At 50.8% G+C, this 71236-nt stretch overlaps 2 protein-coding genes across 2 annotated transcripts in view; one reads left to right on the top strand and one right to left on the bottom strand.

The window, feature by feature from the left end:
• Nucleotides 1-12144: 12144 nt before the first annotated feature.
• On the bottom strand, nt 12145-53290 carry WNT3A (Wnt family member 3A; the record flags this gene model as incomplete). The annotated part of the gene is made up of 4 exons (XM_080923634.1): nt 12145-12624; nt 18426-18691; nt 37983-38224; nt 53220-53290. The coding sequence occupies 4 exons, from the start codon at nt 53288-53290 to the stop codon at nt 12145-12147; spliced, it is 1059 nt and encodes a 352-aa protein (XP_080779760.1).
• A 16202-nt stretch (nt 53291-69492) lies between these two features.
• WNT9A (Wnt family member 9A) overlaps nt 69493-71236 on the top strand; it is a 25934-nt gene continuing 24190 nt past the window's right edge. The window contains exon 1 of the mRNA XM_080923632.1: nt 69493-69682. Within this exon, the coding sequence (XP_080779758.1) occupies nt 69588-69682 (95 nt within the window). The 5' untranslated portion in view covers nt 69493-69587. The remainder of the gene's footprint in view (nt 69683-71236) is intronic.

A 71236-nucleotide genomic window follows, 5' to 3' on the forward strand; every position in this document is an offset into this window, starting at 1 on the left:
GAAATACGGGAGGCCGTTGGGCAGGACATGCATACCTGCCTGGTGGCCCCCAGCCTGAGTGCTCTCAGAGGCATGATTAGGAGCAATTGCATCGGGATACACTGATGCTCAGGACCTGTGCTTGGGTCAAGATGCTGGAAGACATCCTGTTTTCCTAGCCAGTGAGATTTCTAGAGGGCTAGGATGCCTAGCAAATGTTTCTCCTCCCAAGAAACCCATGAAACTTCTGTTCTTCCCAAGTGAAGTACAGAGGCCCTTATTCCCCTACACACCCCCTCTTTCATTCTCTGTGTGTGTGTGCTTGTGTGTGTGTGTGTGTGTGTGTGTGTGTGTGTGTGTGTAATAAAATGCCCATAACATTTTTTAAAAGCTTATTTGGGACCTGGAATTTGCAGGCTGGGACTCTTCTTTCTTTCACCTCAGTATCCAATTTTGTTGTTGCTGATGTTGTTTTAAAACAGGACCTCATGTAGCTCAGGCAGGCCCAGAATCCCTATGTAACTGAGGATAACCTTGAACTTCTAATGCTACTGCCGCCACTTCCAAGTGCTGGGTTCACAGGCATGTGCAACCATTCCCTGTGGCCTTGCTGGTGTATCATGCACCCTAGAAGGAAGAGGCAGCACCTTAATTTTTATTACATTGATTGATTGATTGATTGTGTGTGTGTGTGTGTGTGTGTGTGTGCATGAGGATGCATGCATCTAAGCATATGCAAGCATTTGTGTGCAGAAGTCAACTTGCAGACGTCAGCTGTCTTTTTTACTATATGGGTTCCAGGCTTGGTGGTATCTAACCAGCCCTCTCCTATGACATTTCCTTACATTTCTTGGAAAGCTAATTATGTCAAGAGTCCTCAGTAGGCTTCTGGCCATTTGGAGAAAAGTCTGGCTTTTCCTCTTATTTTTGTTCGCAATCTTTGGCCTTGCTGGTACCTCAGCTACTCAGCCCTGCCCAGATTCCACTCTGGCTTTTTCCAGGCCCTTACCTCTCCAGGTGAGCTCCTTTCCCCTTCCTGCTGTCGTCGGCTCCTTCACCAGGTCAAACAGCTCTCCACTGTCCTCCACCCACCCCCCCCAGCTTGCTTAATTCCATTGCCCATGCACATTTGATGTAATTGTTTGTTTTATTCTTTTTGCTGCTTCTGAAGTAGACATACCGCAGATGCTTATTATACCAGGGACCTCCTTTTTGAGTGGGTAGCAGTTGGCTATTCCAGGTCAGGTGACAAATGAGAAGAGGTCAGAGAGGACAAAGTGACTTGGAGAGGGGCTGCCTGACAGTGGACACACAGGCTAGACAGGGCAGCCCTTGGTCCTGCTGTTATCTGGTGGGATCTCAGTCAGACAAGACTGCAGAGTTCTCTGTCGTCCACCGGTCACGTGACTGCCTTTGAGCCGAGCGGGACCTGTTGAGGAGGCGGTCAGGCGGGGGCGCTCCTGCCCAGGCCACTGCGCTTTAATTAAAACCCGCTCCTCTCTTTGACCCCACTCTGCCATGGCATTCTGCACTTAATTGGGGCCCTTCGGAGCAGCCAGCAGAGGTTAATTAAAAAGCCCAGCTGAGGCATCTGCAGCCAGCACTCCCGCCAACATGAGCCCCACCCCTAACACCTGTGCCCCAGGCTGGGTCCTGGTAAAGTCTGGACTGTGCCAGGGGCTGGCCCTTTCATGTCTCCTCAGTTGGTCTTCAGAGCCTGGAGCTGTCCAGTAGCCTTGACAGTAACAGCCTGCTCCCATGTTGGGAGTCTTAAGGAATCCCTTGTCCTAAGATACTCTAATGTTCCAGTTGCTTCAGTATCCCCATTCTAGCTTACAGGTCTGGCTCTGAGGAAACCAGACAGGTCCTGACTCCCACCAGATGTTAGATGTAGCCCTTAGACTATTACTAATCTGCCCCAACCTTCAGGCTCAGCTGAGTCTGCACACCTGTCGACTCCATTATGAGAGGGGTTTCCAGCGCTGTGTTGCAGCGCACGCTGGTTAGGCCTGTCAGAGAGGCAGTAGTCAGAGCCTCCCAGAGCTTATTGCAGAGGCAGGGATGGACAGCCACATGTATAAGGGGGGCAAACATGGGAGGGAAGGGGGGGAGGAGGCTATGCCACCTGCATAAAGCTGTGGTTCAAAGACCCGATGGTCCCAAGATCCCTGAGTGTGGTTATGGTGAGGGAAAGAAGATAAGACGTAAACGGGACAGAGGGGAAGGCACAGGCCAGCATCAGCTTCAGTTGAGAGTTGACAAAAGGCACAGTTAGAATCCTCAGGATGCCTGCCTGCCTGCCTAGAGCCAACACATTGGTCTGGGCAGTTTGTGGGCTGCCAGTGAGGCCTAGACCCTGGCAGAGCTGGGCTGTATGTTAGGAGTTGAGGTAGCCAGAACAGAAGGCTGGGCCTGTGCGAGGAGGTCTAATGCTGCCAGCACCTCCCTCGGGGTTCTGTCCTGAAGAAAATGGTTCCTAAACTGAAGAGAAAGATGGGAAAAGATGCCCAAGTAACCGAAGCTAGTGTACGGGCCACATGATAGCTAGGAAGAATGTTTGTGGGCCGAGCTTGCTGGGCTGCTGGGTTGAGTGCTAGGTGTCAAGCTCAAGCTGACTGGGACTGCTGTGGGCCCATGGGCGACCCCTGACCCCAGGAAATGGTAGGCTGCCTCAGGACTGTGGTGGGGTTTAGAGGCCCCTCCAACCAGGGCTACTCAAGTATCAGAGGCCTTCAGTTCTGAACTAGTTGGCTCAGGGAACAGGTTAGTTTCTACTCTTGCCTCAGAGGCTCATCAGAGTGCAGGGTCGGTTGGACAGACCGCAGAAGACTCGCCTGTGGTTAAAGCACAGAGAACTGGAGAGGGGATAGAAACTTCTTTCTTTAAGAGGAGGGCATGGTCACCAAAAGCCTGAGCTTCCAGCAGCTCACCTGCATCGTCCCAGTGTGCATGTCTCTCAGAGAACACGGCCAGGCTCACTGTCATGCCCATCTGCCAGGTAGCGGGCGTAGGGTCCCACCCTCATCTGTTCTTCTTCCACCTACACCATTGCCACTGCACTGTCTCTGCCGAACATCCTGACATGTGGCTTTCCTACCCGTGCCTTCTTCAGCTACTCCATCATCTCCTGCGCCTTTCTTGTTTGCATCCTCCTTGTTGACGTCTCGTCTGCACTTTCTCCTCTCGCCTGCCCTCAGGGTCCTCTCCTGCACCTTTTCCATCTCCCAGTCTTCATGGGGACCCTTCTCCACCTGTGCTGTGGTCTAGTCCCTGCCACACTTGGACTGTGGATGGTTTGCCCATTGCATCTGTCAAACAGCCTCCCATCATACGACAGCAAGGACCTGGCAAGGCCTTAGTTCTGAGGAAGCCCCTTCCTCATTTCACAGATGTGGGTTCCTCTGGCAGATGGGTCACTTGGAAGTTCAGGCTCTTCATTCAGCTGTGTATGCTTTGAAGCCCCTAGGAATGATCAAGGTTACAGTGACATCAGAATCCACTGCACCCCCCTTTGTTGCCAAAGAGGGTCAAGCTGGAACTTTCAGTGTTCCCAGGGACAGTGATGGGCTTCTGAATGTGGCCAGGGGAGGTCAAAGAACTGAAACTAGTTCCAAAGTCAGAAGGACACATTGAAAGTTTAGGATCGGGCTGGAGAGATGGCTCAGCAGTTTAGAGCACCAACTGCTCTTCCAGAGGTCTTGAGTTCAATTCCCAGCTCTCACATGGTGGTTCACAACCATCTGTAATGGAATCTGATGCCCTCTTCTGGTGTGTCTGAAGACAGCTACAGTGTGCTCATATATAATAAATAAATAAATCTTTTTTTAAAAAAGCTTAGGATGTAGGAGAGAAAGGGTTAGAAGATCTGAGACTTCTTTGAGAACTGGTGAGAAGTCTGGTACAGCTCAGAGAGCATCTGAGGGAATGAAGGATGCAGGTGGGGCCCTCTGCAGTCAGAAGAGTAATGTATGTATGCAGCTCCTGTGTAGGACAGGCTCTTAGTCTCTCACCCCATGGACCATGACTCTTTTAAAGGACTAGATTGTGAGGTATGAAGGCTTGAGGAGTTAAACTTCACCTGCTGGACACCAGTGAACCATGGATATCCTTGAGCAAAAGAGACACAGGATCAGTTCCAAGGCATATGGAAGGCTGCCTGGGTCATGACTCCCCCAAGATTAGTCCCTGGTCCCCGAGGTGCAAGCTGCCACTTTACTTTATTGCCCCAACCCAGACCTGGACAATAAAAACAGTCGGGGAAGAAACGTGTGTAATCCCCAGAGTCTGCTCCAAGCTACAGACGTCAAATGGCCTTCTGAGAGCGCTGGGACTCACCCCTCCAGTGCTGAGTGTCTGATGGGCTGGTTAAAAGCCAACTTGCTTTATACAGTCCGGCACTGTGGGGTGGCAGTGTCTCCGGTTTGTGCCAGGAATGGAGAAGGGACAGAGCGAGGCTGTAGGAGCACCCTGGGCTTCCTGCAGTAGAGGGAGCTGAGGAGCTTTGGGGCGAAGGGAGGCTGCTGAACCACCACTGCCAAGGAGTCTGAGGGTTCTGCACAGGCCTGCCTGCTCTCTGCACTGTGAGGCGAACAACTGGGGAAGTCCCCTTCTCCCGAGAAGCCCTCCCAGCCATCTGCTCGGGTTTGGAATTCCTCTGGCACCTGCCTTCCACACCCTGTACCCCACAAGCATCATACAGAAGCCATACATTCCTGTCTCAAATCTGTGAGGCCACTGGGTAAGAAGGGCCTATGTACATGGATTTTTCTGTCTGCCTCTGTCTCCCTTCCTCCCTCCCTCCTCACCACCCTCTCTTCCTTCCTTCCCTCCCTCTGTCCCTCTCCTCCTATCCTTCAGTGCCTACTGGATGTTAAATATGGGTTCTGCTCTAGTTCCTGCAGTTTCAAGTCTCCCTACTAAGGATGAAGGAGAAGCCTCTTCCTGGAATCTCTCCTGGGTCAAGCAGCAGAACTGGGCCTCAATGGGACACAGAGGATGCCCAGTCACAGGATGCATAGGACGTAGCTGGGCCTATGCCTCCTTCTCTCTCTCCTCCCTCCTCACTGGCCTATGTTTTGGTGGACTAGTCCTGGGTCCTCCTCATCTTCACACCATAAACACCAATTTGCAGGGCTCTGAGAGCCAAATGACTATTTACCATGAGTTCTAGACGCTCAAATAAAAAAGAGAGAGAGGGTGGAAAAAAGACCAGAGCAAGGAGCCGGGCTTAGAGCTAAACAACAATTAGCACCTTCTGACAGCTTGCAGCTCCATCCCAGCTGCCCCACCAGGCAGAGCAGGGCAGGGCAGGAAGGGTAGGCAGTGCCCAGGCTCCTGGAGTTGGGGGCCCTTTCCAGGGCTTCCTTGCTGCCCTGGCCACCGCTTGTCTTGGCATCTGTGTGGCATCTCAGAATTAACAAACATCCGAGGGCTGAAGCAGCACCTTGCTGGAAGCCTTCCCACATGGTCCAAGAGCAGCAATGAGAGTATCGTTCAACTCAAGTCTATGAGAGACAGTAGCCAACTGGGCTGTCAGGACTCATACCTCTCTCTAATACTACTCCAGTAGGCTGGCACACTGGCTCCTTAGGGTATACATAGTTCCTACTCTGACTCTGGGAGTCAGAGGTCCTTGGAGAGGAAGATGATGATCCTAAAAGGCTATAATTGTTTCTGGGTCCCTACACCCTGAGAGTTTCTAAAAAGAAATTTGGGAACCCCTGAAAGGACTAGGCTGTCAGAGAAGGTGAGCGACTGGTGGCAAGAGGTGGGACTTAGGGCCCATGGCTAACGCAGGGCAAAGCCAGAGGGAGAAGAATCAGTCTTAGGCCACTCGCTGGACTCCAGGGCAGTATCCTGTCCCAAAGTTCCTTAAAGGTGTGTCATTATGGCTAGGCCAGGCTTGCTAGGACTCAGAGTTGGCCCAGCTATTGATCACCACAGCTACACAGCAGCAGAACTTCCCAAACAGCAGGTCAACTGGGACCCATCCAGCAAACCAGGCTTCACATCATCTGTGCAACATGTCAAGTCTGGGAGGAGTTCCTAGGGCTACGGGACCCCTAGATCTTAGTTTCCTTTTACCCCAATAGTGGGTGGTCATCTTTCAGGAAGGCCCTAGGGACTTCTCCTGCTTGTGTGTCCTCAGTGTTCCCCTGGAAGGGGCAATGTCAGAACCTATAGCCAAGACTGTTTGGTTTGGGAAGTTCAGCTTCTGGCTGTACACTTGCCCACATCATGACCAGTTACCCATGAGAGCTAGGCTTCAGGTCCATTTTCTCAGTCCCAAGCCAGGTGTGGGAACCTCTGGACCCAGGACCCAGAAAGTGGGCATCCAGGGGAGGGGGTGACAGAAAAAGGGAGGGTCGGTGGGCCCCAAGGTGGGGGTTGGCCACACCCTTTCCAGTACTTCAAAGCTACTGAGTGTGAGATTTGCAAGGGGATGGCCAAGCTTGTCCTGGCTGGGTGGGGCCCCCAGCCTCCGGCCCTTTTATATGGTTATTCGGGGGCTGTCTCAACTACCTGTGAACAGGCCTCCAGCTCATTTCCTCCTTCTCCAGGGCAGCGGGAGAGGCTGTAAACTCACCAGAGAGGCAGCTTCTGAGGCCCACAGCTGCAAGCTCGGATCTGAGTCGGGCCTAGGATTTCCCACCTCTAGGACAGGGGGTAGCTCATCCTACTTCCTTCTGCAATAAGGGAAACTGAGGCTCAGAAAGTCGTGGAGCTTGCTCTTGCCAGACAATGAGTTCAGGGTTTCATCTCCTGGTTCCTCATGACCAGGCCATTATCTGGTGTCTGTCTTGTGTTCTCCTGGAATGTAGATACTCTATTCACGAACCCTCTCCCTTTGGGTCCCCAGTAACTGTCCCGTTTTCTGTCACCCCCTCCCCTGGATGCCCACATTTTTGGGTTCTGGGGCTCAGTTTCCTCTCTTTAGAGTCAGACCGGAGGCTGTCACTGTGGCCTGGCCTCCAAGAAAACCTACTCTTGGTCAGCTGGGGTGCAGCCAGCTGTGGTTTCCACACCTGGCTTGGGAGTGAGAAAATGGGCCTAAAGCCTAACTTTCCATGAGTAAGTGGAGATGGTATGGGCAAGAGTATGGCCAGAGGCTTCCTCTTCATACTGTAGTCCTCCAGTGTACCCCTGTGGATAGCCACGGGAGTCTCTCATACTGGGCCTATGGGGACTGCTGCTCAGAACCTTGCACCTAGACACTAGAGCCCACCTGAGTCCCTGGTGTGCCCTCCTGACAACCTCCTCTCCAGACCTAGATGCTCCCCTAGGCAAGCTTCCCAGCCTTATTATTCAAATGTATGTGGGCCCTTTGAGCTTTGTCTTCTGCCTGGACATATGGGCTGTACAGCCCCAAAAGCTATGTGACATTGGACCCACCGGCCTCTGACTTTTCAGGTCCTCATGTCATGCTGGTTTTGCCACTGCCCTGCCGCCTCCCAGGCGAGTCTGTCCCTTTCATCTGGGCACTAGGGCAGCAGGTACCAATTAGGGTGGCTCCTGCCCAGGGTGCCAACTTAGAGGAACTACTCATCCGTCAGACAGGCTTAACTGAGGACTCTCATCACTGCCCTAGGGACCGATGGCTCTATTATTGTTAGCACCCAAGATGGTCCAGCGGGCTAATTGGACTCTTCCTGAACCTGCCCTCTTGCCTGATGACTCACGCCCTTAAGGGGAGAATGGGCGCCTGTCCTTCTGCCTCGGCAAGCCCTGGACATGGCATCCTCTTTGTGGGGTGTTCACCTGCACAGCCGGCTGGGCCCCACTGACCCTTGCCCTTTCTGGGACTCCCTAGGTGGTCCTGCCCACAGTAGGTCACAGCCTGGTGTACGTACACCTGCAGCCCTGAGAAGGAGAAGGAACCATGTGCAGGCATAAATGTCAGCAGAGTGCCTGCCTGCCAAGAGTCAGCGAATCAGAAGGTTGAAGGAGAACTGAGAATGCCTGTTCCTCCACAAGCCCTGAGCAGACCTGGCCAGCTCTCCAGGGGCCAGAGAGCTCCAGCATAGCATTTCGTTCCCAAGGCCACCTAGCTGTCCACATCCCTTGGTCTGTGATTTTTTTTCTTCAGTGCTTTGGTGGCACACAGGGCTTCGTACGTTAAGAAAGCCCTCTGGTACTGAAGTACACCCCAGCTCTTTATCAATCCTCATTTGGTGACAGGGTCCCACTAAATCACTTTGGCTGATCTTCGCCTTATTCTGGATCCCAGGCAGCCATGGATGTGTGGTCCTCCTGCCTTAGCTTCTGTAGCAGCTGGGATTATAGGCCTATACCTACAGGCCAGGCCAGCCTTTCCGTTTGTTCTCTACTGGGACTCCAGGCACGCTGTTGTTTAAGTATGATGGTGTGACCAAGGAGGGCCTGTATACTCCCATGTGGTGGACTGCTCTGGCTCAGACCATGGTTCAGCAGCCTACAGGTTGAATCTGCATCCTGGAAGGGGTGAGTTCGAAGAATAGCAGAAGGCTTAGCCAGGGGATTAGATGGACAAAAGATATGCCTGGGGCATTCAGTGGAGCCATGCCTGGTCTCATCTTTATGCCCCAAGACCTGGGGGCTCCTCAGTATTCTTTAAGGATACAGGTGGGTCTAGTAAAGTCTTAGGCCTGCTTGTGATTGCCTTGAAGGTTTAAGGGCTTTCCTAAGTGGGCCTGCCACAAACCCTGACACATGGCATTCAGAGTTTCAGGCAATGTGACACAGTGATCTGTTATCAGGCCTGTGGACATGGCACGTGGACAGCAGCCCTGGCTTTAGCTGTCATCATAGACCAACCCCACAGAATCAGCTACGGGACTGAGTTAAATGAGCCTGGAAGGCCCTTGCCTACATCTCCCCTCACTTCACTGCCTCTCTTCCCAGGTCTTAGGACCTGGGGGATTATCTTCCCTCTTCTGGGTCAGGTGGCCCAATGTCTCCTGGGAAGGTTGGGAAGGATACTTAATGATCATCTTCCAGGTTGTCCTAACCCCCTTCCCCTAAGTCTACAGTGACTATATTTCAGCTCCTTCCCTTGGTCCTCTGTAGACCAATAGAGTTTCCAGGAGCGTTTCCTAGTTCTAAGGTTCATGATGAATCATTGGAGTTAAGGAACCTTGGACATCATAAAACACTTTCTAGGCTTCTTCTTGTGGCCATCTTCTAACTGGCTTTCAAATCACTTGGGTGACTGTTGGGGCATGAAGGGGACACAGGAGCAACGACTATGCTCAACTTTTGCTATTTTCTTTTTCAAAGATTTATTTTATGTATGTGAGTACACTGTAGCTGTCTTCAGACACACCAGAAGGGGGCATCAGATCCCATTACAGATGGTTGTGAGCCACCATGTGATTGCTGGGAATTGAACTCAGGACCTTTGGAAGAGCAGTCAGTGCTCTTAACTGCTGAGCCATCTCTCCAGCCCCTCCTGTTTTTTGTTTGTTTGTTTTGTTTTGTTCTGTTTTGAGACAGGGTTTCTCTGCGTAGCTCTGGCTCTCCTGGAACTTACTCTAAAGACCAGGTTGGCCTCAAATTCAGAGATGCATCTGCCTCTGTCTCCCAAGTGCTAGGATTGTAAGAGTGCTTAGCTTCAACTTGGGTGTTTGAGAGGTAGGTCTGGGCATGCTGCACTCAGCTTCTCAGGACATTCATGGCTCTGGTATCTGGATATCAGGATAGGACTTGGAGGTGGGGACAGTATAGGGATGGATATGGGGGAAACATGGAAAGGACCAGAGACATGGTAGACTTTCTCAAGCAGACATGTGGCCTTAAAGTATGACTTTGAGAGAGACCTCCAGCCTCACTTCCATGGTGCCCTGACACCTGCCCCATCATTTGGTTTGCCAACAGGAGGATTACCCCTGCCTGTCTTAGCTGAGGCCCTGGGAGCCCCTCTGAAAGCAAGTGGGAGGAGTATGGCAGCTCCTGAGCAAAGTCCACCCCCTCCCCGAGCTTCCCTTCGGTGGGAATCAGAAACATTCCCGGTGACAGACTCTGAGGACTTGAGTGTGCTCCTAGATCTATTTACCCTACACATAAAAGGCCATCAGGAGCAAGCCAGGCCACTGTCCTCAAATACCAAGGGCTGCCTACTGTAAACACGGTGCTGCTGGGATGTGAGCTGTATGAGGATGAAGTCACAGGGAGGGGACCTGCTCCGTCTCTCCTCTATCACCAGTGTGTGAAGGGTCTTGGTTAAGCTTCTCCTGTGACTGTCATCTGTTCACTGGACCTACCAAAGCCTCCTAGTTACTGTGTGTCTCCACAACTCCCATGCTTGCTTAAACTGAACCCCCACCTGCACCCCTCTATTCAAGCTCTCAAATCTACCCTGTTGCATGCTTTGCTCCTTTCCTGACAGTTATTTCAATTCTCTGTTCTTGGAATTCTGACCCCACAGCCCTCCCTTGCAGTCTCTCCTCAGGTTCTCATCACAGCGCAGACCCACCACAAGTGACAAGGACAGGGAGATGTGGATTACCCTGGGGTGGGGTGGGGGCGGATCATCGAAGAATTCCATGCCGAACTCCACCAGCCTGAGAACCTAATGAATGTTAATAAATGGGGAAATCTAGTACAAACCACAAACTTGTTTTTTTTTTTTCTCTCTCTCTCTTTTTTACTTTCCCCATTATTTGAAACAAACATACTATAAACTAAAATAATTTCTTTCATAGAAAGAAAAGAAAAAAAAAAAAGAAAAAAAATCACTTTTGTCTAAATCCAGTGGTTGGTAGATATAGCAGCATTGAAAGGAAATTATAACCGCAAACGCAACGTTCCAGGCAGAAGACGGTTGGTCACCCCGTGTGGAGCCTCTGTTCCTCTTCCGTGCTCTTGGGGCACACTCCTATGTGGCCACGCCCCTTCCCCTGCCTGGAGGTGGGAATAATTCACAGTGGCAGTGATCAGGAAGCTCTCGTGGCAGACAGGCCATAGCATCTCACCTCCAGGTCAGACAGACACTAAAGAAGCTTGGGGACTGGCTAGCGGCAAACAGACCTGGTGATCATTGCCTCAACAGCAGGCTCTGGGGATCGGACGAGTCCTGAACATGGTGGCTCCAGGAAACAACCCTGTCTCTGCAGCTTGATTGATTGTGTCTCCATGTCCCCATGTTCATACAACTCAAAGTGAGGCAACATCTCTGAGGCACTGGGGGCCTGAGCATCACTGAGCAAGATAAGCTGTTTCCTGTGGTGTCAGGGCAGAGGCAGGCTATGGTAGGAGGGTGTCATGCCCCAGGATCCTTCCTAGCAGCCCCCAACCCCTTAAAAACCCTCTCTACTCAGGATAGAGTCTGTTCCTTGGGTGTTCACTTGAACTCGGGGGGGGGGGGGAAGGGGGCTGCAAATCTTCCTCAGGAAAGCTCTGCCCAGAATAGGAAAACCCAGACAGAAGGGGTACAGAGCTTTAAAAGAGGTTACCAGGCCTGGGGTTAGGTCTTGGTATCACCCTGAGTTTTTCTCCCTGGCTCATATTGCCAGGAGATCCTACTCGGCACAGATGAGGCTTGCAAGTTGAACCTTACACCAGGACTGGAAAGGAGTCAGATGCTGGATGGCCTGCTCGGAGCCGCGGCTCGCTCAGGAACTCCTCTATCCCCGGAGCTCCATCCCATGAATCTTCAATGAAGCCTTGCCCAAACGGAAGGGGGTCTCCAGAAGTCCCACCCCCACTGGATCCTCAAGCCCAATAGGGCCCACCCTGAAGCACCCTCTTTTCTATCTAGATAGATCAGTGCCTCTGGGAGGAGGGACCCTAATCTCTCCCCTCCCGCCCATCCACGAACCCCACCTAGTTGAGGGAGTAGTTTACCTGTCTCTGTTTGAGCCCTGTCGGGTCAAGAGAAGAGCCCAAGTCGTATGAGGTAGGACCTCTGGCCCAAATTGGAATTCCATCCCCAAGTGGAGCCCCACCCTCAGGTAGAAACCCGTATCCCAGGCAGGAGCTTCTCCCCTAAAAAGGAACCCAGATCCCAAATAGGAGCCCAGGCTGAAGGCAGAAACCAGGTCCTTAGGTAGGAGACTCTCACAGGTAGGAACCTCGCCCTCAAGTAAAAACTGGGTCCCTAGGTAAGAGACCCCTCCAAGTAGGAACCCCGCCCCCAGGTAGGAATCTTGCCCCTAGGAATGAACCCTGCTCCCTCTGTTAGGAGCCCTCCTACTTGCAAGTGTGCACATCATAGACACGCGTGCACTCCTGGCAGCTGACGTAGCAGCACCAGTGGAAAACGCAGTGGCATTTCTCCCTCCGTCGCTCAGTACGCGCGTTATGCCCACGCCCGCAGCACAACAGGTCGCACCCGTCTATGCCGTGCGAGCTCACATTGCAGGTGCGGTCACGCGTCCCGAAGGAGCCGGTTTCAGGGTTGGGCTCGCAGAAGTTGGGTGAGGCCTCGTAGTAGACCAGGTCGCGCTCTGTCGGCACCTTGAAGTACGTGTAACGTGGCCTCAAGGTCTCCACCCAGCCACGAGACTCTCGGTGTTTCTCTACCACCATCTCCGAGGCGCTATCGTACTTGTCTTTGAGGAAATCCCCGATGGTGCGGAAGTCCGGCTGCGACCACCAGCAGGTCTTCACTTCACAGCTGCCAGATAGTCCGTGGCATTTGCACTTGAGGTGCATGTGACTAGCAATGGCCTGGGGAGGAAGCACATAAGCCTGTGTCTGCACTGGTCTCCTGGGGGGGGCTCAACCAGGGGATCTGCTCTTTGCTTACAGCCCGCCTGCTCCATAAAGCCTCCCAGACTGCTCTCATTGGACACCTAGTGCCGCTATCTTCTCTATGGTGACCTGGGTCTTCTCTACCAAACCCAAGGCTCAGGGGCCTGGGAGCTTCTCTCTCCGTGTAGGCCCAGCTAATTCTCTTTGCAGGAGTGTCTAGGACAGAGTGCAGGATGCGGGGAGCTTCAGGGGGACAGGGTGGGGACGCTGGAGGGATGATGTGGAGAACAGATGCTACAGAGTGAAGACTAGGCGTCCTGCCTGTGCAGGGATGCTGAGAGCGGTCCCTCTACTCACAGGGCCAGGATGAACAGCAGCTTTCCCTATGAACAGTGGAGACCTTGCTCCCTTTTAAAAGGAAGAAACAGGTGCTTCGAGAAGGAATCCTGCCTCCTTTTCTGTAGGAAAATCAGTGGGGACAAGGGGGCATACAACCATCAGAACTGTGTACAGTGGCCCCGTTCATTGTCCTCAGATGCCAAGCCCCCTCTAGCACAGGGACCACTGCCAGTCCCTCTTTACCAGCCTTCTAGCCTTCCCACCCAGGTTGTAAGCACCTGCTCTGGGCAGCTCCCGGTATCTTTCCTCTTCCATTCCAACATGCACTGTATGTGCAAAACACACACCGAGTCTTTAAGCCTCAAAGTAGGAAAAGCAGGCAGGATACTGAATTCGTAAGTTCAGCATCCGCTGCACTAGCGAAAGGACAAGCTGGCCACCGGGCGAGCTACTGCTTAGATCTGGCTGCGGCCAAAGTTCTCATGCTGGACGCTGGGCCCCAACTGTGGCGAGGCTAAGAAGGAACTTGAAGAGGTCATCGTTGGAAGGGAGAAACATATACCTGCTGGCATTCTGTAGCACAAAGTGGCCACCACAGTAGATAAAGAACGGTTTCAAGTTTTAGAGTAGGAGGCTTTGAACGTTCAAACAGAAGAAAAAATTATTTTGAGACAGGTTCCCACTATGTAGCCTTGAACGGTACATAGCCCAGGCTAGCCTTGAACTCATGGCAGTTCTCCTGCTTGGGCCTCCAAGTGCTGGCGTGGCAGATACGCACCACCATGCCTGGCTGAAATAACTTTTCAGGTGATAAGGATACTTCCTAGCCGGATTGGCCACAGTGCATTATGTTCCCAAACTGAGGTCTCATTGCCTCTAGTAAGTATGTTCCATTGCCATTTAAAACATTTTAAACGGAGGCAGGAAACTCTTAGGTCATCTCTATGGGTCACTGGCCACTATCTTCCCTACGGTAATGGTTCACCTGTCATGGACGGAAAGATCAAGACCAGCTCAGCATGCTGGAGCATGACTACGATCTCAGTGACACTGAGGATGTGAAGGCTGGTGGGGCCTTGAGAGCTGGAGGCTCGCCTGAGATACACTGCAAGACTGTTACTCCAAGTGTATTTGAACTTTTTTGTTGTTTTGGTTTTTTAAATATTTATTTATTAATCATATACGAGTACACTGTTGCTGTCTTCAGACACACCAGAAGAGGGCATCAGATCTCATCACAGATGGTTGTGAGTCACCATGTAGGTGCTGGGAATTGAACTCAGGACCTCAGGAGAAGCACTCAGTGCTCTTAACCTCGGAACCATCTCTCCAGCCCCTTGTTTTGTTTTTCAACTCAGGGTTTCTCTGTATAACAGCCTCAGCTATCTTGGAACTAACTTTGAAGATCAGGCTGACCTCTCACTCACAGAGATCCACCTGCCTCTGTCTCAGAGTGCTGGGATTAAAGGCATGCACCACCACTGCCTGGCCTTGGGTATCCTTTCAATATAACTACCTGAAGGCTAGTGACAATTCAAGCAGCTCCAGCTGTGGCTTGCAAGATTTGTATTGGACAACATGGGCTTAATACACCAATCATTCAGGGTTCAAACCTGCTTGTACCTCACCTGACTTTGAGCTGCTTTCTTACCCTTCCCCACTACCAACGTTAGCAGGCATGCTCTAAGGGGACATGTCCTTTCCTACACAACTTTCTGTTGTGTGATTAACACGCCCCATCATGTATTTTCTCATCTCTAAACAGCATTTTTAAGATGTCTAATAATGGGATGGAAAGATGGCTCAGTGGTTAAGAGCATTGACTGCTCTTCCAGAGGTCCTGAGTTCAATGCCCAGAAACCATATCGCAACTCAAAATGTCTTTAATTCCATTTCCAGGGGATCTGATACTCTCACACACCAATGTTCAGTTGGTGGGGTCTCTGCCTAGCAAGCTGGGCATGAAGGCCTGGATTGGATCCCCAGCATCTTATCAATTGAAAGTGGTGGTACATGTCTGTAGTCCCAGCACTCGGAAGGTAGAAGAAGGAGGTTGGAAGATGGCTACATTGAAAATTCAAGTCAGCTTGGAAGACAATAAAACCTTGTCTCAAACAAAAATAAAAACAAAATCTATCAATCAATCAATAAGTAGGGCTGGTAAGGTAGCTCAGTGGGTAAAGGTCTGCCACTAAGTTAGTTACCCATGTTCCATCCCAGGAACTCTATGGTGAAATAAGAAAATCCTGCTAGGCAGTGGTGGCACACAACTTTAATCCCAGCACTCGGGAGACAGGGACAGGTGGATCTCTGAGTGTGAGGCCAACCTGGTTCACAGAGTAAGTTCTAAGATAGGCAAGGCTACACAGAGAAAAGAAATGAAGGAAGGAAGAAAGAAAAGAAGGAAGGAAGGAAGGAAGTTAGAAAAAACAACTCTTGAAACTTGTCCCCTAACTTCTACACACACACTGAATCATACACTCAAACACACACCTACACACACACTGACACACCTACACACACACACACCTACACACACACACACACACACACACACACACACACACACACACACACACACACAGAATGTAATAAAAAATTTTTTTAATACCCCTTCAAAACATTTTGCCATCTGGTAAACCTTGGGAAATGATACTGTCTAAAGTCAGATCTTTTCTACCATAGTAGAAAAGCAAATCTTTTCACAGTGTAGCTGGGAATAAAATTCTTGGATTAAAATCATCTGTCACCAAGCATCCTGAAAGTGTTGCTCAGATTTCTTCTTGCTTCCAACGACACCCTTGCTGCTCACCATCACATCCTTTGTAGGAACGACAAGTAGTCTTTTGAAGTGTTAAAGTTTCTCTAGGTTGTGCTCTGAATTTCATAATATATCTTGGGGATGATGGTTTTCCCCATTTTTGGATATTAAAAGTTTTTATGCACATGTGTGTGTGTGTGTGTGTGTGTGTGTGTGTGTGTGTGTGTTAAGGTGGCCATGTGTGTGCAGGTGCCAGAAATAGGTAGCAGGTTTCTTGGAGCCTGTTGTGAGTCCCTCTGTGTAGATGCTGAGAACCAAATGCTGTTCCTCCAAAAATTGCATCAAGAGGTGTTGACCCCAACCATCTCTCTATCTGTCTTCCCCATCCTTGCAGTTCTGCCTGTGTGCTCTAAAACCTTAGTTCCAGGGAAGCGCCACGCCTTAAGTCTTCACCAGCCCTTGCCTCTCGTGAACATACCCTTCTAACCTCCTAATGAAATATTTTTATTGTATATTAACGTTATTGATTTGTTTGGTTTTGTTTTGTGTTTTTGAGACAGTTTCTCTGTGTACCCCTGGCTGTCCTGGAACTCACTCTGTAGACCAGGCTAGTCTGAAATTCAGAGATCCAACTGCCTTTGCCTCCCAAGTGCTGGGATTAAAGATGTGCACCACACCTACCCCGCACATTATTAATTTTTTTTAAAGCACTGAAGATCAGATATGATGTCACATATTTTAAATCCCAGCACCCTAAAGCAGAAACAGGCAGATCTCTAAGTTCTAGAGCAGTCTGTTCTACGTAGTGACTTTCAGGACAGCTGGGACTACATAGAGCATATATAAACACACACATGCATGTCAGAATGTGACAAACAGAGGACAACTTGCACAGGGTGTTCTTCTACTTTGTGGATTGTAGAAACTGGACTCAGGTTGTCAGCCTCGGAGGCAAGAGCATTTATCTGCTGTGCCATCTTGCAGGCCCCATATTTTAAATTTCCAAGAGCTCTTCTTCTTCACCCCCTTAGAAAAAAATGTTTCAGTGTCACAGGTACAACCTTTAATCTTCCCAGGAATACTGATAGTTTTTGTGAAGTTTTCATACACACATTCTGTTTGATTTTTTAAAAATAAAAGTTAGGTGTTTTTATTTGTTTCTTGTTTTTGTTTTGTTGTTTGTTTGTTTAGACAAGGTCTCACTATACAGCCCATACTGTACTCAAAGTCACAATATAGACCAGACTCAAACTCATAATCCTCCTGCCTCAGGTCCCCAGGTGCTGGGATTGCCAGGGTCTGAACCATCACTCCTAGTCAAACTCTTGGTTTTTTTTTTTTTTTTTTTTTTTTTAATTGCATGCTTTCTGGAAATTCTGTTTTGGTTTGGTTTTGGTAGAGACAGTATATCTCTATGCATCCTTGGCTGTCCTGGAACTCTCTAGGTAGGCCAGGCTGGCACTGATCTCAGAAAATCTCTAGCCTCTGCTTCTGGAGTGCTAAGATTAAAGACCTGCACCACTACCCCTGCACCGCACACTGCTTTCTGGAAATTCCTACAGGTAGGAGGCAGTTGTCACTACAACAAACTCACTGTAAAGTGATCTGACTGCCCTGTTCTAGGAACCCCCTCTATTCATTCTGGAGAGCTGGGCTATCCAGAGGAAAAATGCAGTCCTGTCCGACGTCTGAAGGATAAGAGCCTCTGGGCTAGGGTTGGGCTTAAGGAAGAGGTCAAAGGTCGGAAGTCCCTTATGTATTGAAGTAAGTTTTACTGTGACAGTTTGTCCTGGGTAGTGTGAGGCCCCTCTCAAGTCCTTGACTCCGTTCTTGGCTCTGCTGTGCTGCTGAGCACTACCTATCTGGACACTCATTCTCGGAGAAGAGAAGCAGGGCTCTTTGGGTGACGGAGGTATGAGCTCATCTCATTTCTGAAGAGACAGTCTGTGTGTGAAAGTTTAGACCTTCTTCTCCTGAAATCCCGGTGTCGGCCTCTGAGATCCAGGTGTAACCCAGCCACCGGAAGGGAACCTTCAACAGTGTTGTTAGCATGGTTCCCTTTTCTATTTCCAAATTCTCATGATAATCCGTGTGTGTGTGTGTGTGTGTGTGTGTGTGTGTGTGTGTGTGTGTGTGTCTGTGTGTCTCTGAATGTCTCGGTCTGTATTTGTCTTTCTCTGTCTCTCTACCCCTCTCTGTGTATCTGTCTGTAAGCCTTGGTCTCTGCGTGTCTCTATCTCTGTGTATCTGTCTCTTAGTCTCTCTCCCCCTCCCCCTGTATCAATAGCCTGGATCAATCACCTCTATCATGCTAACCCTCTCTCTCAGTTCAACCTGTATCTGCTATACATAAGCACCCCCCATCCCTCTGCTTCTCCCCTCATGTCTGTCCTCCCATGAATACCTCCTCACCACGAAATCCTCAGAGACTACAAGCTCTGCAGCTGCCTCCCTCCACCTGTCTACTTCCAGGAACCCTAAGTCCGCAGGTGAGCTTGGCATCCTCTGGGAACACACTGGACACTTGAGGTACAGCTAGGTAGTGTCACAATGTCCCTCGATAGAAGGCAAACAGAGCAGCCTGGTCACCAAGAGCCGTTCCCCTCTACCCCTTGTCCCACTGCCCCACTGGAAAAAGCAGCCCTTGTTCTACAGCCCTGGGGCTCTGTGCACGTACCTGGCGCCCAGCCTCGTTGTTGTGACGGTTCATAGCAGAGCGGGCATCTGGCCGGTTCTCCCTGGCGTCGGCAAACTCCCGAGAGACCATTCCTCCAAATTCAATGTCCTCACTACAGCCACCCCACTTCCAGCCCTCCCCTGGGGAGCCCTGGAGACGGCTGCTGCACCCACAGATGGCGGCTGATCCCTCTGCACAGGAGCGGGTCACTGCGAAGGCCACTCCAGCGGAAGCGATGGCGTGGACAAAGGCTGACTCCCGGGTGGCTGCAGAGGAAGGAGATGGGGGGTTATGGAGGCCAGGCGAGGAAGGCTGGAATCCAAAAACCAGGGCTGAGAAAAGAGAGCTCAGTACTCACAGGGTCTCACCATATTGGTCCAAATGACTAGCATCCCAAGTGTGTGTGTGTGTGTGTGTGTGTGTGTGTGTAGTTGTTGTTGTTTCTGTTGAAGTAGGGAATCGTCATAGAGCTCCAGCTGGCCTGCAATGCTCTATGTACACCAGGCTGGCCTTGAACTCACAAAGTCTGCCTCTACCTTTTGAGGGATTAAAGGTACCATCACCATGCCCAGCCCTATGCTTTTTTCCCAGTAGTTTCAGGTCTTACACAGAGTTGGGTTCTGTGTGTAGGAGATGGGGGTGGGGGGTGGTTCGATGTTGATCTAGTTATCCAATTTCTCAGCACCATTCCTCAGAGAGACTTTTTTTTTTCTCGAATGTATATTCATACCTTTGGCTGAAAAGCAACCGGGTGTGAATATTCAGATTTATCTCTAAAACTGCTGTTCTGAGTCACCTCTCTCTCTCTCTCTCTCTCTCTCTCTCTCTCTCTCTCTCTCTCTCTCTCGATCTCTCTGTGTGTGTGGCTTTATACCAGCCCTGGGTGAGCTTTGTGCTCTACGGTGCACACAATGAAATATTATTTAATCATAAATAAGAATGAGACCCTGCCACTTGCAGCAAGACTGACAGACGCAAAGGACATAAGTGAATGAGCCAGGCACAGAAAGTACTTCATTCATTTCCTGACAGGAAACAGAGTGGGTTAGTTATGGAGCCAGGCCTGGGAAGACGGGGGAAGGAAGATGATCCAAATGTCAGATAAAGGGTCTGATGTGCCACTGAACAGCCATGTGAGGATAGTGGACAAGTGACCGTATTTTTAAAAATGGCTTTAAATGGATTTTGACTGCTCTCAATGGACATGCTGAGAACCCTGATTGGATCATTTTAAAAATATAATCCTATACTGAAATATGGCACAGCGCCTTAAAAATACCTACAAGTGTGTCGATAAAAACAGGGCCTGGGGATGTAGCTCAGTTGGCAGTGTGCTTGCTCAGCCCGAATGTAGACTGTGTTCTCATCCCTAGCACCACGTACATGGGACAGTTATGCACTCTGTACCCAATCACTCCAGAGGTGGAACCTGCAAAGCAGAGCTCCAGATTCATCTTTAGCCTGAGACAGTTCAAGGCTAACCTGTGCTACATGATATCCCATTGAGAAACAAAAGGAAAATTAGATCATCAACACTACAAATAAACATTAAGAATAAACAAAAGTAACAAGAGATTTTTTCAAACCAGAACTTATGTTACACACCTGCAATCCCTGCATGTGGAAAACTGAGGCAGAAGGATTGCTTTGAGTTCAAGTTCAGCCAAGATAGCTATTCTTGGTTTGTCAACTTGACTATATCTGGAATTAATTAAAGGGGAACCTGCTGGGTACACCTGTGAGGGGTCCTCTGTGCAGCCCTGATTGTCTTCGAACTCAGAGATCCGTCTACCTCTGCCTCCCAAGTGCTTGGATTAAAGGCAGGTGTCACCACCATCTGGCTTTATTTTTGTTTTAAGACAGATCCTCTCTACAAAGCCCTGGCTGACCGGCAACTCACTAGGTCGACTAAGCTACCTCAGGACACACAGACACCTGCCTGTCTCTGCCTCCCGGGATCATTGGTGTGTGAAACCACACCCTAGGAGAGAGTTTTCTTGATTGGATCGTTGGAGGTCAGAAAACCCACCCTAAATCTGAGCCACACCTTCTGATGGCAGCCTACACAAAGGACATGGGAGCAGGTTTTTACTTTTGACCTGCTTGCCCCCTCTCACTGGTAAGCTTATTCCGTCACTGACTTTAGAACCCATTTCTTGGGATTTCAGTGTACACTGAAGAGCAGCTAAGATGTTCAGTCTATGGACGAAACTGGACTCTTGAGCTTTCTACTGAAAGACAGCCATTGCTGCACTAGCCAGATCACAGCCCGTAAGCCACTCTACTAAATCCCTTTTATAGAGAGATTCATTCCTGAGTAACATACACTAGATGTACCCGGCCTGCTGCTCCTTTCCACCAGTTGGGGTGCAGTGCAAATCAGCAGGGTGCTATCTATGTCATATAAACATGGGGATCATTCAGGGACAGAGGCTTAGTAAGGATGTGAGAAAAAAGTGGTCCATCATGAGAGGGACAGTGTGGCAACACAGGAATCCCCCTTATCAGAGGCTTCAGTTACCCACATCTTGCTATAACTAGAAAACACTAAATGGAACATTTGGGGTCCTAGAGAGATGGCTTGTGGGAAGCTGCTTGTCAAGTATTTGTGAGGCCTAATTTTCCATCCCCAGCGCTGCATACACAAGGAAAGTTCTAGAAATATCGAGTTTTTAAATTGCACGTTCTGAGCAGTGTGGTAGAGTTTCGTGCAGCCCTCGGCTGCTCTTTTCAGACATAATTAGCCCTTTGAGCAGAGTATCCGTGTTACAAATATAAAACTCACAGGATTGTCTCAGGAGATTGCCTGGGAATCAGACAGTGGCAATGTCACAGTGCTTGTGGCCAAGCCATTCTTGTTTTACCTAATGGTGGCTCTGGAATCAAGAGAGGTGATGCTGGCAACCTGGATGTGCACAAGGAATGCCGCAGAATAAAAGAAGAAAGTTTTTGACTTAACCAAAGGAAAGAGAAATCACGTGTTGAAGTTTCAATGGCTGGAAAGGGCATATCTACCTGTAGGAGTTGAGGAGGAGAAGGGAGCAGGAGGAAGAAGAGAAGGAAGACCATGAGAAGGAGGGGGAGGAGGAGGGGGAGAAAAGAAAGTTACACTAGTTTTATTAACATCCAGCTGCAAAACCACATAGACCAGGGCTCACAAAACTTAGGAGAGAGACCACATAACTTACCACAGTTTTGCTGTAACTGTTCTGTTTGGGGATTGGTCATTAAGTCTGACTGTCTAACCTATATCTGATACTTTATCTTGGGTCTTCATATACAGGAAAAACAATAGTCTAGACTTTGGTATTATCCATTACTGTAGGCATCCACTGTAGGTCTGGACCAGGGGCCTCAGACTGAGAGAGCAAATTACATGGTTGGATCCTAAAATGATAATATTGGCTACAAAAGGCAGCAAGAAAAAAAAAAATCAAGAGATAAATAGTGTGCATACACACACACACACACACACACACACACACACACACACACACAAATCATCTGTTGATGGACAACTAGGTTATTTCCAATTCTCTGCTATGGTGAATAAAGCAGCAATAGACACAGTATATAGACAGCAAATATCCTTATAGAGAGCATGGAGCTCTCTGGCTCTCTGTGCAGGAGTGAGACAGAATCATGTGGCAGTTCCATTTTTCATTGTTTTTTTTTCCTTTGAGAATCCCCAAACATTTCTATAATGGTCGTTTACACCCCCCACCGATTATGAATAGGGAATTTCTTACTGAGAGAAGACACTCCCTCCTCTACTTGACATCAGATAGAGGTGTGCCAAGTGCTTGCTCTGTGGTAAGCTCAGTGTTCTGAGCAACATGGATATGAGTCTGACATGTTGGCTAGCAGAGATTTTACCCACCTAGCTAAAAATCATTCCAGACAGAGAGCCTCACAGGCCTGCCTGCACAGGGAGCTATACCCAGAGGACCCTCTTGGGATTATGAGACTTAAGTTGTGGCCTCTTCAACCCCTTCTGCACACACAAGCTATCTATGCTTCCCCCAAACTATATCTAAGAGGCTAAACTCATGGGACTCTGTGTCCCAAAGCCCAAACTGACAGGGACAGGGGACTGCAAACAACTGCACACACAACTCAGACTTACCCACAAAGCTCAGTATGCATCCACACACAGGATCAGAGAACACACGTTTACTCTCATCCTGAGAATACCGCATGAGCCGTGGTTATCCCTAGCTGGCTAGCAAAGGTCTCACGGAGCCCTTGGCCCTCTCTACAAACCTTTCCCCGGATGGCTTTCTGCAGAATCCAGCTGTTCTACCCCCAGCCTGGAGCGCCGCTGGACACCTTCAGCAGGCATTTAGGAGTCCACTCTGAACACTAGAAGATGGACACAAGGAACTTCCAGAACGGCAGAGAAGCTCCCAAAGTCCCTTCAGGACACCCAGCGTTCAGTTGCCTATACTGGACATGCACGGGCCCAGCTCCATGCCCAGAGCCAGTATGATATACACCCCTCCTAAAGCTAAAGGTTTCCCACCGCCAGCCAGGCTTTCCTCTTCTCAGCCTCTCACTGGCCTCTGGTCACACTCAACCTTTATTTCCCCCCTGGGAAGTTTCTCTCCTCAGCACGGCAGCCGAGGTCCTAGACACAGTCTACCCAACGTGTGGCCTCCCTCCGGCTCCCCGAAATGCCAGCTGAGCCAATTCCTCAGGAGTCATTGCTGGAATCCACTTCCAGTCTAGATCCTCCCCCATGGGTGGGATCTGCATCTTGTCCATTGTTGATTTCCATTCCAGAGCACAGGTGACCCCTTCGATGTCTGTGGTATCAGGGGAATAGGCAGGACCTGGGCTGGGTCAGAGCCCGGAGGAGACTACCACATTGTGTGTTCTTGAATGGATCCAGAAGAGGCACTCCTCTTTCCCAGCTCTCTTGAGAAGCCCTCCACCTTGTTTCCTTTCCTAATACAAATGTTCAGTCCATCTGACAGCCTGGCCTACCATCAAATGAGACAGGTCTGGAGCAGCCTTTGTGGAGGCACCAGCATCAGCACCACCCACCTACCCTCCTGCCTTCCGATTAGCAAAGACCCTAGCCTTATTTTATTTTTATTTTTTTATTTCCTTTCTTTCTTTTTAAGGCAGGGACTTCAGCCCAAGCTTGCCTGAAGCTTAGGTGAAGCCTGGAAGGACCCTGAACTCCACCAGGTGTTAAAATTACAGCTGTCTGCTACCACACCCAGCTTTATGTAGTTGGGGGATTTGTCCAGCCCCTATTTTATCTTTGAAGGGGCCAAGCCACTCCTCCTGATGCCCCTAAGGCTCTAGCCTTCTCTACCTGACTGCATAGAAGCCGAGTGTGGGGCCATAGGCCACGGGCTACCTCCTTCTGGGTGCCACTCAAAAGTCTACTTCTCTGCCTACACCCTCACATTCCAAGTCTCAAGGCAGCTTTGGGTTACCTAATCCAGCTCAAGTGTCACCCAAACGCCCCTCCCCCACCCTTCTTGGCTCTAAAAGATAAGGGGTCAGCACTCTAGGCCTTGCCCTTGCCCTGCCCAGAACAAGGGCTTCTGGCTCCCTGCTTATCAAGACACAAGCAAACAGCCTAGAGCTGACAGACACACTTGAGGGGAAGGGTACTCTGAAGGAGAGAGCAACACAGAACTTAAACTTGAGGTGGACAAGAGTTCATTCTTACTCAGCTCTGTCATGAGCAGGCTAGAAAGTCCTTCATTTCTGTTGAACCTCAGTTTCCCCTACTGTCAAATGAGGACTTGGGGGCTCCTGGTTAAGAGTCAGAGCAGGGCAAGCTCTGAAGTTGGCTTTCAACATGTTGGGGAAGAAATAAAGACCAGAAGAAGGCTACGAAATAGTCCAGAAACTCCATTTGAGAAGCCAGGGGAGGAGCGGTAGGCTGCAAGCCCACAGGCCAGATGATCTTGAAATGGGACATTTTGGTAAAACAAAAAAGGTTGAAGGCTTTAAGCAACCCCACCCCCACCCCAAGACATCACTATCACACTCTCTCTATGCAAGGTGTGGAGTCTGTATTCCTAGCTGTGAATAGATATCATCTACCTCCTAAGTAAGATTGTATGTCTTCAAGGTTTTCTTGCTAAAGATGGATACTCTCTACTTAATGGTTTGGAGGCAGCTGCTAAAGCCAGATTAAAGTCCTTCCTACAAATGCTGATGATTTTGGCAATGAAAAAGGGGAAGGGTGGTGGAGCTCTAGGAAGGAACATCAAGGCACCAAGACCCGGGTCATCCAAGTCAGGTTGGCTTTCATGGTCGATCATAATTTTAATGGATATAGTATGACCGTGTACCACAGCAGTGTTCTAGGCTGTTGGGGACGGGGACCTGAGATTTCCACACCACTCCTGCAATGCTTCTCTAGTCTTAAAATATTTAATAATAACAAAGAGCATATCTACAGGATACGGGGAAGGGGGAACTCCAAAATGTTCAGGTGACATCCTATGATGGCAGGGATTTTAATCCAGCAAGACTCTTTCTACACAGACTTGGGGTTCTTGTACTTTCAAGGATCTTGAGAACAAATGCAATTTTCTCAGAGAGGAAACCCTTTGCTTTCATCAGATTCCCATCGGGTTTTAGAACAAACATCGTGAATGAGCCACTGTCCCAGAACTCTCTCCTTTGCAAAGAGTAAATGGGAATGGGGCACACCACAGCAAAGTTTCCTGCCACAAGCAACCACACCTTTCAGTTTCTGCTGAAATGACTAGCATAAGGCTGAGGGCTTCCAGGAGCACACCTCACTCCAGAATCAGACCTTTCAAATGCCTGTTGGTTGTTGAATGAGGAAGGAGTGGGTGCCTGTAGGCTACTGAGCCCAGGACTCTTACAGACAAGTGCTACCAATCTGGGGGAATCAACTGGGGGCAGAGCTAAGATGAGCTTTGGCAGGCTGGAGATACTCTCTTCAGACCCAAGACTGCCTATTTATGAGGTACAGGTAAAGATGAAGAAAAGAAACTCCCTGAAGAAGTTGTTCTATAGAGGAAGCAAATTCCAAGAAGGTGCAGGCTGGCAACTCCAGCACCAGGGAGATGAGGTGGGAGGATTTGAATTGAGGCCAGTGTCTCTTCACCCAGATCCTGAGGGTGGGGAGCAAAGTCTCCCTGCAGAAACCAGCCTTGCAGTGGTCTTACTGGCTTTAAGTAAAGTGTCAGTATCTGGGCTTCCTTCATTTCCCTTCATCTATTTCATTATTTATCATCAGTCCATCCTCTACCAAATACCACCCATTCAATTATCTATCGTCTCATTATCCATCCACCCACCATCCATCCATCTACCCACCCATCCATTCATTCATCCATCCATCTACCCCCCATCCATCCAACCACCATCCATCCATCTACCCACCATCCATCCAACCACCATCCATCCATCTACCCACCATCCATCATCCACCCATCATCCATCCATCCATCCATCCACCATCCATCCATCCATCCATCCATCCATCCATCCATCCATCCAACCACCATCCATCCATCTACCCACCATCCATCCATCCACCCATCATCCATCCATCCATCCATCCATCCATCCATCCATCCACCTAGCCATTCACCCACCCATCCATCCACCCATCCATCTACCCATTCATTCATTCATCCATTATCATCATCTATCCAGAATATGAGTCTATAATGAGCTAGGCACTAGGCTCAGAACCAGAAATGAGATGAGTAATAGTATGGAAGGTGTCTACTCTCGAGAACCAGGCACGAGCTGAGTACACCGCATGCATGTGCGTGTGTTTATTGAAATTGCCTACTAGTAATGAGCTGATATTAATCTGTGCCTTTAAAATCCAGTAGTGCACTTCTTTTTAAATGAAAATTGGGTGCCCCAAAGTTTGGTGCACGTACCTTTAGGTATGCTATGTATGCGTTTATTTAGAACTCTCTACTCCTGTTGAAGCTACCCTGCACAGAGCTAGAAGCAGATAACCCCAGCAGACAGTAGGTTCACCCTTACCTATGACTGCACATTGCATCCACCACCCCCCCCACCCTCCCAGCCCTCCACCCCCGGAGACCACAGAAGGGTTAGGGTCGGCAGCCTGGGTTAAGTTTGTAAGGCAACACCCTCCAGATGGTCCCTGTGCCCTCAATTTCCAGACTCCAACTGGGAGCTCACTCTCCGACCACTGGTGGGAAGAAGGCCCAAGGGTGGCATAGTCACAGATGCTCAGACTGAAGCATCACTCTCCTGTCACGCTGAGGAAAGACAAACCATCTATCCCATTCCCATCCTGTTATCTGAAAATGCTTCCAGAACACATTCAGTGGGTGGGCACCCCTTCCCCCACCCGTGTTCAGCACAGCAGGCTGAGGGCAGACAGGAGAATCTTGCAGCCCCAGCTGGTAGCTTGCAGCCCAGGCCCCGCCCTGGCGCCTCCCCTCCGAGGCTGCCCACTGTCCCTCCCTCCCCAGGCCCTTTTCCTGGCCTCGAGGAGCCGGGCGGCCCGGAGGGGGTGTCGCGGTGGCATTTGGTAATCACACGGAGGCACAAAAGGCCCCGGAGCCACCTGAGAGCGGAATGCGCCGGTGCCCCACCGTGGCCGCGGCCCCTGACACCGCCCGGGCCCGCGCGGCCGGGCGCCTGGCTGACCTGCTGGGGCTGATGAATCCGGCTTTGTGCGACACTGTCACGCCGCGTTAGCCCCACAATGGCCGGCGATATTTTATATGAATTTCCCCCTGGCCGGTGATTAGGCGATCGCCAGCCAGTCATAGCAACCTGGAAGTATGCGCTGCCCGCCGCGCCGTCGGGCGCGAGGGGAAATCCTCTTTCAGACGCTTTAATTCAACACCCCGAAGGGCGTGTGAATCGCCAACAGCATTTTCACTTTTCCCTTGTGCTTAATCTTGTCGTCCTCGTAGGGACATTGTGCTCCGAGCCGAGCGCAGTGGGATATCGGCCGGGGTCCCCCCTCCCACAGCGGAGAGTTAATGATATACCGGAGAGGCCCCCGGAGCCAGAAGGACCCCCACCCCCAACGCATCGTAAATGGTAACACTTTCGGATGGGGGGGTCAGGGGTCGCAACCTGGATTTGGGGACTCTGCTTCCCTAAAAAGCTGCCCTTTCTGTCCCTCCGGAACCCTAGGCTCTGGCTGTCTCATTGGAGTTGGTCCTTCCATAGGCTGAGCACACAGAGAGGTTGAGGACCACCCCCTGAGGAGCCACGAAGCTGAAGCCAGTCACCAGGAAGGGGTTTTGCCTGGGGGGAGGGGAAGAGGCCAAGCTGTTGTTCCCTGCCCAGAAGCCAAGTAGAGCTGAGGGTGAGTTGGGAAGAAACTTAGTTTCCTCAGTGGGTTGACCAAGGACAGGGGTTCTAACTATTCAGCAGATACTGGGAGTCTGATGTTCGTAAGCGACCACCTCTTCCACCAGTTGTGACTCTAGAAGTCTTGGGGACCCAACAAAGTCCCACCACTATATGCTGACAGTATGGCTGACCGGAAGGTATGTCACAGGAGGGAGAGATGGAACATACCCAACACAAGGTAAGAGAGGCTCTCCAGGTCAGCAAGGTCCAAATAAAGCCTTCATGGTGAATAAGAGATGAGCGTACAAGCATCGAGCCCCCAAGATCCTTTAGGGACCTGGGGAGACCACCCCCCAAACAGGGTGGAGTGTTGCAGGAGTGGTAGATGATGCTTTTCCTTCATATGGAAGCCATCTAGGAGCTTCTGAGGACTCCCAGGCATAGCCACCCAAGTATGCAGGCAGGTAGAGACCCCAGTTTCCATGGTGGTGGGCTCCAGGCCATGTTCCTTTATGTCTTACATGCAAATGTCTCACTCAGCCAAAAGAAAGCTGTCCCCTCACTAGGCCACATGATGTTTAAGAGCCTGCTTCCTGGATTCTGGGCCCCCATGTTTTGTGAGCCTCCCACAAGTCTCCTTCTAGCCTGACCAGCTGTTTTATTGACCTTCATCCTATGACCCCTGCCTCTGGCCAGGCTGGCCCTGCAACCACCCCACCCACTTCATCTTGCCAGGGGAGTCATCCAGTCCTAGCCTCCAAGTGTCTGAGGCTTGCCCCAAGGGACATAAACTGGTCATAACATCCTGTACTCAAAAATTCTTCAAATGCTTTCTGATCCAAGGTAGGTAGGTAGGGAGCTCTCTGCTACCTTTGCTGCAAGAGCAGAGCCTTCTAGGACCCAGCTCAGCATCCAAGGGCTGGGAGCTTCCTCATGCTCAGGGTAGCACCCTGGGTTTCAGGCTAGGCTGACACAGGGTAGATGGGATTAGTAAGATATGAGCACACATGTGTCTTGTATAAACACAGGTACCCATTTACACATGAATGGGCAAGACATTTACATAGGCACACACATGTGTACCATGTACATGGTCACACCCACACAGAGAAAGTCAGGCACCCACATGTGTATATACAATGCACCTGAGCACATATATGTACATTTGTGTATAACTCCCAGTCACACATTTGTACATATATAATCAGTACCCATGAATGTACACACAGGTACACAAATGTACACATGTGCTGACATGTGCACACATCTGAACACATTTAGACATAGCAAATGCCTTCATATATTCACACACATACCCACATACGGCACATCCACACAAATGCACACTGAAATATGCCCATCCACAGACACACATGCAGACAACACATACTCACTAACACACACACAAACACATTCATATTCACAAGTGCACATGCCCAAGTAAGACATTCATGCACACATGCATATAGAAAACACATGCACACACATTTTTCTGTAACACATGGCTGCACAAGCTCACATGCATGCAAGAGGCTGGTTCTTTTGCTCACAGCTGTCTGGGAGATGTTAAACTCTGTTCAACAGAGGCCACCTCGGCAGGGGTGGCCAGGCACCCCTGTGGTCCTTACCACAAAGCCTAGGGTAACCTTTGACATGATTAGGGTTGCCCTGACCCTAATCCAATCAGATTGATTACTTCGAGGCCAGCGGGCAGCAGGGGGTGGGGGGGCACCAGGGCTTCTGGAGCCAGCACTTCTGGGGGCACACGGAGGGCTCCTTCCTCCCCTCCCTGGCCTCCAGAAGAGGAGAACAAGAACGAGGGGAGGGGGGATGAGCAGGAGGAGGATGGGGCTTTCGGGGAGTGGGGGGGACAGAGTGAAGAAGGAGCAGCAAACTGAGGCCTAACTTATGTTTGCAGGGAGGACAGTGCAGAGGTGCAGGCTGTTGTCTGGTAGGAAATTCTCCGGCGCTCTCAGGGGAAAGTGGACGGGATCCTGTGACCAGACAGTCTAGGCTCACTCTGTCCTGCAGGTGGCTTCTAGGAGGCAAGGGTGTAGGCAGAGGAATGTGGGCAGGCACAGCCCTCAGCCCCAAGGCTGATGTGACTGAAGATCTGCGATCTAGAGCAGGACCTGTGGCAGCTGCTGGTCCCTAGACAGCCTGTGTTTCTCCAAGAGCATCCTAGGAGACCCTCAACATTCTGCAGCTCCCCTAACATAACCCAAAAATATGTGATAGGGCACTAGCCTCTGGGACAGCCCCGTTCTCTCTCCTCCTCCACTGTACCTCAGGCTTCAGCAGGCTCCTGCCACGCCAGAAACAGTTTAATCAAACTGCTGAGCCCCACTCCCTTCCCCTGCTCCTGTTTTCCCTCTCACCCCCAGGCTTCCATGACCATACTACTGCGCGCCTGCAGAGTTTGGAGCCAGGCTCATGAGCTTCCATTATGCCTCAGTTTCCTGACTTGTAAAAATCAGAGGCCCCACAATATTGGCCTTAGGTAGTAAGTCTTAGAATTCTCAGACAGCTCTAGGGAATTGCTGTCTCTACATGCTTAAAGAAAGAAAAGAAAAGAGGAAAGTTCCCCATGATCTAGCCCAAGGGCCACCTCCCCAGGGAAACTCTCCAAGACACTCCCAGGCACCAGCAACCTGTCTTGCAGTCGCCTGACACATTCACTGGGCTAAACGCATAGGCTGGAGCTCACCTGAGCTACTCAGCAGAGTGCTGACCAGCTGTGTGCATCTGCAGTGTGGGATGAACACTTGCTATCTCTATAAACACATCCACCAGAGAGCCTTTTGTGTGTCCCAGCTCTGGTTCTGAGCGATTTCTGGATCGTTTTAGAATGTGTTGAGCCCCAAGAGAATGTGTCCTAGAAATGAAGAAAGGATGCTGCCACCTTGAGAAATTCTGCTTACCTCCAGTTACGTTTTCTATGAAACTTAGGAAAAGAATGGGTGGCCCATGCTTGTAGCCTCAGCTACTTGGAAGTTTGAGGCAGTAGGATTGACTGAATTGGGGTATTCAGTAAGAACCCGGGCAGCACAGTAAGATGCTATCTCTAAGCAAGCACGGAAATAAATAAAATGAAATTGAGTTTTATGCTCATGAAGTTGGAGAACTTGTTTGATTTTGGAGACAAGGTCCCACGCTACAGCCCTGGCTGGCCTGGAATTTGCTATGTAGACCAGACTGGCCTTGAACTCACAAAGATCCACCTGTTGCTGCCTCCCAAGTACTGTGATTAAAGATGTTTACCACCAGGTCCCATCTAAAAACCTCTTGATAACAGATTGTCATAAAAAATTTGGCATAGTTCCAAAAGATCAAAAAGAATGGATTATTGATCGCCAAGTCAGTAAGGAGTGCACTACTCTTTTAGAAGAGCCAACACCTATGTGGTACTTCATGACCATCTATAATTCCAGCTTTCGGGGATCCAGTGATCCCTATTGGTCTCCAAAGACACTTGCATGCATGTTCACACATGTGCACACACTTATGCATGCATGTGCACATACATGTGTGTGACAAATACAATAAAAAATTTCAAAATGCTAACTTTACGGGCTAAAAAGATGGCTCAGTCATTAAGAGCACTGGCTGTTCTTCCAGAGGCCCCAAGTTCTATTCCCAGCACCCACATGCTAGCTCACAACCATCTTTAACGCTAACTCCAGGGACTCAACGCCCTCCTCTGGCCACTGTGGGCACTGCATGAATGTGGTGCACAGATGTACATGAAGGCAAAACACCAATATGCATAAAATAAAAACAAATAGAATATTTTTTTAAAATCCTTTATCTACTTACATATGAATAAACGTTCCTTGCTCCCAAATCTACAAACTTTAAAACTTGGATGGACCCACAGCTATCACTGTCCGTAGTAAAAGAGAGAAAGCGGTCACTCTAAGGTTAGGAGAATGTGGATGCTCACCCTGGACATCAAGGAAAGGAGTAAAGAGCATCCAAAGTGGGAGGAAGAGGAGAAAGAGCTGTGTGCAGAGCAGCTCACGGAATCAATCGCAGACAACAACCTGTCAGAGCCTATGATCAGCTCCAGCCAGGTCACGGAGCAGCCGGTCAACTGCTCTGCACCCCAGCTCGGTGGATCGCTGTCTCCTAGCAACAAGTAACCCAGACACAATACAAAACGGAAATAAAACAATGATGAGCTGGGAGCCTGGTGCACTCCTTTAATCCCAGCACTTGGATGACTTGGATCTCTGAGTTAGAAGCCAGCCTGGTCTACACAGTAGGAAAAGCAAGGTGGGGCTAAGAGAGGGTTAGCCCCGGAGAGGGGCTTGTTGCTCCCAGAGAGAACCCAGGTTCAGTTCCCAGCACCCACACGGCAGTTCACAACTATCTGTAACTCCAGTTCCAGGGGATCCGACACCTTCGTCTGAGCTCCTTGGCACCAGGCATGTGTGGTGCCCAAAAAAACTCAGGGACATTAAGATTAATTGATTTTTAAGAAGAGAGAGAAGAATGTCAAGGTAGATAAAGATGGAAGAAATGCTTAAAAACGATTTAGAAAACAATGTACAAGACTTAGAGATGGAAGCTACCAAGTGTCACTGAAGCAGTAAGGCCATGGAGATCAGGAAACAACACTGCTGGTTTGACAGTATCTTCCTTCTCCTCCTCCTCCTCCTCCACCTCCTCTCACACAATCTCTAATATGCCCAAGCTTTTATACAAGTGGGAACTGGAGAGATGGTTTAAGAAATCTATGGCTGTTCTCCCAGAGGACCTAGGTTCAGTTTCCAGCACCCACATGGCAGCTCTCCACTGTCTGTAACTCCAGTTCCAGCAGATCCAAAGCTCTCTTTTGATCTCTGGGCACCAAGAACACATACGCTACACATACACACATGCAGGCAAATATACTCGTTCACAAAAAAGTAATGAGTAAAACCTATAAAGCAAAGGACATTACCAGTGGATCCTGACATACTTATGGAATAAAAACAGCCTCAAACACCAACACGATTTTGAGTTTTAAAAACATATGACAAAGCCACAGGCAGGAGAACTGCGTGGCAGTGTTACGCTGATGCTCAGAGACCAGTGGAATGGAGCAGACACGCCCCAAATACATCAAAGCAGACTTACAGAGCCAGTTGGTTTTCAGTGAGTGAGCTAACCATTCAGCGGGGACACAGTACTCTTTGTAACAAATGCTGTTTGAATAACTGCATTTCAACACAATAAACAATGCTGGTGGTAGAGCTTTAAATCCCAGCCTGGCACATGGGAGGCAGAGGCAGATGGATCTCTTTAAGTTCGAGTCCGGCCTGGTCTACATGGTGAATTCCAGGACAGCCAGGACTTCACAGAGAAACTTGGTTTTGAAAAACAAAACAAATCACAATTTTTTTTAAAAAAGAAAAAAAAAAATGAAGCTGAATCTTATTCTCACACCGTAAGTAAAATTATATATTTATCTCAAATATGGACGGAGAGATGGTTCGGATGGTTTGGTGGTTAAAAACACTGGCTGATCTCCCAGAGCCCATGGGTTCAATTTTTATCTTCCACGCAGCAACTACTGTATATAACTCCAGTCCCAGGGACTCTTTTGGGCTCTGTGGGCACCAGGCGCATGGTACATAAACATGCATGTATGCAAACACCCATACACATAAAATAAATAATTTTTAAAAATGAAAACAAAATCATAGACCTAAATGTCAGATTTAAAGCTATAAGACTTTTTTCTTTAAAAAAAAAGAAAAAAAGAAAAAAAGGTAGAATCACCATGAGCCCTGACTGGCCTGGAAGTCACTGTATAGACCAGGCTGTTCTTACATTTGTAGAAATCAGGCCCCTGGCTGCAGAGTAGGGATAAACCCACCTGCCATCACATCTGGTTTGAAGCTGTAAGACTCTTTCAAGAAAACAGAAAAGGCAAGCTTCTGTAGCTAGTGTGGCGGCACACACCTTTAATCCCAACACTGGAGATGCAGAGGCAGGTGGAGATCTCGGTGAGTTCGAGGCCAGCCTGGTCTAAAAAGTGAGTTCTAGGGTAGCTAGAGCTACACAGAAACACCCTGTCTTGGGGGGTGGGGGTGGGGAGCAAACATCTGTGACCTTGGGTTCAGCCAGGTTTTCTTAGAGCTCAAAAGCCAAAGAAAGAATTGGGGACTTGTCCAAGCTAAGGACTCTTATAGGAAACGGAGAGACGTGAGCAGATGCTAGCATGTGCTGCTTTTACAGAGGACCCAAGTCCAGTTCCCAGCATCCACACTGGAATGCTACAGCTGTTGGTAATTCCAGCTCAGGGGGGTCTGAACCCTGTTTGGCCTCCAAGGGCACCTTCACACAGGTACACAAAACCATGTACAGGCAACCGAGCTACACACTAAAAGATTTTTTTTTATTAAAAAAAAATCAAAACTAAAAAAAATAATAATTAAATGTCTGCATGTTTTGTCTCCATGCTGTGGAGGCTAGTGGAGAGTGTGGAATTCCCTGAGATTGGAGATACTGAATGGAGTTACTGAAGATTGTGAACTACCACAACTGGAAACTGAACCCAGTTCGATCCCTGGGAAGCCACATGGTAGGAAGAGAGAACAGATTCTTATTATCTGACTTTCACATATTCACTGAGACATAGACATTCACACACACACACACACACACACACACACACACACACACATACACACAGAGAGAGAGAGAGAGAGAGAGAGAGAGACAGAGAGACAGAGAGAGACAGAGACAGAGAGAGACAGAGAAAGACAGAAAGAGAAAGAAACTAAATCTATGATTAAGAAAACCACAAATAATTGAGACCCAAACCAAATAGAAATAGCCCTATTAAAACAAAAAGAAAAACTGGATGATTTTTTTTTTATAAAGGACGCACATAACTGGTAAACTCAAGAAAAGATGCTCACACCCATGAAAGCAGCAGCGATAAAATAACAGTAACAGGTGCTGGTGAAGAGGAGAAACTGAGGCCTACCCCCTGTCAGCATGACAAACATGAAAGTTTGTCCCTTCTTCGGTGCTAAAACATAGTTGGTGGGTCATGGAATGCCTCCCTCGCTCCCGGGACACACTCACTTTGGCATTATGAGGGTGTAGTGTGTGTGCACACCCCTACAGACTCCCCCACGGAGGTGGATGTATTAGTTATAACCACTGAGACAACATACCCAACAGGAACAATGTCTGGTTCATCTTAGTCCAACACTGAGAGCCAGGAGGTTGGAGGGGCTCTGTCTGTGGTAATAGGAGCCAGGCTTGTTCACCATAGCACTGACTACAGGCAGGAACCTTCAAAGGCCAGCCTCTCAAGATCTCAGCTTCTACAGGCTCCACAACCTTTGAAAATAGGGTCACAAGCTGGGGGCCGAGTAGAGGACACTCCAGATTCCAACCACAAGGTATCAGGAAACACTGGACATCTTTCCTCATTCCCCTCACCCACTCCATCCTTTATCAGCTGCTGTGACCTCAAGTGGGACAGCTTTCTGCCTTCTTACCAAATCTCTTTCTGTTTTCTTCTCTGGAGAGGCAAGGTACCAAAAACCCCATGCTGGGCCTGGAGTCCTCTGGATGTAGTACATCATGTCTTCTGCCTGGGCACCATGGCCACGACAAAGCAGAGAGACGCATGTAAGAAGCAGCTGTTCTGCATACACACTGAATGTCCACACGTGTACATTCCAGATACACATACATGCACATGCACCAGAACCCAGATGCTGATGTGTACAGCCACACACATGCACAGATTCATATATGACTGCAGCTCCACAGTGAACCCATGTGTGCATATGCACATACACACAATAACCACACACAATTATGAGTGTTGTCTAGGAAGGACTGTTGAGGTGATTGGAACCCGAGTTTGGAACTAATTAGCAGACTTGACAGTGTCACGATATCGTGGTGTTATTAAGAGACAGAGGCCTAGTGAGAAGAAGAGGGTAGAAGCGCGCTAGGGACAAGCCCTAGAAAGCTATCTTTCATTTCCGGCTCCTTCCTGTTGCTTTCTGGTTCCAGAGAAGGAAGAAGGCCTTTTGTAACACATTCCAGCGACCTCGTGACTGCCTTGCCTGAGGCAATGGAGACATCTAACTCTGGGCCGAACCCTCTGAAACCAAGAGCCAAAATCAAGTTTCCGTCTTTACATTGTTAGTATCAGGTACATTGTCATAACAAAAAAACAAACAAACAAACAAAAACAAAAAACAAAAAAAAACCCACAAACAGACAAAAACAAATAAAAAATATACATGTGTACTGCTTATATGTAGTATGTAAAAAGACATGTACATACTAGCATTTGTTGCTCTATGTACACATATCACATTCCCATGAAGACACAGGATGGATTCCACATGCACACACTATAAGCCATGCTTGGTAAACCATACCAAACCTGGGGATCATACCTTTCCCTATATACAGCTGTGCTGTGCCTGTAGGGAGCAACTGTGTAATTAGCCTGACTCATAGCTCTCAAGTTGCAAGCTGCAATTACTTTCCCATTTTATAGATAGGGACGCTGACATCCCTGGACGGGAGCTGATGGATGTCACCAGGAAAGGAAATCAATGGTGGGTCCCGACGTTGGGTGAAAGGGGGTCAGAGGAACCATAGGGTCAGGGCTGGTGGCATGATGTCATTATATGAGGTGTAGAGCTGGCTTGAGAATGGAGGCTGATGGGACTAGGTGGAGCCACGCTGACAGCACAGTGGAGTCCCAGGAGTGAAAGGGGCAGGGCCGGACTGCCAGGAACAGAGTTACCTCCACCCCAAAGGCTCCCACTGTCATCCTCATTGACCTCACTGGAAGAAAGACTGTAAACAGCTTCAAGGTCACAGATAGACCTCTGCTCGGAGCCCAGCCCCAGCCTTTTCTCCACAATGCTGTTCTCCTTGGGGACAGTTCAGAGGCCATGCCTCCAAGTCAGACTTACAAAGCCACAGGTGCTGTTCCATTCTGTACCTCAAGTGGAATTGTCTAGCAGGTGCACAGGGATAGACATGGGGGTCAGGAGTGTATTTTGACCTCTGCAGCAAATGCCATGGCTGTGTGGCTCAGGACATCCACTGCCTATAGTTTTGGCCTGCCCTCTCCACTTTGGTCCCACACGGGACTGCTGTCCTGAGCAGCAGAATTAGGTCAGATCAAAATATATTTTATGAGTATGAAGATGTCCTCATAAAACCCAACACAACAAATGCATGCCAATAAAAGGAATGAAATCCACAGGTGGCATCATTCTTTACATATAAAATTCTTTTTTGACATATAAAATTTAAGGTACACACACACACACACACACCCACCGTGAAGTGGAATAGTATTCAGTCATCAAAAAGAACGAACCATTGATGTATATGGTAACATAGATAAACTTTGTAAACCTCACACTCAGTGAAAGGAGCCAGCTACAAAGGGCCACAGAGTGCATAATTACACAGAGGAAGTGTCCAGAATAAGAAAACCACAGGGGTAGGAAGCAAACCAGTGGTTGCCAGGGCACTGCGTAATGGGTTTGGGGTTTCCTTTCGAGAGGATGAAAATATTTTGGAATTAGGAGTGGTGGTGTCGCAATTCTGTGGGTGTGCTAAGTGTGCTGAGATTGTATGTTCTAAAGTGATTTAAATTATATGATTTTCCCTTCTTGTTCTTTCAAGGCATGAAAGCTTTCATTTGGTGTGTGTTCTCTCTCTTTCAGTTCCCCCACGTCTCTCTTCTGTCTTTGTCTCTCTTCTATTTCTCTGTCTCTCTGATTCTGCCAGCTCTGTCTCTGTCTCCCTCTCTGCCTCTGCCCTGGGTCCCAGAAAGCACAGAAAGAAGCTTTTGCCCCACTTCAAAGTCCTCTCTAGCATCTGATGCTGAGCCAGCCTTACATGGACCTCCCTGTGGATGGGAAGCAGAGCCAGCCCAGCCCCTGACCCCCGGCAGCAGGAGGTCAACACATGGTAATTACTGCCTTAACCACTACACTTTAGGATAATTTGCTCTTTGCCAGCAGCTAACTAACACCTAGCCCTCCTGCCGTTCTCTCCTTCCCAGACCAGCCCAGGGGTGCTGGTTAGCATACCATTTCCCCAACTTACTCCAAGCTCTTCCACCCTGTGGGTTTCTAGTCCCCCCCCCCTTTTTTTCTCCTTTCTTCTCCAAGGCCCTCCATTGGTCAGGAGGAGGAAGCCCAGCCAGGTGGAGTTTGGAAGGCCTTCTGATGCCCATATAGAGATGACCCTAACCACCCAGGGTACCTTTGTCCAGAACAGGGCCAAAGATTGCCAGGCTGTTGCTGACGGTGGTGCAGTTCCAACGCCGGCCTCGGAACTGGTGCTGGCACTCCTGGATGCCTGCCTTGACACCCTCTGCAACACTGGGCATGATCTCCACGTAGTTCCTGCAGAAGCGCAGCTGCTTGGGCACCAGGCCTGGGATGCTGGCACAGAGAATGGGCTGAGTGCTCAGGGAGGAGTACTGGGGCCCCACAGCCAAGGACCTGGTGGGGAAAAAAAGGAGGTGAGCAAGACCATCTCTGGAAACAGACGGACTCTGGACTATGGGCATATGCCAGGAAGGGCACCTAGAGACAGGATGTTGTAGACCATGGACCCAGGATGTAGGTCGCATGTCAAGCTGTCAGGAGTTGCTGCCCGTAAGAACCAGGCCTGCATTCCTGTTCTGTACAAATCCAGGGACCCTCAGCCTGTGGCTCAGGCCTCTGAAGGCATTGGAGCATACAGATACTGATGAAGACCACAAGATGAAGATGGCTGCTGAGGTGTCTCAGGGGATCCCAGAGCATGTGGCCAGCTCAGGTGTGGGGGAGGGGGAGAAAGCAAATGCCCTCTAAAAAGTGTGAGGAGGGGATGGGGAGGAAGGTGTTGGTTAAGTACCTGCCAGGCAGCCAGCGTGAGGACCTGAGGTAGGACCCTCAGCTCCCATGTAAAAACCATGTTGGCCTATGTCTGGAGCCATAGCACTGAGGGTGAGGCGGGGAGCAGAGGCAGCCAGGCTAGCCAGGGAGTTCTGGGCTCAGTGGCAGACCCTGTACCAAAAATCAAAGTGGGGAGCAACAGAAGACATCCAACGTCAACTTCTGGCCCTACAAATGTCCACCGCATGTGCACGTGTGCGCACATACACACAACACGCTTACACACGTGTACACACACGCACACACAGCAGATATTTGGACCTTTTATATAAAATATCATGATATTTGCACATAGCCTACAAACCCTTCTGCCCATGCCAAAACTAGATGACAAGGGCATTGAGACGGTAGAGTAAGTGTCACACTACACTACAGGGAAAGCTGATGCAGGAAGTCCACACCTCTCCCTCTCTCTCCTCCTCTCTCTCTCTCTCTCTCTCTCTCTCTCTCTCTCTCTCTCTCTCTCTCTCTCTCTCTCTCTTGTTCCTGTTGGTTTCCATGGTTTTTACTCTTATTTTTTTTTCTTTATTGAGACAAAGTTCCATGTAGCTCAGGTTGGTCTGGAACCCACTATGTAGCTCAGGATGACCCTAACTGGTCATTTGCTTCCGCACCTCCAGCACCGGGATCTCGGGTGTGTAACTTTGTGTACCTTAGAAAAGCACTTGTTGTCATTGAGTTTTGGTTTTGTTTTTCTCTAGTTTTTTTTTTTTTTTTTTTTTTTTTTTTTTTTTTGAGACAGCAATTCTCTGTGTAGCCCTGGCTGTCCTAGAACTTGTAGACCAGGCTGGCCTCAAACTCAGAGATCTACCTGCCTCAGCCTCCCGAGTGCTCAGATTAAAGCCATTAGCTATCACTTTTTTTTTTAAAAGAAACTCTTATTATTAGGACTCATTATGTAGCTGAGGCTAGCCTGGGATTAGCCATGTAGTCAGTCCCACCAGCCACCAGCACCAGGTGTGTCTAGGTCCTTCTGGGGACTGGTCAGGAGGGCAGAACTGCATTTTCTCATGACTATGGATACTTCAAATGGTACTTACATCCCATCAAGTACCTCTAGTCACAACGCACAGTTTTCAGGTCCCCAGCACATGGGGTCTTGTCCCCATCAAGCTGGACTCCCCTATCTCCTGAAGTACTCGAGAGACCTGAGTTGCACATCAATGCGTGCCTGGCCTTATTGTATTCCTGTACGCACACCATGACAGGGCCTGCTCTTTGTTCCTTTATCCTTCCTCTCTTTGCTATGAAGAAGACTTGTAGGATGACTGGGTAGGTTCCTTCCTTGCACACCCACCCATGACAGGCCCCGTGTTCACAAGGCCAGCCCTGTGCAGGCTGGGAACTGCTTCCACTCTCCGTGCGTCTTTCCTCTTCAAAGATGCTCTCTTCCATTCCTGCAGTAGGATTCAGCACTTCTCTCTCCAGGTGCCGTGGCTGTCGGTGTGCCCCTGACGGCACTAGATGGGCCACTTGGGCACTTCTGAGTATAGGGAAAAGCAGACACTTGGCAGGACGGAGAAATCACTGTCCAAGGTCCTGGTTCAAGGGCCAAGACACATACGTATGGAGTGGACTGGGATCTGTGCTCCTCGACCTCAGGGATGGCAGAGAGGATGGGCCTGGCCAGGGGCCCAGAGTAGAGGGGAAGAGGCTAGACCAAGGTTTAAAGCCACTGTTGTACCTTGGCCCCATGTCACTTTTGGCTGACTACCGTGTCTCCTCAGGCTCATCTGCTTTCCTCCTGTTACATGGATCCGAAAGGGCTTTGGCACTCCTTCCACCAATCCTCAGCCCTTCCTGAATCCCACCACCCTAAACCCTACAACCCACTGCACCCACACTCACCCCAAGACTCTCTCACCCGTGGAAAAGCAAACTTTTCCCTTGGTCTAGGCAACATCACTCCCCTACCCCCGTCTCCTCTTCTTTCCTTCCTCCTTCTTCCTACTTCCCCTCCCCTTCCTCATTTTTTGATTTTTGATTTTGTTTTGTTTTGTTTTATTTTGAAACATATCCCTGGCTGTACTGGAGCTTTCTATGTAGATCAGGCTGGCCTCAAATTCACAGAGATCTGTCTGTCTGTCTCTGCAGTACCAGGGATCAAACAGAGTGCTTCACGGATACTAGGCAATCATTTTACCCACCGAGTAGTTTCATTCACAGCTCCCAGAAAGAGGCTAAGGGCATCTGTCTATCCATCCAAAATGAAGAGAATCTTCACTCTGTGAATGAAGTTTATGAGGAGACTCCGCGTAACTGGAAAGCACGACTGTTCTCAAACAGAAGGAGAACCTGGCTGTTTCTGTCTTCACAGTAGGAGCTGCCTAGGGCCAGTGGCCTCCTTTGTTAGATCCTGGGTGCTGATGATGTGGGTCTGGAAGATGAGCTAAAGAAGAGGATGCTGTAGAAGGAAGTTGCTGAAGATGGAGCTGCTGCCAGTAGTGTGGAGTGGTCAGCTCCCCTCCCACCTTGCTGGAGTGGCCCCCAAGGAAGGCAGAGAAGGGACTTCACAGGTCCATAGCTGCTCTCCAGCCTCCTTCCTCTGGCGATGCTGACTCAGCCTTCTCTGCCTCCCCTCTTCTGGGCAGGTCCCTGCTCGCCACCTCTCCTAGCTAGGAGGCCAGGGTGTGGGCAGCTGCAGCAGGAACCCTCTCATGGACTTAGGAAGGTGGAAGAGAACATCCTCTGGACCCAAGGGTCTTTGAAGTGCTTTGAATCGCAGCCCAGATTATTTCTTGTTTCCTGAGAGCTGGACCATCTGGAAAGTCCAGGCACAGTGGTCTTGTGGGAAGGGAAGCTGAAGACTGAGCAAGAGAGGCTGTTGTACAATGGAGATGGGCAGGGCAGAGGCAAGGAGGTGGTTGAACTTCTGGATTTCTGTTGGGCTGTGATGGTCAGTCTAGTTTTGATTTAGCTTGTTTGGTTCTTTCTTTCTGCCTGGGTTATTTATTTATTTGTATGTTTCTGACACAGGATCTCACGTAGCCCAGACCAACTTTCAATTTGCTGAGTTGCTAAAGACGACCTTGAAATCCTCATCCTCCTTCCTCTACTTCCCCAGTGCTGAGGTTGCAGGTGTGGCCTTTGTGTGTGCGAGGCAAGCACTCTGCTAACTAAACTACACCCTGGAACTCATTCTGTAGACCAGGCTAGCCTCAAACTCACAGAGATCCACCTGCCTCTGCCTCCTCTGGAGTGCTGGGACTGGAGGTGTGTGCCACCATGCCCAGTTTTTCCAAACATTTTCAATTCTCAGTTGGCTGCACCTGTGCCTATAGAATACAGAGGGATGGCTGTAGAAAGTTAAACGTTTATTTAGTTATGTGTGTATTTTTCTCTCTGTTTTCAAGACAGAGTCTCGTGTATTTCAATGTCTAGTTCCATATGTAGCCAACAAACTTCTGACCCACCCCAAGACTATTTCAAGTGTTCTCCCAAACTTCTGGCTAACTTACCATTTTCTGACTGTCTCCCTCCTCCATCCCTGCTCAACTGCTCTTTGCCAGGCAATCACTACTAAGAAACAGGCTCTTACTAGGTACTCCAGGCTAGCCTCAAATTCAGATTCTTTAGGTTCAGCCTCCCTCATCAGGGATCACAAGTGTAAACACCTGGTTCACTCTTCCTTAACAGAGGGGACACTGACTACGAGGTGAGTGCCAAGAGCTCTCTCTATCTCTAAAAGATTTATTTATTTCATGTGTGTGAGCAGTGTAGCTGTCTTCAGACACACAGAAGGGGGCATCAGATCCCATTACAGATGGTTGTGAGCCACCATGTGGTTGCTGGGATTTGAACTCAGGACCTCTGGAAGAGCAGTCAGTGCTCTTAACCACTGAGCCATCTCTCCAGCTCCTGCTAAGAGCTCTTTGTACAGTCATCAAGATACATTCCAGGGTGGGAGAGATACTTCAGTGAATAAAGGTGCCTATTGCCAAGCCTGACAAACTTCCGTTTGATCCCTAGAATCCGTACCGTGGGAGGAGAGAACAGGTTCTTAAAGTTGTCCTCTGACTGTGCCACGCCCACTCCCAGCACAAGTGCACGTGGACACACACAATCAATAAAATGTAGTTAAAATAAAAACCGAAAAGGCATTGTTCAGAAGGAAAGGGGGTACAATACAGCTATGAGGAGCCGAGTCCACTGAGTTATAGGAAGGAGAACAAGGTAGGATTTTATAGGGTGCATGCTATTGTGTGTGCTAGACTTCTACTGAACGCTAAACAGCAACAAGCATCTGTAACTCCTCCTTCAGGTCTCTCCCACCCTGACAATATCTGTCTTCCCTCGGCGATGTCAGCGTGTCACCTCCTTTCGTGATCAAGGGTGAGGTCCCACTGCGATTAGCAGAGCCGGGAGTGAGAATTTCATCTCCTGTCCCATTTGGAGCACGGGCATGGGGTTAGCACCCAGAGACTGCACAGGAATATGATTCAAGGGTTCAGATGTCCAGCAGGTCTCCTTAGCTGTAGGCCGAGTAGGTAGACTACGCACTCAGAAGAACTCAGCTGCTCTCTAGCACACACAGCTCCCTGCATCCATTCCTTATTCCCAGAAGCCTCTCTAAGCCCAGAATCTCACTGCACCCCAAACTCTGAGGTGTTCCCAGAGTTCTGGGGTCCAAAATTATGCCCAGAATGTCCTAGCAGGTCTGGCGTTCTAAGTTTGTCCTACTTGTTAGTGCTTTCAGAAGTTGGTGTTTGCCTCCGAGTTGCTGGCTCTGAGACCACAGAGGGACTCTCAGGAGCTACCACAAGCCACAGCCAGCCAGTCCTGGAGAACTCAGTCCTACAAATACATAAATGACCCTCAGCGACCTGAGTGAGGTTAGAGGTGCCTTCCTGGTCTGGCTGATCCTTGGGAGCTGCAAAATTTAAGTCTGTGGGCATCTGCTCTGCTTTGCCAAGAACTGAGGGGGCACACCATTGTCCTTCTCACTGCATTGGATTCTTCTACCCTTACCCGAGTCCTAACACCCAGAATAAAAAGGTATCTCAGAGGTGCCACCTTCTAGGCACCTTATATCCAAGCTCTAGCTGCACATGCCACAAGCTCATTGGCTTAGCCTGTGGACGGCTGCTCCTTCCTGCTGCTACTCGGGATCTTTCTTTCCACCTCTTGCTGTGTTTGTCTCTCCAAATCTCTCATCGTTGGCCTAGCCCTGTATCTGCCCACCCTCAGCTCCAGTTGCCCTGGATAGAGCTCATGGGTGATGTGTTCACACACCCTGTATGTGACAAACTAGGACAGGTGTGACACAAGGCCACCTGAGACAAGAAACCGAGGCTCAAAGAGTGGAGTGTATGGCAAAAACAGCAGTCTCAGCACACAGGCTCCCAAGGGCACCCCTTCTTGATTCCTGATCAGGTGTGTGCACTCGTACTGGATGTCAGGGATCAATCTTGTGTGTTGTTCCTTAGGAACTATGTGTCTTGTTATAGGGTCTCGCATTGGAACTTATAGCTCACTATAGGTTAGACTGGCTGGTGGGAGAACTTCAGAGGCCTGCCTGTCTCTACCTCCTCAACACTGGTATCCTCAAAACCATGCTACCAAATAACGCTTTTTATGTACGTCCTGAGGCTCAAACACAGGTTCTTGAGTTTGTGTACGAGATGCTTACTTCATTCACTGACTGCCATCCCCTCGGACCTCTTAAAATGTATTAAGCCCCAGTCCAAGCAAAATAACAATTATGAATGAGTCCAATACAGAGAAATGCATCAAGCAGAGCCCACGTGCAGCCAGCACATCAAAAGGACACAGCGTTACAAAAGTGGCATGCTCTCCTTACAGCGACACTTCCGTCAAGGGGGAGTCATCAAGGGAGGTGAGCGTGGTGAGCCCAACCGTGTGGTCTTATCTGACCCACGGTGCTGATCTAGTCTGGTGTGCCCTTTGAGACGCTCAGTGTCCCTAGCTGAACCGTAGGCAACTGGGTTAGAGTGTAGTGTCAGCAACTCGGTTTGAAGCTGCTGGTCTGAGGTCTCTTCCAACCTGATGTTCTATAACACTAAAGATACTCCGAAGACAAGGACTTTTCTAAGGCTTGAGTCCAAATGCAAAACACCCGAGTATCTTCATGGGCCCTGAAGGCCTCTACCACCTGCCTTTTCTACTTTCTCCACTCCATTCTCCCCAGGAGTTAGAGATGAACATAATTTCCCTTAGATGTCTGAAATCCCACTGGCCTCTCTGGAGCCATTGCTCTCTCCCTTAAAGGTCAAGACTTAACCGTTCGGAACCCCCAAGAGATATCAGGGATTGTAGAAGGGACAGGGACCAGTGGAACCTGAGTCCTGGCAGTTAGCAAGTCACCCATGCCTGCTTACAAGGCCTAGGAGATGACTGCCAGCCAAGCAAACTGGTGACCACCATTCTGTCCAGCCTGAACCTAGTCTTTATTAAGCCTCTAGTGCCCACCCTGAGCTTCCAGGAGTGTCTGAGTGACTCTCCCCTCTCCTTCGACACAGGACCCTTCTGACATGTGTAAACCAGTCTCCAGACAAAGACAGAGAACCCTCAGGTTATTCGAAGGGCCCTGAGTCCAGACTTAGGCTGTGCCCTTATCTTTTCCCCGGGAGAGCATTCAGAACGGGAGACCCTGTAACCAGTCGCTCCCAACCCATATCCTGCTCTGCCAGTTGCGAGGTCACTGTAAGGTCTGAACCCTGCCTTGGGGGTGGGGGGGGATGGAAGCAGCTAAGGCAGGAGGGCCCTGCCTGGGCCCGGGGAGAAGTCAGGAGGCGGCACACCCTCGCTGCACCCATTTCTCTGCACCCGGCCTTTGTGATTCACGACTAGAGGAATTCACCCCACTTCCCTCTCTGCCAACCAAGGTGGAGGACAGCCTCTTGGGAAAAGCCTTCCATCTCTACTTTCGGCTAGAGTTTTAACTGTCTAACTGTCACATTGCAAGGTCCTCTGGACAGTCACCCCCTTGCACCCTCTTCCAAAATCAATGTTTCCCTACCACTCCTCTGAAAAGTCTGGCCAACCGCACCCCAAGCCTCTTCTTGGGTCCCAGAAGAAGGACTGGTAGTCAGAGTTAGGTAGTGGACCCTAAGCACTTCAGACCCCAGGCAACTGCCAAGGTCACCATCAAAATGTTTGCAAAGTGCAGATGTTTAAACTAAGCCTTAGAAAGCAAGCCTGAAACCTTTTATTCTTACAAAAGTGACTGTGTGTGTGTGTGTGCTCCTGTGTTAAACAAGAACAACCCACACCAGTGAAAACACCTACGTTATGCCAATCAGATTTCAGATTCCTCTTGCTTTCATTTTCATCAACGCTGTTAACTTTTTATTATTGCTTAATCATAGTTTTTTCTTAAGGGGGTAGGCATCGCTGTCTACCTAGAGCTTGCTATACTTCGGAACATAGCCCCATCCTTAGACCTGGGGTTTCATCCTGTGGCTGCAGCCACGTGAGCCACGCCTGCAGCCGGCAAACACTAATGGTTTTTCTCCCTCCTCCTTTCCTTGCTCCTGTTGAAAGGCCGGGCACCTGGCCAGGGATATAGCAGAGACGCTGGCTGTGACATGCAGCAAAGGAAGGAGGCTGGTCCAGGACTGGGAGATGGGCAGCAGGCCAGCCCAGCCTGGGCCAGCACTGGCCTCCCCGGGCCAAGGTTCCCCAGCTTCTATTTGGTCTCAAGTGGCTTTTCCCATCCTTCTGTCATGGCGCCTGTTCCGTGTTAGCTAATGCCGAGCTTCCAGAAGCAAGCAGGGGATCGCTGCTATTTCTGATGGAAGCTTGTGGGCAGGCAGAGAGGGGCCGCGCAGGGGTGCTGAGGCCAGTTGCATTTGGACAGGCATAGGTGAGTACTGTGACACCCTTTCCTGGTGGTGTCCTGGGCCTCAGTTCCCTATTTACCCAATGAGGTGGTAGACTTTATTCTAACTGAGGCTTCAAGATAGGAGTGGGACATACAAGTCTCCATTGCTTTTCTGACTTTAGAGAGTCACATCCTATGGCCAGAGCCTCAGCGCGCGCACGCGCACTGGTGGCCCTGCTACCTGCCTGTCTAGGGCTGTCTCTGTCTCTTGTCCACCTCTGCCTGCATCTGCATCTGGTGCAGGAAGTGCATTGCTTGCCTGACTTCTCTTGTCTGCTGCTGGCGTGGAGTCAGGCACAGTAAGCACTGACTTAGATCCTAGTAGGTGGGGTTCCCAAGGCTCCGCCCAGGCCCAGAGAGAACAAGGAGGATCATGGGCAGAGAGGTTTCTGCTGATAAGGGTCCTGGGCCAGTATCTTGTGGGTCTCGATGGAGTATTCATCCCATTCGGGCCTTTCTCTCTGGAGTCCTGGGCCTCTCCGGCGCATTACCAGGCTTCCACACTCACACCTGAGACCCCGGGTGTGAGGCTCACGCTGTTCACGGACAAAGCACACTGTCTCTTCTTGAACAGGGCTGCACAGACCCAGATAGAGAGCTGTCCCCAGGGCACCTGTATTCCTGAGATGCCCTACGATCCGTTGCCTTCCCACAAACGGTCAGCATCCCCAGAAAAAATATGGAAGCCTCCCTTGAGATTCCAGCACTTTCTAACTTGGGGAAGGGGTCCCAAGTCCTTACTCCAGGCAGCACAGGGCCCTGCCTGAAGCCTTCCCAGCCAGCGCCTGTCCTGCCCCGCCGGGCCAGCAGGATTACTGACACATACTTTGAGCGAGTCCTGGCAGGCGGGAGGCTCCCGCGCCGGCGGCCATATGTTTGCCAGCCTCCCTGGGCGGCAGCGGCACGTTCTGCTGGTGAAGGAATGTGGAAGCTCCAATGTATCAGACACCTCAAGGGTGTCACCTGGGGAGCCCTGGAGGGAGACCTAGGTAGAAGCAGAGGCCAGGTTCCTCTAGGTCTCAGAGCTGGAAAGTTGTCATGTGATGGGATGGGGGAAGGTATTAGAAATATTAAAATGTGTCCTGTGTCCACCTTGCTCCAGTGAAGTATCTGTTCACTGGAAGGGCTCTGTCTATTCAACACAACCTTACTGACTGGATGCAAAGGGCAAAAGAGCAAGGCCAGGGAGCTGAAAGGAAGTCATACTGACTGGGTCTGCTTGACTTGGATGATAGGTGTAGGAAGTGTGCTCTTTCTAAGGGGTGAGGGGTGCTCCTGGGTACAGATGGCAGGATCCACATAACTAAGGCCTCTCTAGTCATGGGCCTGTGCTTTCTCTCTGTATGTGGTCAACAGCTCAACACAGAGAAACATTTCCTTCAGGTGCACACGGTGGAGTTGAGGGCTTTGTGGACGCTGAGGAGGACTATGTGGCCCCTATGTTGCTAATAGTCTCCTGAAGTTTCAGCCTCAAAAGGGAAGGGAAGTGGCCAGCTCCCTTTCTTGGCCTGCTGCTCCCCACTGTCCTAGATAGCAAGGCTGGACCCAGGACAAGCCCTCAGGAAGTCACTTCACTCCCTGAGCCTAGGTCAGCCCCCTGCCAGTTCTCCACACCCTTGGCTGCAGCCTCTGAGGCCAGACAGTAGACAAAGCCTCCTTTTCCAGAGGACTGTGAGAGATCCAAATGGTCCTTCCTGAACCCTCTCAGCCCAAGAGCCTAATTCTCCACCTTCCCAGAACAGAGGCAAATGCAGAAATCCCAAAGGCTGGTTCAGCAGTCCTCACACCTGGAACCTAGGGCATAGAGAGAGGAAGAACTGCTGATTTCAGGCTAGTACACAGGCTCGGATGCCTTTACACCAACCAAAGAGCCTGACTTGGTGCACTATTATTAAGCTGTCTCACTGTCACCCCACACACAGAGATAACACTTCTTCATAGATGATTGGCAGACCTTTTACAGGTAGACTCTGGTCACATACCAAAAAGCACTGCTCATATTCTGATTCTGAGGGCCAAGGTGACAAATTTGAGTCCTGTTTTTTTTTTTTCCTGAATCCTGGACCATAGCGAAAGGAGGATGGTTGAGTTGCCAAGGGTTTTTTGTTTTGTTTTGTTCCCCCACCCCCTGGAGACAGTGCTTATGTGGGTAGCCCTGGCTGACATGGAACTCATTCTGTAGACCAGGTTGGCCCAAACTCAGAGATCCACTTGCCTCTGCCTCCACCACGCTGGCATTAAAGGCAGGCTGTGTGCCACTACCACTTGAACAGGCCAAAGGTTTGTACAAGGGACCAAATGTCTGTGTATGTAGGGAATGTTACCAGGCCATTGATAATTGTCTAAGAGCATACTCCGTGCCACTGTACTGACTCACAAAGGGGTCTGGGAAGCTATGTACAAATGATACAGAAAGTCGTTTAAAGGGGACACAAAGCTGGGTGGAAGAAACACACCCAGCCTTGGAGACCCCCGCCCCATAACATTTGAAGGATGTGAGCATCCACGTCTGGAAGAGCTCAGCAAGGGCTGGCTTTGAATGTTCCTCTCATGGTTAATGCTGACAGTTTGAGTGATTGGCAGTTCTGAGGAAGCAACGCCTAGCTCAGTGCCCTAGGAGTCACAATACTACTAGTGGTGGTGATTTGTTTAGGGTCCTGGGTTCTTTTGCTCTGTGCGTTTTATGTTAGTTACTGACCAAGTGAGGTGAGAGAAGAGGAGAAGGGAGGAAGGGAAGGAGGGAGAGAGGAAACAGAAAGAGAACTTAGAGACAGAGGTGGGCGGATAGGGAAGGAGCTCGAAGATGAGGGCTTTAATGGCTGAACTGAGACAACACCCCTGGAGTAGCACCCGCAGTCCCTCTCAGTCTACCTGTCTTTGCCTAGCTGTACTTTTCTCATCTGCTCTCACAGCAGCCTGTGCACCTGATCACCTTGGCAACCTGGTGATTCTACATGGACCATCAGCCTCATCTGTAACCTCTCCACCTTATACCCACACAGCCCCTAGTGTCTGTCTGTCTGTCTGTCTGTCTGTCTGTCTCTCTCTCTCTCTCTCTCTCTCTCTCGCACACACACACACACACACACACACACACACACACACCTACCCTGCCTGTTCCACCAAGCATTGTCCCCACTGTGAGGCAGACTGCTGATCACCAGGTCACAAGGAGATGGGAAGAAAGCTAACTTAAGAGCACGAACTCCCTGGAGGCTGTCTGTGCCCAGCAGTGCACCAGGGTCAGGGCTATAGAGAAGAATAAGAAGCCAGAGGCACCTATGTGCTGAGAGGAGAAATTAGAGTTGGTCCCCCTAAAGAAATAGGGCTCGTCAAAATGCCCCTGGGATACAGCTTCAGGGATACCAGGGAGAACCCCACAGAGGAGACTGAGAGAGCGCTGAGCACTGGCCCCATCTGCTCTGCAGTGTTCCCATACCCGGGAGCTGGTGGTCCTGCATGAATTTGTTCGTAGGAGAAGGACCCAGATGAGGAAGGGAGAAAGGGGAGCTGGGCCACTGGTGGGGTCACAAGTAAAGGAGCAAAGGAGCAGGGACACAAACAGGAAATCCAGTTGTCAGTGAGGGCATGGGATGATTCCAGGGCTGGGAACTGAGACCCTTAGCAAGAAGTGGCCAGTGAGGGTGGGCGCCCAGCAGTGTAGGCTACGGAAGGAACAGAGGGAGTTGAGATTTGAATAAAGTCAGTTCCCTGTCACGAATTAGCTCAGAGTCTGGTAAGAAAGAGAGAGCCACAAGGCTAGTATCTCCAGACAGGAGATAAGAAAGGAGGAGAAAGGAGGGGGGCCCTCCGGTGTGAGTCCTCTGATGGAGCCCACATTCTTTTAGCCTCATGAACCCTTCTCTTCCCTTGGGCTCTTTCCAGTCAGTTCTAACGCTGGGAGAAGACAACCTGGCGAGGGAGTGGGGGGAAAAGATTTCTCTCCCATGTGGTTTGGTCCACTTGCCTGCCCCTTGCCCCAGCTCCTGAAGATCCCAGAACAGACACTCACAGGGGTCTTACTCTGGATGGGCTTGTGGTATCAGGACTGGCAATGGGGTTGAACACACCCACCCATCCCTCCCAGTAGGTTCTGAGGAGGTGGTAGACCTTCATGGTTCTACCAGAAGCAGAGAAGCATCAGTTTTCTCTTCTCTCCCTCCTCCCCACCATCTTCAAAAGTCTAATTACTCCTGATTTGAGATTTCCTGGTTTGGGTCCTGCAGGTGAGACACTTCTCTGCGGTTCACTTGGTTCACTTTCACTTTCTTAGGAAAGGGGACCTGGGGGCCAGAAAGGGGGAGGGAGGCTCAGGCTGGGAGGGAAGTCAAGTAAAACAATCAGCGTGCAGGCTGAGTGTGAATGTAACAAATTGTAAGGCTCACCAGTCCCGTTTTGCCTCTGTATGGAGCTTACCAGTAGCCCACCCAACAGTAGCCATGAGGTTCCCCCACATTGGGGACTATGTCTCATCTCGGCCCAGAGTGTGGGCAAGAGAAAAGAGGAGACTCTTGAAGCTTGGTTAGGTAGAAACTGCAGAACAACCTTTATTAAAGAGCCAGCTATCACTCAATGTAAAGTGACTGCAGCCACTGCCGCCCATTTTAGGGGACCCTCTCCATGCTGCGGGAGTGTCCAATTCAGCTGACAACTTTGAGTCTGCTGGGGACTGAGAGGGAATAGAGGGGGCAGGAGGGGAACTAGGTCTTGTCCCCAGGAAGCCCGTATCCTGGGGGGCGGGGGGGGGAGAGGCTACGTCTCAGGAAGCAGAATTGTTAAGTGTGAGAATCCTACAGAGAACAAAGTGGGAGTAGGGGATGGGCGGAGAGGTGGCTCTTGTCACCCAACCTCATGAATACCAGGTGGACTTCCGTATCACTTTCTGGGGCCAAAGGGTTGCCCCGGTCCTTAGAGGGGAGGGGTGGGAAGGCTAAGGGCTTCACTTTTTCACACCCCTCCCCAATCACCTGGAGAATGCGGTGTGCACCTAAGGGGGGGGGCGTGTAATAGCCCAGGTGAAAAGGAGGCTATACATCTGTGGACCTGGATGGAGTCGGTTAGTGACCCCCCCACCCCACAACCTTAGGGACAAAAGTTCCAGGACCCGGGGTAGCTAGGAGGCTGGCGACAAGGCCCTTCTTTATGGGAGTAGAGCGGGGGCGAAGGCGCTTCCTCTTGAGCCCAAGAATTCCGCGGCGGCGGTTCTAATTAGAAGCCTGGCGCAGTAGCGGGGCAGCCCGCGGGGCTCCCTCGGACGCGCTGCCTCTGGCTCCCCGCGGACGCCGGGACGCGCCTCAGTGTGTCCGCGCTCCTAGACGCGCCCCGCGCAATCCTTGCTCCCGGGGGCCACAGGGCTGCACAGGTACCCCCCCTCCTCCAGGATCCTAAAATTCTCAGGGGAGCCGAGGCTCAGCTAGATCTCTGTAGAGCGCAGCCACTGCCCCGCAGCCTCTCCAGCCCCTAGCGTCTCCCGGTTGCCCACCCTCCATTCCTGCAGCGGCGCGGGCCCTGCATCCCCACCCCGGGCTTCTCAGCTCTTCTCCTGAAGCATCTCGAAGAGAAAAATGATTATCGGATTAGATGTACTTCGGCTTGCTGGGTCCCCCCTTCCCCTTGGCATAATTATTATAATTCCAGGCAAGCTGTCGGAGTGTTGGGGGGGGTGTGTGCGCGCACGTTTGTGGAGAGGCTTCTGTCCAACTGAGTCTCCACCAGCGGCGCGCGCCGGTTCCTTGACGCTCTCAAACCTCTCGCTTGTGTTGGAGGAGAGATCTACACAGCTGATCGTGACCTTAAGTCTGTGCTCCATGAAGGGAGGGAGTGTCACACACCCCGAGGGAGGGTCGCCCCAATTTCTCCTCTCGGGGTATGTGCTGAGGATGTAGGACCTGAGAGCCTGGACCTTTCCTTAGCTTAATCTCACTCCATCCCTAGGCTGAGAAGAGTCTTCTGGTGTGCCTTGTCTGGAGTGGAGGATGCTGTCCAGCCTCTCCAGGACCGGGTCCCCAAGCCTCTCACTCTGGGAAACTCAAATCCCTTACTTTACCTACTGCTCATCCGGCCCGGTGGCAGTGTTTCCTTGTCAGCCAGACATAGGCTGTGGACGGCAGACCGACCCTTCCACCCCGACAGCCACGACAGCCACGTAGCAGCTACACCAACAGCGCTGGGGAAGCGCGCAGGTCTCCGGGCTGGCCCCGGTGCGCCTTGCCGCAGGCTCAGAGCCACTCCCTGCCCGGTCTCGGACTGTCTTTACGTAACTGCGCTGCCCCGAGCTGTTCGGTCTTGTCTTGCCTACTTTGTTTTAAAGTAAGTGTGTGTGTGTGTGTGTGTGTGTGTGTGTGTGTGTGTGTGTGTGTAATAGGGTCCCTAAGAAAAGTCTCTTCCTTGCGCGGCTTCCCTTTTACCCTCTTTCCTCGATCATCGCCTAGGCGTTAGTGTCATGTGCTGACCCGCTTTCTGCCATTCTTGTTCGACGCCAGGAACAGCATGGACCTTCACTGCCTTCCCTCCCCTCCTGCCAGGGGAATCAGTGTCCCCGGAAGCTCCGCCACCCGCGTCCCAGCTGCGGCCCGAACAGGTCCAAGTGGCAGCCAAGGAAAACACCCGGCCCGCAGCCAGTGAGCGGAGCTACGGTGGGGGCCCTGCTCCAGGGGGGCGGTTGCCCTAGGGTGGCACTGCGGCCCGGGGGCGAACGCAAGTAGACTCACTCACCACCAGATCGGGTAGCTGCCCAGCGCCTGCTTCAGGCTGCAGAGCACTAAGAGGTATCCGAGAGGAGCCATCGTGGGCTTGAGCGCGCAGCGGGGGGAGTCCGCCCCGAGAGCGCGGACGCCGGGACTGGCCCGGCCCTGGGAGGTGGCGCGGCTGCAGTGGCGCTGGGTCCTCTGTGGCAGCGGGGTGCGCGGGGTTCCCGGGTGTGCACCGGTACGCGGGCTCCGAGGGCGGCGCTGCTCCAGGTGGGCCGGCGGCCGGGCGGAGGGCCGAGGCCCTGGGCGGCGCGGGGCGGCGGGGGCGGGGCAGCGCCGCGGGGGGCGCCCGCCGGGGCTGGGGCCGGGGCGGGGCGGGCCGGGGGCGGGCGGGGCCCCGGGGGTTTGGAGCCTCGCGGCGCTGGCCCCTCCCGCGGCCGTGGGTGCGCGGGGTGCTAGGGTGAACGGGAGAGCGAGCTCCCGGCGCTGGGGTGCTGAAGGTGTGTGCAGTGTGCGGGGTGTATCGGTGTTCTTGGAAGGAGCGCCCGGGCACTGCTGGTATGTGCCGGAGTACAATGCGCGTCGGGATGCGCAGGGTGTTGGATGTGCCCAGGTGTGCCTGGCCAGTCCTTGTGTTAGTGGCCTTCCAGGTCTGCGCTGTGCCTGCTGAGAACTGCACTGCGTACTCCTCAGGCTTGGGCTTCGTTCTTCCCGATCTCAACCTATCGGGGTCACAGGACCAGGCCCTGGATCTCCACAGCCCCCGGCGCCCTGAGCTCAGAGCAAGATATACAGTCCCCCCCGCTAGCTAGCACTTCTGTTCTGCCACATCCTGTCCCTTGCTCTTGGCAGTGTTGAGGCTCCTTTCGTCCATCACCTAGTCTCAGGAGTCGGTCTGTAGCCACACCCCCTCCCGGAGCAGGGAGCACTGCCGGACCCTGAACACAGGTAGTTGTTAGGGAGTCCAAGAATTGATCCCTATTCTCTCTCTCCCTCATACACAGCCTGGGAAGAGAATACAGAAACTCACGGGAGGGAAGTTGCAGCGCCTGGGCTCAAGTTCTGGAACTACGGCTTTCAGGGCGGCAGCTGCCTACGTACGGGGTGGGGGTGGGGGGTGGGGAGAAATCTGACAAATCGCAAACATTATTTTGCTGACTGAGGAGGCAAAGTGAAATTCCCAAAATCATACACATTGATTCCTCCTAACTGGGGCCGTTTGCGGAATTTTGTAGCCCAGAGAAAAAAGACCCTAGGGAGTTTTGTAATTTGAGGACAAGGTACAAGTTTGGATGTGCTCCAGCTTCTCCCTGGAGCACCCGAAGGCGTAGCAGGTAAGAGACACCTCCCACCAGGGATTGGTCCGTAAAGGAAGCTCAGCAGGAATTTTTGTGGCCTTTTTTGAATTGAAGAGAGAGCTACCACGACAGAGCTACAAACACAAGTTTCGGGCTTGTTCGTGGGTGCCCCGTCCACTTCTAGAGCCCGTGGTCTTAAATCATGACTCACCCTGTGGCTCGGTGAGAACGTAAAGTGGTCTCCCGTGTATCAGGGGCTGCTTCTGAAAGCTTAGTATAGACTGGAGTAACAGGCAGACTGCTCCTTACTCCTGCCCAGTGTTCAAAGTGGTTGACCATTAGTCAGTAAAGGGAGCTCATAATATTGAGGGTGCCATCCATGTTTTTATAGATCCTGGTCACCTGGAGATGGCATCAGGAGACCCAAGTTTAGAGAGAAAACCGTTCTTTTTCCTATGCACCACCGTTACGAGTCTGTGCAGTCTAAGTAAATCTAGTCTTTGTTCACCCTCCCTAGTCTGAGTCACTGCTAGACCTCTACTCTCAGAGGGAAGGACTCTGGAATGAGGCTGGGAGGGAGGAGAGCTGGCTCATCGCTACTTTGGACTTTCCCTCTCTGTCGGTGAAAAATCCCACCCAATTATGGAATTACTGGGGGAGCCTGGGCTATGGATGGGATGGGGGCCTGAGCCCAGCAGGCAGGATTCCAGCACCTCCACCTCCCCAGTCCAGCCCAGGGATTAGGGCTCCAGGGTGAGGAGCTCCCCGGGGGCTGCTGACTCTCCAGACACAAAGGAGAATGACAATAAGTACCCGCCAGCTGGATCCTTGTTCTCCACAGAACTTTTACAGACCTCACCAAAGGAGGCATGTAGGTACTGTTGTCTTAGGCCACCCCTCCCACCATGGCTTGCTGGTGGGGCTGTCTTGCTGGAGGCTTGGGTCAGGACAGTGGAGCAGATAGACCCTGGGGGCAAGTGGGTATTGCTGTTGGGTTGGGGTATCCCGGACAGTTCAGGGAAAAGGCTCTTCCTTGATTCCCTGCAGTTGCATCGACCCCTGCAAGGCCAGCTAGAGGGAGGGGGAGGACAGAGAGGAGGGAGGGAGTCAGAGTACCTCCCCCGCCCCCTGGCCCCCGTGGGTGGAGACTTGTGAGGGATCACTAACCCTCTCAAGGACCCTAAGCCAGGCTTGCTCAGAATTTGTAGGCAATGAGGATAATGTGGGAGGCCCCGCCCTCTTCTGGATCTCACCCCTGGGCAGAATAGCAGTCTCCACAGAGCCCGGGAGATGGGGTCTCATTTAGTATGAATCTTTGTCGTGGAGGGCTTTTCTGCTGCACTGGAACCTCTGGGGTTCTCTCTCTTCAATTCCTCAATTTTTGTTTTGTTCGGTTGGTTGGTTTTGCTTTTTCAGACAGATTTTCTCTTCGTAACCTGCCTGGCTCTCCTGGAACTTGAGTTCACCCTGTAGACCAGGCCGGACTCAAACTCAGAGATCCACCTGCTTCTGCGTCCTGAGTACTGGGACCAGAGGCGTATGCTGCCACCGCCTGGCCCTCTGTCTGCTTTCGTTTTTTATTCCTTGTTCCTTTGCTTTCCATTTCTCTCTCCCCTCTCCTTCCTACCTACCTTCCTTTTTCAGCCTGGAACTTACTACTTAACTCAGTTTGGCCTTGGTCTTGTCCTCTGCCTCCACCTCTGTTTTGCAGGAGCTGTGTGCCGTCCTTCCTGTCTGGTGTTTCTCTCTTGCCCTCTGACTAGCAGCCTGGCTTTGGAAGGCCGTGCAGTGTACAGTACACCCTACATTTTCTCTCTTATTGGGAACACATACGTTGCCCACAGATTCCTCCTTGTCTGGAAATCAGATTGCTCCTGGGAGCGCCCTCTGCTGTCTCCCAAGGGCTGTCCCTTGTCAGTCAATATACCTCCAAACCAAGTATGTAGGGGGAGAGCATCAGTACCCTTGTCACAAGGGTGGGTACCTAGTGACTATGTGGTGGATGCTGACAGGTGAGACCAAGTCCCTGTAAGCAGAGGGGACAGATGAACCAGGATGGGGCAGAGTCGTGGGTAAGGCCTCTGAGCCAGTATTGCAGATGGTTTGTGGTGGCTGCGAGTGTTTGTGGTTTCTCTGTGGAAACCGCTTTGGAGCTGGAACCCAAGGGACTGTGGTTTTGATGAGAAAAGGCATTACTGTGTATGAGTCGTCCTGGAGGAAGGGTCACTTTTATCCCAACAAAGGGATTAATGCGCAGGCAGGGCGGGATTCTATAGCAGAAGAGGCCGGTCCTTCCATCTCTGCCCTGCAGCTGGTCAGGTGCTTCCCTTCCTCCGGAATGTCCCTGACTGACCCTGTGGGATCCTTCTCAGGACCTTTTCACAGACCAATGGATCCTCTGAGCTCAAAGACAGAAAGTTGCAGAGTTTTCTCTGGATCCAGGTCAAAAGAAATACCTAATGGCTTTGGGTTCTAAGAAATTCGATCCAAACAACACCCAGAATTACCTTTTGAAAAAAATCCAGGTAGATTGAATGAAATGCATACTGACTCACGTGCAGTGTGTGTGTGTGTGTGTGTGTGTGTGTGTGGTGCTGGAGACAAATCTTAGATCTCCAATTAAGCCCTCTGACACTGAGCCATACCCACAGCCAACACATGCATTTTTATTTTATTACTTTAAAATTGCTTATGTATATGAATGTTTCCCTGAATGTATGTGTATCACATTTGTGCCTGGTACCCAGGGAGGCTAAAAGTGGGTATCGGATTCCCTGGAACAAATGTTTGTAAGCCACCTTGTGGGTGCTGTGAACAGAACCCAGGTCCTATTCAAGAGCAGCAAGTGCTCTTAACCACTGAGTCATCTTTTAAGCCTTCTTATTTTTTTTTTAATTTTACATGTATGGAATTTTATATACCTTGTACATGCGGTATCTGTAGATGCCAGAAAGAGGGTGTCAGATACTGGAGTTACAACCAGTTGTGAGCTACAATGTCAGTGACAGGAATTGAACCCAGGTCTTTTGGAAGGGCAGCCAGTGATTTTTTGTTTGTTTGTTTGTTTTGTTTTGTTTTGTTGTACGTATGTGAGTACACTGTTGGTATCTTCAGACACACTAGAAGAGAGAAGCGGATCCCATTACAGATAGCTGTGAGCCACCGTGTGGTTGCTGGGAATTGAACTCAGGACCTCTGGATGAGCAGTGAGTGCTCTTAGCCGCTGAGCCACCTCTCCAGCCCGCAACCAATGTTCTTAATCATTGAATTATCCCTTTGCCTTCACACCTCCTACTTTATTATTGCTTTATGTGTATGGGTATTTTGTTGTGTACATGTCTGTGTACCATATGAAGGATGCTGAAGGAAGCCAGAGGGTATCCTATCTCTTGGAACTACAGTTACAAATGGTTGTGAGCCACCCTGTAAGTGCCTAGAATAGAGCCCAGGCCCTCAGGAAGAGCTTCCAACTGCTCTTAACCAGGAGCCATTTCTCCAGCCACACATGCTACTTTAAGTTCATTTATTGTTGTCCTTTGAGACAGGGCATCTTTATGTAATTCTAGAACTTGCTGGGTAGACTGGATGGCCTCGAACTTGAAGATATCTCCCTATCTCTGAACCTGGCTAATTTCTTCAGCACCTGTAGCTCCCCACAGACCGAAACCAGCATCTGATGGGTACACCATTTTTTGCTTTTAACGGTAGGAACAGCCTCCAAGCCCAGCCCCACAGAGATAAGATCGTTGAGAGGAATTTACAACCATCTGCACTAAAATGAAGCATACCTGTATCTCCCAGCCTCCTCGGACAGCAGGGAACATTCTACACCACACTTGGAGCTTTCTGGCATGGAGCAGCCTGGGATGCCTTGACACACACTTTGAGAAAAACACCAGTGTAAGCAGGTGGGACTGTGCCCCAGGTGCACGGATGTGTGGGGCTGACAGGAAGGAAAGAAATGATTCAGCCACATCTGCTCCTGGAGCTGTATTTGAAGAATGAAGTCTCTTGACCTTGAACTCTGGTCTCCTACTGGCTTCTGCCCTCCTGCTAAGTCACTTAGTAACCATCTTTGTCACACACGCCTGTCTCTGTAGATTGTTCTGTCCTTTTGATGGTGAGCCTCCTGTTCCTCTGGGACTGCTTTTCCTTCTTGCACCTTCGTTCTACAACTTTGTTTCCCCCTGCCCCCATCCCCCACACCTTCTCAGGAACCACCAATATTGCCACGCCCACAGCCTTGTCTGTGGCAATCGTTGACAAGCACTTCTTCAGGGCCTGTTTGAGGATGTTTGTATGGTCTGTTTAGTCTATACCCTTTCCCAGCATGCACTGTGGTTGTTTCCAGCCTGTGCAGTGCTTTATTCAGACTGGACTCTTGCTTTCTCTCTGGCCTTGTGCTGGGCAGGTACGGTCCCAGCAGCTGCTCCATTTGTGGGTTTGTGACTGCCAGCTGTCTGGGTGTCTGCTTCCTCAACTGTGCCCCCTGCTTCAACATCTTGTCCTACTGAATTATCTCGGTTGTTTTTCCTGTCACACTACTTATTTCTTATCTGGGGCCTATTCTCCTCCCTCCCTCCCTTCCTTCCTCCCATTCTTTCTTCTTATTTGAGACAGCAGCAAAGTCCCGTACTAAGGTTCATCTTGACATAGCTCTGAAAGACTTGAGGGTGATGCCTTTGCATCTGAGTGAGTTACTTTCTCGATTTATAGTAATACGTACAGTCACCCTCTCCCTTGACCTTTATCCAAAGTTTTCTTTTCTGTGGTTTCAGTCCCACACAGCCACTAAAAGTTCAGAAACACTGTGAGGAAAATTCCAGAAATAGACAATCTGTGAATTTTAAATTTCCCTCCATTATGTTCAGGGTTGGGAAATCTGACTCTGCCTCATACGGAATGGGTATCACAACATACCCACACCACAACATACCCACACTGTGGACTCCACCCTCTTTCTCTTGAAGTCTCTATTCTGAGACTGACTGTGCTTCCATTTAAATAACCCTCTTTTTACTCAAGAGCTCCAGGGGCTGGAGAGATGGCTCAGTTTCTGACTGCTCTTCCAGAGGGCCTGAGTTCAAATCCCAGCAACCACATAGTGGCTCGCAACCATCTGTAATAAGATCCGATGCCCTTCAGACACACCAGTTTATAAACTCAACTTCATCACAGGTATGTGATGGGAAATTAATATATGTAGGACTTGGTTATTGTTACTGGCTTCACACATTCATGTGGGGTTCCCGCCCCAAAAGTGTTTCCCAAGGCTACAGGGAGCCTTCTGTATGTTCTCCGCCTCCAATTCTGACCCCTTGTCAGATTTCCATGTTCTCCTGGCTCTTGGGACAATTCTCACCATAATGCAGGTTTCCAGTGAGAAGCTTTCTCTAAAACCCTGACAATATGCACACACGGCCCTGTGCCCCCTGACCTCTGCCAGCAGACAGCCGAAGCTCCCAAGCTTCGGAGGTTGTCCCAGTCCCTCTCTGGAAGTCAGGCTCTTTGAGGGCTTCTTATTCACATTCTCATTATAAATGAGCTCTTTGAGGGTTACACCCCAATCCCTCTAAGGCTGGGATAGAGATGTAGGCCTGAGAAGATGAGTTCTCTTCTGGGCTGCATGGTGGGATCTGCTGGGTGGGTTACCACGTCCATGAGGTTTTTCTGGTGCTCCTGTGCTTTAGGTTAGCTGGACAGGAAGTAGCATCACTGTGAAGACAGACCTCTGGGTGTGTCTGTGAGGGACTTTCTGATTGGGTTCATTGAGGTAGGAAGACTCACCTTCAATGTGAGCAGTGCCATTTTATGGGCTGGGGTCCTTGTCTGTGAAAGGTGACACCGACCTGAGCACCATCAGCCATTGCGGTTTTGCTTCCTGGCTACTTCTACACCGCGAGCACCTGCCTGCAGCCTCTGCCATCAGACTTCCATGATGGGCTCGGTTGATGTTACTGGTTTCAATGCGTTCGTGTGGACCGAACCCTCCAACTGTGAGCCACACTATGAGAAAAGTGGCTAACACAGCTGGTGAGCTGATGTGAGCCTTGCCCTATGCATGGGCTGTTTTTCTGAGTTGACCTCTGAGACACTGGTTTCCAAATGAAGACGGGAGGTTCGATGCCCAGTGTCTGGCTTCCCCACTGCTGTTCCTGGACAGACTATGGAAGAGAATGAAGCTTCTCTTTCCCAGTTTTTACCACAGCGTGGGCTTTCCCCTCTCATACTCACCTCTCTAGTAGTATTCCAGTAGTAATTTCAACTGCATGTTAGTCTGCTTTCAGTGCTGTAACATGGTACCACAGGCTGGGTAACTCAAAGGGAAAGAAAAAAAAGATGCTTACAAGGGATCGTGGATCTTGAGGTTCACAGCTGAGAGGTGCATCTGGTAATTTTTAATTTTTTATTTATTTGCCTCTTCAAGCCTTTCTCCCTAGTCCAGGAAACTCACTGCTATTCCTTCACAGAGTCTGCTCTGTGGGTGGGATGAGCACTGGCTGGAGCACCAACCGGAGCACCGGCTGGAGCACCGACTGCAAGATCTGAGGGCCCAAGCAGCTGGTTAGATAGAACCCTTGAGTTCTGGAATTCTATGATTCTTAAACCAAAGGGTCATAGCTGGGGCATCACAGAAGAATAAGAAAACGAAATTTGGATTCTTTTTTAAAATCATAATGCTGAGGCTTTCTAGCATCCTAGAGTTGTGTCACAGCAGGTCAAAACCTATAGATTCATGTTTGGTGTTCTGATGCCCAGGCTTTAGCAGGAAACTGAAGGCTTTAGACCAACTCAGCCATTCAGTGCCAGAGTTCTGCTTTTCAGTCAATACTGCCACCACGTGGAGATGCTCAGGGCAGAGTAGCTTAGAAAGGACTCTTTCTTCACGAGTGGAGCGGGAGCCCTTTAGTTATGGATTTTATGGTATCTCCTCTCAATAATCTCCACAATGCCACAGCCCAAGTCAGGTTCTGCCTTGTGTGGATACATCTCCTGACAGTGGAGACCAAAACTCCTCCCTGCCATGTGCCAAGCTCTGTGCGCACCAGGCAGGTTATTCGCCTTGGTAGATATGGGTGTTACTACTATGCTTGAAGTATATATAAGTCAGCGGACATTCCTGTCCGAACCTAGCTGTGAATGTGCAAACGAAATGGAGCTGATTTGCTAACGAGGCGCCAACAGGCTTCTGCTCCTCACAGCACCATTTACAGTGGCCAAGAGACAAATCCCAAGTGGCCGCCAACTAATGAACAGATAAATAAAATGTGGCCCACAATACTATATCTGTCTGCTATAAACACAGGTGTCTCTTGCGATATAAATTAGAGGATGGAATGTGGAGCAAATAGGTCGCTCTCTCCATATTGGGAAGCTAAAAATGCTCATTTTAAAGAGGAAGTAAACAACATTGGGAAAGTCCCCTTCCACTTGGGGTTCTCCTAGCCTCACCACAGGCCAGGCTTGCCTCCAGGGGCACAGAGGGGTCACTGGAGCCCAAGGGAGAGGTTTTCCCATATATTTCCCATAAGCCAGATATGCCTTTAGAATGTGAGCTCAGCTTTGAAACCCTTCTGTCTCCACAGCCTTGGAAACTGGAGGCCCAGCTTGTTTTGACCAGATCAAAAACTAAGTTGTGGACCTCACCTGGCCAAGATAAGCTTGGTGAGGGGCAGGTGTGAGCTGCATCTGCAGGGCTGGTGTTGTCTCTTGCTGCTGTGGGACAGGTGCTTGGCTAACTGTGACTCTGTCATCAAGAACCCGTCCAGCCCAGATCTAACCCCAGGGGAAAGATAATGACATGGGACGAGGAGAGACAAAAATTTCATATCCCCAGAAGGTAGAACAGAGCCGATATGATAGAGACATTCAAAAGACCTCACCCTTAGCACTTGCTGTTTGCACGCTACATCCTAGAAAGGCTCTACTCTGGTCTACCGACGTAGCCCCTATGCCACCCACTACAGTGTGGTCTGAACTTGAGCCCTTGGCACCTCCAGACGATTCGATCCACCTCCTCAACCTGTACCTGCAGCTCTGCTTCTCCTTAGGGTGGGCTATACCTCTTCTACCTTCCCTTCCCTCTTGAATTGATTAGCCTGTCTTTCCGCGGAGAATATCAAAGGAAGGAGGTTTGCTTAGAAGCAGTTATGGAGACTGAAAGTCTAGCATCGGGCAGCCAAGATGGCCCTTGGAGAGGGAAGTTGGAGTTATGACAAGAACCTGTATAGGCTGAAGAGATCTCGTCGGGAAGCAGGAGACCAGAAAGATCGGGGATTTAAAAAGCAGTGCTCTTGGACAAGGGCTGTAAGCAACTCAACCACTTTAAGTACTGCTGAACCAGTCACCTTCCTCCTGACCACTTTTCTTTTCCTTGTGGAAGGGTCTCACTATACAGGCCCTGGTGCCTGTGTCAAGCAGGCTGAATTTGCCTTCTGGGTGCTGCTGTGCCACCAGGAAAGGTGAAACAACAACATGCTTTTGAGACAGGATCTCATTCTGTAGCCCAGGCTGCCCTTGAGTTTGCAATCCTCCTGCTCCAGCCTCCTGAGAACTGTAATTGTGAGAATGTTTCCCCATACCCAGCTGACGCTTACTGGTTTCTCATTTAACTTCATTGTGGTTAGGTAAGACACGTGTTCTAAGCTGGGATTCCAGAAGTTAACCCACAAGCCTGCCTTAGATATCCCTTCTTTCTTTTTTTAAAATTTATGTTTGTATTTTATATTTTTATATGACTGCACACCACATTTGTGCAGTGCCTGCAGAGGCCAGAAGAGGGCAGTAGCTCTTCTAGACCTGGTGTTGAAGGCAGTTGGGAGCTGACATCCTGTGAGCACAGAGCAACAAGTGTTTTTTTAATGGCTGAGCCATCTCTCCAGCCCTTGAATATCATTTCTTAATGGTCTCTAATACCACTACCTAGAAGGCCAAGATCTTAACACATAAACTCACCCCAAATTCAATTCAGCATTTCTCCCCAAGGGCTTTAAATACTCCTTCTGAACCTCCCCCAGATGAACGGGCTGGTTCTGTGTGTCAACTTGACAAAAGCTGGACTTACCACAGAGAAAGGAGCCTCCCTTGAGGAAATGCCTCCATGAGATCCAGCTGTAAGGCATTTTCTCCACTAGTGATCAAGGGGGGAGGGCCCAGCCCATTGTGGGTGGTGCCATCCCTGGGCTGGTAGACCTGGGTTCTATAAGAAAGCAGGCTGACCAAGCCAGGGGGAGCAAGCCAGTAACATTCCTCCATGGCCTCTGCATCAGCTCCTGCTTCCTGACCTGCTTGAGTTCCAGTCCTGACTTCCTTTGGCGATGAACAGCAATGTGGAAGTGTAAGCTGAATAAATCCTTTTCTCCCCAACTTGATATTTGGTTATGATGTTTTGTTCAGGGATAGAAACCCTGACCAAGATAATAGAGAAGGCAAAAATAACCGGGGGGGGGGGGAGGTTGTGAGAGAGCCCAGTCAGCAAGGCATCTGCTGTGTAGGAAGGACCAAAGGTCGAATCCACACAAAAGCCAAGTTGTGTAAATTAATAATTCTAATGTTGAGGAGACATGAGAGACAGGGATGGGCAGACCTTAGGATAGGATAAAAAGATGCACAGTTGAGCTGGAGAGTTGGTCAGCAGAAACGAGTGTTTTCATATTTGCAAAGAGCACAGGCTGGGCTCTCAGCACCCACCTGACAGCTTATAACTGTAACTCCAGTTCCTGAGCATCTGATGCCCTCTTCTACCCTCTAGGGACATCAAACACATGCATGCAATCTAAACACTTACACATGTAAAGTCAAAATAAATAAATCTTAAAGAACAAACAAACAGAAAACCTCCAGAGGAGCAACACCTGTGGGTGACTTTTGACTTTGTCTTCCACAACAGCCAAACAGCCAGACAATCAATAAATGTCTCTTTCCCTCAGACGCAGAAGGACAACTGCATGAAACAGTGAGAAGTAAAAAACAAACAAACAGACAAGGGCTGGAGAGATGGCTCAGACTTTAAGAGCACTGGCTGCTCTTCCAGAGGTCCTGTGTTCAATTCCCACCAACCACGTGGTGGCCCTCAACCATCTGTAATGGAATCTAATGCCCTCGTCTGGTCTGCAGTCATACATGCAGTCAGGATGCTGCATACATAATAAATACATAAATCTTTAAAAAACAAACAAACAAAAAAAAAAACACCCCCAAACTACTGATGAATGCAGCAACATCTTTGAGGGCCAATGGGGCTTCACGCTGGAAGAACAGTCATGGGAGGTGTGAGTGCATTACTTAGGCAGAGCCTGTGGTTAGAAGGTCTCTGGATGAAGCATCGTAGAATGGTACACAGCTGTCATCTCAGCACGTGAGCTGGAGACAGGAGGATCAGGAATTCAAGGACAGCCTAGGATGTCTAAGACCCTGCTTTCTAAAAAGAAACAAAAATAAAAGAGAAAGAGAGGGGGTCTGGAGGGAGGTATGGGGATTCGCTTCCCAGCATGCAACTCGGTGCCTAGTACTGCATAAGATGGCACAGTGCCTGACGAATCTTGGTATTTGTGAAGAGAAGCAGGAAGATAAAAAAAAGTAAGGTCCTTAGCTACACAGTGAGATCAAGGGCAGTAAACCAATAGCAACAACAGGAGAAGGAAGAAGGAAAGGAAGGAGAAAGGGGGAAGGGAAACGAAGAAAAGCAGATAGAAAGGCCTTTCCAGGTTACACTATCCTACAGTTCACCAAAGAGGGTAGAGCCAAGGGCTTTGAGGTTGTAGTGAGGGGAACAGCAAGGACAAAGTCATGGCGTTTGTGGATGGGCTGGTGATCCACAGATATGCTGGGCTTCAAAGCAGAGATCATCCTTCCCTGGGATGCAGGATGTAAGACTGAAAGTTCCTGCCTGGAGAAGCAAGCATCGAGGAACCCAATGATAAGATCCCCATCCAACAGAAAGCCATTTTCTACGTCCAGCCAGTACCCACAGAAAATCAGGGCTTGTATCTAAATACTGTCTGGTAAAAACAACTCAATAAGTCTTGCAGACAAGAAAAAAATTCTCGCACATCTCCCAGAGGATATATTTGTGTGAATTAATGTTTTTCCCACCAAGTCTGCCTTCTGGCTGGCATCTGTCCCAAGCCAGGTCTTGGGCTGGTGCTGCCCAGACTGTAGGTATGCACATGTTGGCTGGGATAGTAGCCAAGACGCTAGTTGGGGCACTAGCCATTCTCTTACCGAGCGGCAGGGGGCAGCGTGGCCTTGCAGTTTAGCTTCCCAGGCTTGGCTCCAGCCTGGGCTCACTGTGAGTGTGTGTGTGTGTGTGTGTGTGTGTAAGGAGAAAGAGTGGCGAGCGCGCGCGCACGCACGCACACACACACACACACACACACACACACACATCACACCACACATTATCACAGCCATGAGCTCATTCTGCCCATGTCTGGCAATCTGGGGGGGATTTATTTCTCCTAACACGCTGTCCAGCTTCATTTCAAATGACTCATGCATGGTTTTGCCTTTTCCCCCAGGGAGACCCCTGCCCAACCTTCTCAATTAGGCAGTGTTTCCTGATAAGCAGCCCCTTGCCCCAATCCTTCCAGACCACCCGAGATTGGTTTTCCCTGTTTCAAATGCCTCGTGAGTGTGCAGGACCGGACAAATACCACCACCTTACCCTCTTCCTGCCTACTGTGGGCCCTGCTGTTCACTGTCCACTCATTTCCCTGCCGTAGTCTTGGCAACAGGGTGGCACTGGGTCCACGGAACCCTCTGTGAAGTGGGATAGACCTAAGACAGCATTGTCACCTGTCCCTCTCAAGCCTGATGTGTCCTCAGTGGACAGCAGTGAAACTTCAGGACCCTGAAAATCCATGTGAGCCCAGTAATCTCAAAAAGATGAGCTGCCCGTTTCCTTTCGTCTCACAGCCGGTCACTTTGGCAAAAGACCTAGAAGCAGGCTGAGAGGATATCGGTGTAAATTTTAGGCAACTCGCAGGGTTCTTTCTCAAGAGAACCTGATCTTCCCTTATTTAGGGGTTCTGGGCCTGTAAAGTGGGCTCGAGCTTAAAAATCCACCAAAGAGCTGCGGCTCAGCTCTGGTTTGATCTCTGGGTTGTGGCTTCTGGTTTCTTCCCTCTAATTTGGATTGCTGCACAGGCCTAGGTGGTCACTGGGGGAAATGCCAATGAACCTTCTGGAACCCATAGCCCAAAATGAAGCCAGAGGGCCACTTGGCCATCAGCCAGAGCACATGGGAGGAGGCTGCCTGCCCTTCTCACACTCTGCAAAGCTGAGCAATTACCTACACTGGGGAAGGGAAGGTGGCAAGAAAGAAAGAGTGTGGATGGAGGAGGGAGAGGGCGTCCCTTCCTTGACTGCTGCATGTCTTTGGGCACATGAGTTCTACCAAACTCAGAGGGCTCAGTTTAGTACCCAATGCTTATTAATAGCTCTTCTATTAAAATTTGCTTCCTATCTACTTAGTGGCTCCTTTGGGTATTGTATTTTGACCAGCCCCAGAAAAGCCCTCTGGTTCCATGTTGGGCTACCAGACTTCCTGGGCCTGTTAACTCTGTGCCTCTGTGTCCTCCTCCCCTGAGCTTTTCTCTCCTTTCTACCTATTTTCTGCAGAGACATAGACACGTGTGGCAGAACACCCGTGGGGCAGTGGTCCTCTCCACCCAGGTGCTAGGCTGATTGGTGTGTGTTTGGCCAGATATAATGGGACTGGGGTGCCCCTTTGGGAGAGCATGGTAGGGCAAGGCCCTATATGAAGAAGTACCTCAAAGGTCCGTGAGCAAGAGAGAGTAGGGGGAACCTTGGCTTTCCATGAATCGAGGCTGTTATAGCCCAGGGTGAGCAGCATGCAGGTAACAGCATGCTGGGGGCACTGTCTCCTGAAGTCCTGTTGAAGGTGGGACAGGGGTGGTATTGCCACCATTTATTACCATCACCCCATCAATGGAAATAGGAAAGCCCTAAGGTTCAGATCTGGCATTACCTTGTGCCTGCATGAGTCCTGCCACCCACATGCCCTGGTGCCCAGGAGATAGGCCGAGGGTTCTGAGTTTGACAGGTCACTCAGAAATAGGCTATCCCTACCTCCCATTGCTGTAACCAGAACTACCCAAAACTAAAGAAAGCAGAACCGTCCCCAGCATCTAAAAGGTGAGTCATCCTCATTAGCGAGCACCCCATCTCCACAGATGTCCAGGGCTGAAACCGGACCTCTCTGTGCCTGGGCTGCCCGACGGCTGCCTCCTTCCTCGGCACTTGCTGGGTGGCCAAGGTGGCAGTTCCACTCCCACTGAATACGCATCGCCGGCCGCGCCTGGAGACACTCGTTTACAATCTCACACATCATTTTTCTTGGAAGCAATCTCATGCCTTTAAATATGTCATCGCTCAGGGGTCTCCCGTCTCCTGCTTCTTCCTAGGAGCCGGAGCCAGGCCTCCAGGTGGAAGTATCCCTGATGCTGAGCCCTCCCCTCCCCCCGCCGCCATGTCTCGATGGCTGGGGCTGCCTTCTGGGTTCATCTTGCTACACAAGTGTCATTGGATGGCTATGTAGGGTGTAGGAAGGTTCCCAGCAATGGGGAGCCATAGGAATCCCTGACTGTAGTTAAATGGGCCTCTGACGGGGAAACCGAGGCTCAGAGAGTAAGTGATGGGCTCTCCTGACTCCTCACCCAGCCACACACCCACCACATATGGAAGCTTTTCACTTAGGACAGAGTATATTCACTTGGGTGGTCCACACCTACAGGAGTAACCTGCTTGGCTCTGACCAGTGCGGAGGCTGATGTGATTTTTTTTTCCCCCACTCATTTCCTCCTCTGCTTTCCTTTGGAGCAGTGACAGGTGGCTAAGCAGTTGCTGTGCACAGTTAGACAACTCAGCCTCCCAGAGGAGCTCAAAACTCTCAGGCTTGGAGGTCTCCGATCCAGAATCGGCCCTTCTAAATTCAGAAGGTGCTGGCTGGTAAGGAGGTTTGCCTTCCAGGGAGTGGAGTTTGCCCCTGCAAGCCCAGGACAGGGAGGCACACTAGTGTTAGTGTACCCGTACCCTGAGTTTTGTTAGCTTGCCTCTGGTGTGTGTGTGGTCACTGTCTTGCACAGAAGTGCATCTCCAGCATGGAAGGAAGGCTGACACATAGTAGGCATGTGTCAGGACCCAATCACTCAGTCCTTGGGTCAGTCTCTTGGGTGCCCTGGGCATTTGTGTTTCTCTGCATCTTAGTTTTGGTTTGACTTATAGACAATTCAGTCCACGAAGATGAGTCACAGTTCTGGACTTTCACACAGACCAGTCACCATCCTGGCCAGCGGTCCCCTTTCATCTTCCACCCTGTTTGAGGGATGAGGTCCGTGGGTGTCAGTGGTATCTGCAGCTGATCGTCAGAAGACCTCTGAGGACCATATCCTCTCATTCTCAGATCCAAGTCAGCCACAGCACCCGCTCTGCAAAAATGCCCGTGTGGTCTCCCTTTGAGAGGTCGTTTTTCCATTCCTCCAGCCACAGCACCCCAGCTTTCAGCAGTGGCTCCCTCTTGGCAACATTCACGTCCTCCCCATCCCCCAGTCCCGCTCTGAAATCCGGTGGCTAACTTCTCCCCCAAGCCACCCAGTCACTACCCCTCAAGCACAGTCGTCCAAGTTTCTCGGCTCTCGGATGTCTTTCCCGGCGGCCAACACCCGGCCCCCAACTGTCAGGAGACACCCCGGAGCCCGCACTTGTGTCCTGGCTGCTGACACCTAGCCCCGGGGTCTAACCCTGCTCAGTCTCCCGGTCCCGCCCCACCGCTCCTTCTGGCTCCGTTACTCGACCGGGGTTCCCACCGCGCCACGTGCCCAGCCCTCCCCACGGCGCGCCCCAGGCCCGCCCGGCGAGCCGAGCGGCTCGGCCGCAGCGGCGGGCGCGCGGCTCGGGTTTCGGCCCGCCCCCGGCGCCGGCGTGACCCCTCCTCCGGGGCGCGGGCGGGCCGAGCCCAGCTGGCCGGCGCCCCGCCCCGCGGCCGCGGCTGCGGACGCTATAAGAGGGCGGCGGTCGCGGCGCGCCCTGCGCGGAGCCCGGAGCGCGATGGTCAGCCGCCGCGGCGCGGCAAGATGCTGGATGGGTCCCTTCTGGCGCGCTGGCTGGCCGCGGCCTTCGGGCTGACGCTGCTGCTCGCCGCGCTGCGCCCTTCGGCCGCCTACTTCGGGTAGGTGCCCGCGGCGGGCGGCCGCGCGAGGGCGGGCGAGGGCGGCGGGGCCGGACGGGGGCATCGAGCTCTGGGCAGCACTCGCCAGGTGCTCGGCGGGGTACACGGGTGGCTTGGAGTTGTTAGTTGGCAGCGAGCGCGCCTCTCGGTCCGCAGGTCGTTGCCCGCCGTGCGCCCTAGAGTTAGAGGGGTCGGTGTCCCCGACGGGCTTGCGCGGAGCCGCGGTCCACGGTGACTCTCGAGTCGCCGCCGCCGCCTTAGGCCGCGGTGTTCCTGCCAAAAGGCTGGAGCCTCCCTGGCCCCTGCCCACTACCCCCCTTCTCTCCTGGAAAAGTTAATTTAACAACAACAAAAAAACACGTACAAAATCCAGATGTTCCTTGCACTGAGCCCCAAAGGGGAGAAAAAACCCTCCAAGCTGGAGAAATTTATTTTTCTTGCGCTTTCTTCTGGCGCTCGCCTGAGCCTGGCCCCGACCTCGGCCCTCGGGAACACGTCTGGGAGACCTGACCCGGGGGGTAAACGCCGCCGCTGTCCCGCGGGGTCGCCGTCCGCACTCGCCTGTCTGTGCGTTAGCAGTTTTGCCGCGTTGTTGGGGCGCGTCTCATCGCCTTTAGTTCCTTTCGTCCCTCCCTCTCTGCTTTCCCAGGTCTGGGATGCCTGAACCCAGCGATCTTTAGAGGGACACCCATTGCACTTTGAGTTCACCAAGGTCCTGGGTGACACCATGCATGGCAGCGCCCCAGCTTTCTCGCCCTCCCTGCTTATCACTTCCTTATCCCCCCACCTCTAGAAGTCCCAGTTAGCCCCTCGGGTCGCAGCCCTAGTCCTGGGTGCCCTGGACTGCGCTTTGGGCCGCCGCCCTTCGCCGGTCACCTGTTCCCTCGCCCCTGGCTGCAGTGCGGGCTCGCAGCGATGTGGCCGGCAGAGGGCCCCGTTGGTCTAGGAATCTGGCACCCGCCAGGGCAGGGAGAGGCGGCTGGGCCGAGGAGCCCTGCAGGTGTATCCTGTTCTCAAAGAAAATAAAATATTTTCATGGGAAAATTTCCCTTTGTGTTTTTCTTTCTCCTCCTTTCTCCTCTGTCCATTTCTTTTGGGTTGTCTTCCAGGGTCGGTTCCATGTCTCGGTTCCCAGGGTCTCCCCCACCCTGGCTCCCCTGGTCCAACCCCTGGGCCTTGGCCTGGCACGCCCCTGCACGCCATCTGTGCAGCCCTAAGCCTCACCCGCGGGCAAGAGGGAGGGCTGAGGATGGCTGTCTGGCCACAGGTCCGCGGTGAGTCACAGCAGCCCATCAGCCAGCTGTGCCTTCCTCTCTTCTGGCCCAGCCAGGCTTCTGACACGCCCTGGGCTTGCATGAGCGGGCCGCTTTGCTCCTGGGATCTCTGCTGCTGAGCTTGTGGCCCTAGGATTGAGAGCCTACAGATGATGGGGTTAGTTAGAGCCCTGGCTGCACTGCCTCCCGTCCATCTCTTTCATCCTCTCTTAGTTGTCTCTATACTTTGCATCTTGGGAAAGTTCTCTAGCTTGGCTCCTGTAGTGGTATTGGATCTCTG

The sequence above is a fragment of the Micromys minutus genome (assembly GCF_963924665.1).
Source record: "Micromys minutus genome assembly, chromosome: 10".
NCBI classification, from domain to species: Eukaryota; Metazoa; Chordata; class Mammalia; order Rodentia; family Muridae; genus Micromys; species Micromys minutus.